The sequence below is a fragment of the Salmo salar genome, chromosome ssa22 (genome assembly GCF_905237065.1).
Source record: "Salmo salar chromosome ssa22, Ssal_v3.1, whole genome shotgun sequence".
Classification (NCBI taxonomy): Eukaryota; Metazoa; Chordata; class Actinopteri; order Salmoniformes; family Salmonidae; genus Salmo; species Salmo salar.
In genome coordinates, this window is record NC_059463.1 from 27,149,231 (window position 1) to 27,221,319 (window position 72,089).

At 42.6% G+C, this 72,089-nt stretch overlaps 3 protein-coding genes across 4 annotated transcripts; all 3 read right to left on the reverse strand.

The window, feature by feature from the left end:
* Positions 1-6,871: 6,871 nt before the first annotated feature.
* LOC106583109 (Krueppel-like factor 15) lies at positions 6,872-11,755 on the reverse strand. The gene is made up of 3 exons (XM_014166936.2): positions 11,608-11,755; positions 9,503-10,631; positions 6,872-8,280 (listed from the first exon to the last, which is right to left on the reverse strand). Exons 1-3 carry the CDS (start codon positions 11,723-11,725, stop codon positions 8,112-8,114), a joined length of 1,416 nt encoding a protein of 471 aa, XP_014022411.1. The 5' UTR covers positions 11,726-11,755; the 3' UTR covers positions 6,872-8,111.
* Positions 11,756-25,011: 13,256 nt separating this feature from the next.
* LOC106583108 (solute carrier family 45 member 3) lies at positions 25,012-32,143 on the reverse strand. 2 transcript variants are annotated; one of them, XM_014166934.2, is made up of 9 exons: positions 31,888-32,128; positions 29,954-30,085; positions 28,394-29,117; positions 28,003-28,244; positions 27,456-27,568; positions 26,797-27,266; positions 26,346-26,611; positions 25,938-26,204; positions 25,012-25,823 (listed from the first exon to the last, which is right to left on the reverse strand). In XM_014166934.2, exons 3-9 carry the CDS (start codon positions 28,533-28,535, stop codon positions 25,632-25,634), a joined length of 1,692 nt encoding a protein of 563 aa, XP_014022409.1. In that variant the 5' UTR covers positions 28,536-29,117; positions 29,954-30,085; positions 31,888-32,128; the 3' UTR covers positions 25,012-25,631. The 2 variants fall into 2 exon arrangements, with proteins under 2 accessions (XP_014022409.1, XP_014022410.1); XM_014166935.2 differs by lacking the exon at positions 29,954-30,085 and having other exon boundaries at positions 31,888-32,143.
* A 5,716-nt stretch (positions 32,144-37,859) lies between these two features.
* nucks1 (nuclear casein kinase and cyclin dependent kinase substrate 1) lies at positions 37,860-50,354 on the reverse strand. Its single transcript, NM_001140155.1, is given in 8 exon segments — positions 37,860-39,862; positions 40,021-40,179; positions 40,481-40,627; positions 40,711-40,860; positions 42,470-42,516; positions 42,722-42,818; positions 42,919-42,968; positions 50,105-50,354. Coding segments are annotated over 8 exon segments (954 nt in total). The 5' UTR covers positions 50,122-50,354; the 3' UTR covers positions 37,860-39,575.
* Positions 50,355-72,089: the final 21,735 nt, after the last annotated feature.

Consider the following 72,089-nt stretch of genomic DNA (forward strand, 5'->3'; position numbering starts at 1 on the left):
GACTAGTCTCCTAGTACCTGCAGCTGAAAAACATCTCCACAGCATGATGTTGCCACCACCATGCTTCACCGTAGGGATGATGGCAGGTTTCCTCCAGACGTGTCGCTTGGCATTCAGGCCAAATCTTGTTTTCATCAGACCAGAGAATCTTGTTTCTCATGGTCTGAGAGTCTTTAGGTGCTTTTTGGCAAACTCCAAATAGGCTGTCATGTGCCTTTTACTGAGCAGTAGCTTCTGTCTGGCCACTCTACCATAAAGACCTGATTGGTGGAGTGCTGCAGAGATGGTTGTCCTTCTGGAAGGTTCTTCCATCTCCACAGAGGAACTCCAGAGCTCTGTCAGACTGACCATTGGGTTCTTGGTCACCTCCCTGACCGAGGCCCTTCTCCCCCGATTGCTCAGATTTAGCCAGCTCTAGGAAGAGACTTGGTGGTTCCAAACTTCTTCCATTTAAGAATGATGGAGGCACTGTGCTCTTGGGGACCTTCAATGCTGCAGACATTTTTTGGTACCCTTCCCCAGACCTGTGCCTCGACACAATCCTGTCTCGGAGCTCCACGGACAATTCTTTCGACCTCATGGCTTGGTTTTTGCTCTGACATACACTGTCAACTGTGGGACCTTATATAGACAGGTGTGTGCCTTTCCAAATCATGTCCAATCGATTGAATTTCCACAGGTGGACTCCAACAAAGTTGTAGAAGCATCTCAAGGATGAGCAATGGAAACAGGATGCACCTGAGCTAAATTTCGAGTCTCATAGCAAAGGATCTGCATACTTACACTACAGTTCAAAAGTTTGGGGTCACTTAGAAATGTCCGTGTTGTTGAAAGAAAAGCACTTTCCTTGTCCATTAAAATGACATCAAATTGATCAGAAATACAGTGTAGACATTGTTAATGTTGTAAATTACTATTGTAGCTGGAAATGGCAGATTTTTGATGGAATATCTACATAGGCGTACAGAGGCCCATTATCAGCAACCATCACTTCTGTGTTCCAATGGCATGTTGTGCTAGCTAATCCAAGTTTATAATTTTAAAAGGCTAACTGATCAACAGTGAATAGGCGACTCCAGGATGCTGGCCTTCTAGGCAGAGTTCCTCTTTTGCCCGTCTTAATCTTTTATTTTTATTGTGCCAGTCTGAGATGTGGCTTTTTCTTTGCAATTCTGCCTAGAAGACCAGCATCCCGGAGTCGCCTCTTCACTGTTGATCAATTAGCCTTTTAAAATTATAAACTTGGATTAGCTTAGTTGATTAGTTGAGACTGGTGTTTTGCGGGTACAATTTAACGAAGCTGACAGTTGAGGACTTGTGAGGGGTCTGTTTCTCAAACTAGACACTCTAATGTACTTGTCCTCTTGCTCATTTGTGCACCGGGGCATCCCACTCCTCTTTCTATACAGTTTGCGCTGTTCTGTGAAGGGAGTAGTACACAGCGTTGTACGAGATCTTCAGTTTCTTGGCCATTTCTCACATGGAATAGCCTTCATTTCTCAGAACAAGAATAGACTGACAAGTTTCAGAAGAAAGGTATTTGTTTCTGGCCTTTTTGAGCCTGTAATCGAACCCACAAATGCTGATGCTCCAGATACTCAACTAGTCTAAAGGCCAGGTTTATTGCTTCTTTTATCAGAACAACAGTTTTCAGCTGTGCTAACATAATTGCAAAAGGGTTTTCTAATGATAAATTAGCCTTTTAAAATGATAAACTTGGATTAGCTAACACAATTGCAAAAGGGTTTTCTAATGATCAATTAGCCTTTTAAAATGATAAACTTGGATTAGCTATCACAACGTGCCATTGGAACACAGTGTGATGGTATTCCTTTAAAAATCTGCCATTTCCAGCTACAACAGTAATTTACAACATTAACAATGTCTACACTGTATTTCTGATCAATTTCATGTTATTTTAATGGACAAAAAAATAGCTTTTCTTTCAAAAACAAGGACATTTCTAAGTGGCCCCAAACTTTTGAACAGTTGTGTTTGTAAATAAGGTATTGCTGTCATAAATTAGCAAAAATTTCGAACAACCTTTTTTCGCTTTGTCATTATGGGGTATTGTGTGTATATTATTGAGGATGTTTTAAAAAAAAATGATTTTAGAATAAGGCTGTAACATAACAAAATGTGGAAAAAGTAAAGTTGTCTGAATACTTTCCGAAGGCACTGTAATCATGGTAGCATCCACATTTATGTATAAGTTACAACAAAAATTACCCAAAAAGGGTCATATTAGGTTGTGTAGAAATGCAGGAAATTAGCTTTAGATGCCCAAGGAAAGTCTGAGCGAGGACACCCCAAACTCCCTGCCAGGTTATGCCCCCCCCCCCAACTTTTAAAACCAAAGTTTTGCCCCTGGCCACATGTTCTACTTATATCAGTACACTCCTAACAACCTAAGCATTACGAAACTTATATTCGAGCAAATAAGCCATTACATTTCTTGTTGACCAAATTCAACACTTATTGACCGCTATACAAAAACTCCTCGCTTGGTCAGCAAAAGAAAAGAAATGGTACCTGCTGGAAAATACAGACTTTTGGCAGAGTTGGGACTCTCGCTTCACCTCTTCCTCTCTGACCCACTTTTCAATCAACTATTGTTTTCTCGAAGTAGAAAAACATGCTAACATTTAAAAATGATATGCTACTTATCCTAATATCAAAACAAAATTGCACAATTAGCTGCATTTGTTTTGATAACCATCAATTTGGGATTCCACCCTGTAAACATCATTTGGCTAATGACATGCGGTTGGAGGAGTCTCATTTCATTCAAGCGCATTTTCACATACTTTCCCTCTCCTTGACTTTTTGACCTTTTTCCAAAAAGAGGCCAGAGAGGATGGAGAGAGGACGCATGAGTTAAGTAAAACCAATTGAGAAAAGCCCTAGGGTGAGTGATGGAGGCTTACAGCTACCCAGATATCTCAGGTTTGTAAAGGGGAATGAAAAAGGGCAGGGGATGCTATTTAAATTTAAAAAATGAAATGCAACCCAGACTTCTTCTAGACATTCCCAGAACAACTCAGCTCCACACAGAGCCAGACATTCCAGTTTTACAGGCAGGCTGGCTTCTGAAGCGCCCAGGGAGAATTCCTCTCTCTCTCTCTAGCATTGAACACATCACATTCCTTCACCCTGTAACAGCGGAATCAATGGTAGAAATATGCCATCATTCACAGTACTGGAGCCTACGGCATTCTCTTCCCAGGCAGAGTCTTGTAGGAACGGCCTACCGCTGTGGTTGCTGTGCCACCACCTACCCACTGCCACAATCCTCACCATTGTTTGGAGAAAAGAAAAATAAACACTTTTACAATCTTTGGATCTTTCCAACGAAAGCATGGATCATTTTGTGTCTTGAAATCCACAAAACATAAGCCATGATGACTCAAATAACGACGAGGATGATGCTTCAATTTTCTTATCCTTTATTATCATACATAGGAAAATAGCTTTTCTGGTATTTGAAAAAATAGAACCTGTATTTCAGCAAACATACAGTACAGTTGAGTGTGTGTATACTTTGGATGATATAGTTGTTGGGAGAGAGAAACCCATGGTTAAAGGTAAGGCAGGAAGGGGAACACACAACAGGACTGAATCAGAGGGACTAGACCAGCCATGGACACACAGTTGGGTCAGACTTCTGAGTGGGATTGTGTGGTTGTGATCTATTTGAACTAGTCATACTCAAAGAACAACAAACTGTTTAAGAGGCCATGTGATGGTGATGATTACCAGTGATGCTGTTGATGAAGGGCGGTGGTATGTCGGAGTGCTCAATTCTGAGTTGACCCATCCAAAGGCAACACAGGCAACACAACGTGCGTTTTAACCAGAAGTTCTGAACCACTGTGATGGGTGGCAAATGTGAGTACAGTTCACTCAAGGGATGTTGGCCAAGACTGCCACCCTGAAAAGTCCATAGTTCTCTATATGATTTCCTAAATGCAGTAGCCTGTTGAAAAAGCACCTTTTACAATTTTAAACTCAAACCCATAGATACAGCTTACATACCCATAACAGAGCCCTCCAGTGCTTGGCATAGCATTTCTCCACGCTAAACCCCCTCTTGCTGCACCTCCTGCTAACATACAGTAAGTGCACTTGAGAACAAAGGGCTCATCTTGATGGGATAACGCATTAATGTTAGTGGGTCTCATAATTAATTATTGTCTGGCTGACCTGATAACCCCTCAATAACATTCTACAGGTTCACCAAGATACGCTACATGAGAGAATCAAGCACAGACACCCCTGGATAGCTTAATATACTGACTGGGGGGGGGTTGTCTCAGGATAGGAGGATCCTACATGTTCTGTACATGTAAATGTGATATTTGACGGATACAGATTGGACAAAGATCAGCTGCTCTTTTCAGGTACAGTAGGCTACTATACTGTAAGTGATTAGCTTTGCTTGCTGGCCTAACATACTAACCTCTACTACTGTAAATGACTAAGCAGTTCCTTACAAAATTGGTTACTTTGCATTGTAAAGCCAATGTACAAATACAGTATACACAACTAGCTTTCGCCGAGTCACTTTTGTCATTTCAACATTGATTTTAAAGACATAGAAATAAAGTAAAATAGCTTATAGGTTATACATCATACAATGTGTGAGCAGTTAGCACAAAAAGGTGACTGAAAAGTCAAATAGGACTTATGGTTTGGCAATATATATTTTTAAACTCATTCCAGTCATTTAAGAGCATGGACCAGGAGGGCTGTGATTTCTGCTGGTTTTCACTCAGTCACTCTTACCCTTCAATCAGCATCTGATGCAAACCTGGGAAACCAGGTGGGTGCGAGTGGACTCTTAACAAACCAGTTATTACATAATGGAACAGTGAAGTACCATGGTGAAAACCAACAGACACCAGTCTGCAGCCCCGAGGTCTTTTGTGGAGTGGGAGGAGGCACGAGGTCATGGAAGCGGTGGTAAAAGTACTGTATTGGCCCTTGTAGGGTCAGGTAGGGATGTGATTGGGACAGAGGTTTAGCACCGTGGGGAGCAAGAGGGGATATGTAAGAGATTTAGACTCATCACCTGTTCTCTGAGAGAATCTCTAAACTCACATATCAACACAGTACTTTCATCTGGGCTAATAGCACAGATTACAGGCTAGAATGTGCTGGGTTATTTACGGTGCATTGTCCTCTAAAACTGTTTTGAAGAGAGAGTAACTCATGAAGCAGATTCACAGAACAATAAAATATGTAGAATAGAATGTGTGACAGAATAGGGTTTTAAACACAATTAAATTACATTTAAAACAGTGTTATACAGTTAGCAACTGCCTGTCACAAATTTGTCATCTGCTCAGGGTAACGAGGTGTGTGTATATGTATGGCGGGGGGCTGAGCAGGATGCGATTTAGCCTAAAGGCCTGAAATCCGCTTTAAAGGAGAAGTTCACTTTATTTTAACCAAATCTGTATGTACACTACCATTCAAAAGTTTGGGGTCACTTAGAAATGTCCTTGTGTTTTAAAGAAAAACAAAATTTTTGTCCATTAAAATATCAAATTGATCAGAAATACAGTGTAGACATTGTTAATGTTGTAAATGACTATTGTAGCTGGAAACGGCAGATTTTTTATGGAATATCTACATAGGCGTACATAGGCCCATTATCAGCAACCATCACTCCTGTGTTCCAATGGCACATTGTGTTAGCTTATCCAAGTTTATTATTTTAAAATGCTAATTGATCATTAGAAAACCCTTTTGCAATTATGTTAGCACAGCTGAAAACTGTTGTTACGATTAAAGAAGCAATAAAACTGGCCTTCTTTAGACTAGTTGAGTGTCTGGAGCATCAACATTTGTGGATTCGATTACAGGCTCAAAAAGGCCAGAAACAAGGCACTTTCTTCTGAAACTCGTCAGTCTATTCTTGCTCTGAGAAATGAAGGCTATTCCATGCAAGAAGTTGCCAAGAAACTAAAGATCTCGTACAACGCTGTGTACTACTCCCTTCACAGAACAGAGCAAACTGGCCCTAACCAGAATAGAAAGAGGAGTGGGAGGCCCCGGTGCACAACTGAGCAAGAGGATAAGTGCATTAGAGTGTCTAGTTTGAGAAACAGACGCCTCACAAGTCCTCAACTGGCAGCTTCATTAAATAGTACACGCAAAACACCAGTCTCAATGTCAACAGTGAAGAGGCGACTCCAGGATGCTGGCCTTCTAGGCAGAGTTCCTCTGTCCAGTGTCTGTGTTCTTTTTCCCCATCTTAATCTTTTCTTTTTATTGGCCAGTCTGAGATATGGCTTTTTCTTTGCAACTCTGCCTAGAAGACCAGCATCCCGGAGTCGCCTCTTCACGGTTGATGTTGAGACTGGTGTTTTGCGGGTACTATTTAATGATGCTGACAGTTGAGGACTCCCACTCCTCTTTCTATTCTGGTTAGAGCCAGTTTGCGCTGTTTTATGAAGGGAGTGGTACACAGCGTTGTACGAGATCTTCAGTTTCTTGGCAATTTCACACAGGGAATAGCCTTCATTTCTTAGAACAAGAATAGACTGATGAGTTTCAGAAGAAAGTGCTTTGTTTCTAGCCATTTTGAGCAAGTAACCGAACCCACAAATGCTGATGCTCCAGATACTCAACTAGTCTAAAGGCCAGGTTTATTGCTTCTTTAAATCAGAACAACAGTTTTCAGCTGTGCTAACATAATTGCAAAATGATTTTCTAATGATCAATTAGCCTTTTAAAATGATAAACTTGGATTAGCTAACACAACGTGCCATTGGAACACAGGAGTGATGGTTGTTGATAATGGGCCTCTGTACGCCTATGTAGATATTCCATAAAAAATCTGCCGTTTCCAGCTACAATAGTCGTTTACAACATTAACAATGTCTACACTGCATTTCTGATCAATTTGATGTTATTTTAAAATGGACAAAAAAATGTGCTTGTCTTTCTATAACAAGGAGATTTAAGTGACCCCAAACTTCTGAACTGTAGTGTAAACAGCATGTAATAGAAGTACCCAGACACTTTTTTACAATCAATTGTTTTTGAGAAACTTACACCACCAGCGGTATACTTCCTCATGTTCGTTCTGCAGTTGCAGGGGCGCAAATGAAACATGAACAAAGGCTCCAAAAACATCCAAATACGTCATTTTAGAAACGGCAACGCTCTCAGTATAGTGATGCCGGTCTTTAGATGTTTCAGACATGAAATTGTGTCATTGAGAACTATATCTGCACGTTGTATTCCATTTTGTGCGACTCGAGCGATAATTGTGTAGCCCATAATACTTTTCCACACGGAGAAGCAGCACATCTGCAGAGGGGAAACCGCTTCAGTCGCACAAAATTGAATATAACGTTGCGGATAAAGTTTAGAATGACACAGTATCATGTGTCTGGGCACTTTTACAACATACCATTTACCTTCAAAATACAGATTTGGTTCAAATAAAGTGAACTTCTTCTTGAAGCTGAACAATCACATCCCTGAGATGGCCGTTACCTGTTAGTTCACTGTGTAGCACCAGGACAAGCCCTCATCTGCTCCGGTAGCAGGAGGGAGGGGAGGTGGCAGAGGCCGGTTAGGGTCTGAATCAGATTCAGAGCCCTATTCCAGGGTCCTGGGGGCCCCTCTGGTTGCACATTTTAGTTATTGCCCTATTACTACACAGTTGATTAAACTAACCAACTCATCATCAAGCTTTGATTATTTTAATCACCTGTGTAGTGCTAGGGCAAAAACCAAAACGGGCACCTAGGGAAGGCCCCAGGACCAAGTTTGGGAAACCCTGCACTACGTTCTGGCCCAGGACTGCTTCTATAGCACCAGAGTCCTGATGAGGACCCAGACTCTCTGGCAAGGCCTCCCCGGGGCAGGGCTGGGTGGATGAGTCTCATGAGTCTGTCAGCCCGTGGTGGGGTTGAGATTGTACTGAGCTGGGTTGGGCTGGGCAGGCACAGCCAGGGTAAAGGTAGGGGACCAGGCTGCACTGAATTCTGGATGCAGGTTCTTATAATTCTGCCATCCTGGTCAAGTGCTGTAACAGGGTTAAGGGTGAGTGAGGGTGGGTGGGTGGCATCAGGATCCAGACTGGGCTGGCTGGGTCAGACGGTAGTTCTGATGTTTTTGCCAGGCCGGGGGCTGCGGTGCACCTTGGTGTGTTTGGAGAGGTGGTCGCTGCGGGCAAACTTCTTCTCACACAGAGAGCACTCGTAAGGCTTGACCCCGGAGTGGGAGCGCCGGTGACGAGACAGCTCATCAGAACGAGAGAACCTACAGAGACAGAGGAGCACAGGTCAACACCCAAAGCCCTGCGATAAAACAAGTTGGTGTTTTGATCATTTCTCTGAATTGGAAATGTTTGAGTTAAACATTCAGTCGTTACAGCTAAGTGTGTCAGGAATCCGGTTATTCCCACTGTTTGATAGCTACCAGACTAGTGCTCAGACTCAACTCTGAGGGAAATAGGAACACTAAATGGTGGGTCAAACAGTATTTACAATATACACTGAGTGTACAAAACATTAGGAACACCTTCCTAATATTGATTTGCACCCCTTATGTCCTGAGAACAGCCTTAGTTCATTGGGGGCATGGACTCCACAAGGTGTCGAAAGCATTCCACAGGGAGTCAACATGCTGGCCGATGTTGACTCCAATGCTTCCCACAGTTGTGTCAAGTTGGCTGGATGTACTTTGGGTGGCAGACCATTCTTGATACACACGGGAAACTGTTGAGTGTGAAAAATCCAGCAGTGTTGCAGTTCTTGACACACTCAAACTGGTGCGCCTGGCACCTACTAAAATACCATATTCAAAGGTACATAAATCTTTTGTATTGCCCATTCACCCCAAATGGCACACATACACAATCCATGTCTCAAGGCTTGAAAATCCTTCTTTAACCCGTCTCCTCCCCTTCATCTACACTGATTGAAGTGGATTTAACAATTGACATAAATAAGGGATCATAGCTTTCATCTAGATTAACCTGGTCAGTCTACGTCATGGTAAGACCAGGTGTTTCTAATGTTTTGTACACTCAGTGTAAAAACAACATTATAAGCATATCCTTTCACATCCTCTAACTACCTCAATAACCCTAACCCATTCCTTAGGAAGCTCACTGCAGTTGCTAATAGGGATATTAGAAACTGTGCGTGTGTTGTAATATCTCATATTTGCAGAGCCTCTATATTGTCTTATAAAAGCTCTAATCCCTACCTCCACAGACAGATATAATTTTTCTTTATGCTAAGCTTTGCAACATAATTACAGAGGAATACTGTGTCAACATCCTAACAAGGGGTATAGAGCATTTTTTTCTACTGTCATCATTATACCCACTTCATTTTGAACCAGTCATTACAGGCTTTCTTCTCTCTGTTTTATTATCCTATCACATGTTAATAACTAGCCTATATGATAATGAACTAAACAAACCTAAGCTTCCTGTTTCCTGCATGTTGACTAGCATTGTTATGATATAACCCACCTCCAGCCACAGTCAGGCCAGCTGCAGGTGTAGGGCTTCTCTCCGGTGTGTCTGCGAAAGTGGGCCTTCAGATGGCTGCTCTTGGTGTACATCTTCTCACAGCCTGGATGAGAACACTTGTGCACCCTCAGCGTCTCTGTAGGAGGGGGTCTGTTCACCTTATGTGGGGCCACGGCTTTCACCACGGCCCCTCCACTGTGACCCCCAACCACCGTTGCCCCAGCAAGCCCCCCGGCAATCCTCAAAGTGATCGGTAGAGGGGCAATCTTCACGTACTTCTGGTCTGGAACTCCGGCGTCCATGCTGGCTACGTTGAGAAGGGTGGCTGGGGCAGAGGGCACCTGTGAGGCAAGCAAGGTAAAGTTCTGCCCTCCGTGGAGCCCCAAGACCAGGTGGGCCAATCTCAGCCCACTGGACGCCCCAGGAGGAGAGCCTGTCTGGGGGAGAGGCTGGGCCAGCGGCAGCGACTGGACCTGGAGTACCAAGGGTGCTCCCAGGAGCATTGAGGGGGTGGAGGGGGATGGGGAGGGGCACGGGGCTGCTGGGCTGTGGGTGTGAGGGATGTTGGGGGTTTGTGGGGTGAGGGGTGACAGGGCAGCGCTGGTCCCTGGGTCACTATGTCCTCCTGGGGAGGAGAGAGGTTGTTCCATGGAGCTGGAAGGGGAGGGAGCGGGCTCCTCCATGGGTTCACTAGAGAAGAGAACCCCCTCTCTCACCAGCTCCATCTTCTCCCTGAGGAACTCCTCGATGTCCTCAAGGGTGGGAGAGAAGGGCGAGGGCAGGCGGGGGCTGAAGTCAGGCAGCCTGGGGTCCTGCAGAATGCCTTCTTCTCGCTTCTCCCTATCCCGCTCTATGGGGGTAAAATCATCCTCCTCCTCTTCCTCCTCTCCAGGGCTGAAGCTGAGCCGAGCACCCATGTCCCCGGCATCTGGGCTGTAACCGGAGGCAAAGCTATCTCCCTCGCTCCTCCCCTCACTGCCCTCTCCCTCCACAAGCTCCAGGGACACCACACTAACACTGTCCCTAAAGAGGTCATTATCAGAGACCAGCGCTCTGCTGCTTAACGACACCATTGATACAGTCCAGATACACAGGAGAGATGAGCAGAGAACCACGCTTCTCACTACACCTGCACAGAAAATGTGAGGGATAGCGCAGTTAAAAATGTGAACGGTTAAATATGAATAAGAATGCAATATTTAATACTGATATGCTGTTTAGGAAAGTTGCACCTAGCTGTATTTGAAGGAACAGTGGACATGTGGAATGGTCCAATGGAAATGCGAGTGCAAGGTGAGAGGATGTGTCAGCCAAGGTGGTGTGTGAAAACAGCATAAAAGTGTATCTTTTGGATTTGAAAGATTCTTTCTAGCTTATACTAACGTTAAATTCCAAAGGTTTCCAAAACCATACTGCAAGTGAAGCGTATATGCGTTTAGACAGTTTTGGAATTGTAGTACACATGGAGCCAGCTGTGGTCCATACCATCAGCTGAGAACCCAAAAGTGGGGCCGGCTGTAAAATGTGTATACCCCCATTGGGTTCTCCAGAGCTAGGTAATAATAGGCTGAAAGCTAACAATCAACAAATGATTAGGCCAAACATCTAATCCGAATGGGATTAAGGCCTAAACACATGTGCTAAAACAGAGCAAATATATCTATCATCAAATTAAACATAATAAACCTAATGTGTCATTTGATTTCATTAATTCGACCATCATAACAATAAAGCGACACGCGGGATAATTAAATGGATACATTGTGCACAGTGACGCGTCCAGCGTAAACACTTCCCACATGACGCCCATATGTGTCTCGGGCGCTAAACAACATGGTGCAGGACTGTAATAAATGCGTAATTACACCAAAGTGAATCATGTTATACAATCGAGAAACGTTATTCGACGTCAGCAAACAGTATTATTTAAAACTTCAACTGTGTTTAAACTCAGCGCATGGGCAGGCGAGGCGCATGGCAAGCCACCTGACTGCAACAGCCAGACAGGAATTCATGAGTCTCAAGTTCGGAGGGTTCTATAAATACAAATCTAAGCATCCAGCGCAAACGAAAAGAACAACTAACATCAGTAATGGCGAACTTACCGTCTATAATCATGAAATATATTAAGAGCTTTCGAAATACACCGTCCTCGAAGTTTTTGTCCGTCGTGTTATTGTTGCAGAGAGGGATCCCGTCATTGCCAAGGCTCCATGTTGGCATTCTTTATGAGCCCATCACATGACTGCATTTCTGTACGCTCGGAGGCAAGGATCCAATTCCGGCTGTTTGGTTGGCTAAGGTTACGGAGGCTCGCCCTAAAACAAGAGATTTAATTGGTTTCCGCTTGATGGACGCTGTTTTTCCCCCAATATTTTGGAAACGTCATTGATCTAGGCCTACTGTCCCTATGCCACCGGGAAAATTAGAATTAACGCCACCACAGTTATGTATCCAGTGTTCTCAAAATGATATCGTACATACAACGTGGCTCATTCAGAAACCATGTGTCATGAACTGACAAGATGGCAGAGTTTTGAACTGCAGCAGGTGGTACGATGGACATTTTGTTAAATTATAGCCTATGAATTGCTTAATTAGGATTAAGAATTATAGCCGTTTTCATGGTTAACCAAATGTTGGCGTGTCGGTCAGCTCTGTGGAGAGCACATGTATAAACACTAGACTCAGACTGGTCTCATAGACTAGACATAACATAGTTCATGTAAATCCGGGATACTCAAATTATTATATGTCACGTTTGGTATGGTTACATAAATTAGAAGGTAAAAACGAACGGAGGGTGGTTGGTCGGGGTGGGTGGGTGTATGAAGCAAACATCTAGAAACCCTTGGGGTGGGTGGGGGCGTATAGAGCGAATGACTAGCAAGCCAAAGGTTGTCTCTTGACAACAAGGTAGACGAAATTCGAGCAAGGGTTGCCTTCCAGAGAGACATCAGAGACATCAGCATTCTGGATCATTGCTACTCTAACTTCCGCGACGCATACAAAGCCCTCTCTCGCCATCCTTTTGGCAAATCTGACCAAGACTCCATGTTGTTGCTCCCAGACTATAGACAGAAAATATAACAGGAAACCCTGTGCTCAGGTCTGTTCAACGCTGGTCCGACCAATATGATTCCACGCTTCAAGACTGCTTCGATCACGTGAACTGGGATATGTTCCGGATAGCCCCAGACAACAACATTGATGTATACGCTGATTCAGTGAGCGAGTTTATTAGCAAGTGCATCGGTGATATTGTACCCACGGTGACAATTAAAACCTTCCCCAACCAGAAACCGTGGATTGATGGCAGCATTTACGCAAAACTGAAAGCGCGAACCACTGCATTTAATCATGGCAAGGCGACTGGAAACATGACCGAATACAAACAGTGTAGCTATTCCCTCCACAAGGCAATCAAACAAGCTAAGCGTCAGTATAGAGACAAAGTAGAGTTGCAATTCAACGGCTCAGACACGAGATAGGTGGCAGGGTCTACAGTCAATCACGGATTACAAAAAGAAAACCAGCCCCATCGTGGACACCGACGTCTTGCTCCCAGACAACCTAAACAACTTCTTTGCTCGCTTTGAGGACAATACAGTGCCACTGACACGGCCCGCTACCAAAACCTGTGGGCTCTCCTTCACTGCAGCCAACGTGAATAAAACATTTAAATGTGTTAACCCTGTCAAAGCTGCCGGCCCAGACGGCATCCATAGCCGCGTCCTCAGAGCATGCGCAGACCAGCTGGCTGGTGTGTTTACGGACATATTCAATCCATCCCTATCCCAGTCTGCTGTTCCCACATGCTTCAAGAGGGCCACCATTGTTCCTGTTCCCAAGAAAGCTAAGGTAACTGAGCTAAATGACTATCGCCCCACTTTTGTCATCATGAAGTGCTTTGAGAGACTAGTCAAGTGTCATATCACCTCCACCCTACCTGACACCCTAGACCCACTCCAATTTGCTTACCACCCCAATAGGTCCACAGACGACGCAATCGCAATCACACTGTACACTGCCCTAACCCATCTGGACAAGAGGAATACCTATGTAAGAATGCTGTTCATCGATTACAGCTCAGAATTTAACACCATAGTACCCTCCAAACTCATCATTAAGCTCGAGACCCTGGGTCTGAACCCCGCCCTGTGCAACTGGGTCCTGGACTTTCTAGGACTGGGCCGCCCCCAGGTGGTGAGGGTAGATAACAACATCTCTACCCGCGAATCCTCAACACTGGGACCCCACAAGGGTGCGTTCTCAGTCCTCTCCTGTACTCCCTGTTCACCCATGACTGCGTGGCCATGCACGCCTCCAACTCAATCATCAAGTTTGCAGATGACACTACAGTGGTAGGCTTGATTACCAACAACGACGAGACGGCCTACAGGGAGGAGGTGAGGGCCCCTGGAGTGTGGTGTCAGGAAAATAACCTCATACTCAACGTCAACAAAACAAAGGAGATGATCGGGGATTTCAGGAAACAGCAGAGGGAGCACCCCTCTATCCACATCGACGGAGCAGTAGTGGAGAATGTGGAACGTTTTAAGTTCCTCAGTGTACACATCACAGACAAACTGAAATGGTCCACCCACACAGACAGCGTGGTGAAGAAGGCGCAACAGCGCCTCTTCAACCTCAGGAGGCTGAAGCAATTTGGCTTGCCACCGAAAACACTCACAAACTTTTACAGATGCACAATCGAGAGCATCCTGTCGGGCTGTATCACCGCCTGGTACGGCAGCTGCTCCGCCCACAACCGTAAGGCTCTCCAGAGGGTAGTGAGGTCTACACAACGCATCACCGGGGGCAAAATACCTGCCCTCCAGGACACCTACACCACCCGATGTCACAGGAAGGCCAAAAAGATCATCAAGGACAACAACCACCCGAGCCACTGCCTGTTCACCCCGCTATCATCCAGAAGGCGAGGTCAGTACAGGTGCTTCAAAGCTGGGACCGAGAGAGTGAAAAACAGCTTCTATCTCAATGCCATCAGACTGTTAAACAGCCATGACTAACATAGAGAGGCTGCTGCCAACATACTGACTCAAATCTCTAGCCACTTTAATGATTAAAAATGGGATGTAATAAATGTATCACTAGTCACTTTAAACAATGCCACTTTATATAATGTTTACATACCCTACGTTACTCATCACATGTATATACTGTACTCTATACCATATACTGCATCTTGCCTATGCCGCACGGCCATCGCTCATCCATATATTTATATGTACATATTCTTATTCATTCCTTTACACTTGTGTGTATAAGGTAGTTGTGAAATTGTTAGATTACTTGTTAGATATTACTGCACGGTCAGAACTCGAAGCACAAGCATTTCGCTACACTTGCATTAACATCTGCTAACCATGTATGTGACCAATACATTTGATTTGATTAGATTAGCGCTAGCTAATGTTAGCATTAGTCACCTAGCTAACGTTAGCCACAACAAATTGGAATTCATAACGTATCATAATTTTTTCCTATTCGTAACATAGTTTACTTTTTCAAATCCCTAACAAATTGTACGAATTACAATTCGAACATATACGAATTGTAATTCATAACATATCAAACGAAATGGATGATGGACATCCACAAATTAATACATACCATACCAAACATAACAGATCATAGTAAATAGATCATAGTAAATAGATCATACTAATGGCTTTACGTACAGAATAATATGAAATGACCTGAGACCACATTGCAAGACCAGAGCCTACCTCCATTATCATGTTTGGGAGTGTTTTAGCAATACAACGGGGACCTCTGCTGGAGATTCAGGATATTGGCCACAATGATCCAGTCTGCTGTGTTTTTAATCCCTTCATTGTGTTGGTGTGGATTTGGGTGGTGTAATCTGATTCCAGCCCAGTCCTTATGAATAACTTCTGTATCAAACATAATGGACAGTCAAATTCAAATAATTTAGTTTACATATGAAAAATAATGTTTGATGTTTAAAATATTTTATTCACAAGATAAAAGGAAGGAGAAAGAAGCTTGCAAATAAAAATGAAATTATGTAAGGCACTACTACGTGCTATTACCTTGTGTAACAACTTAACCTTTCCCTTGATACAATTACAAACTGTTTAAAACCATAAAAATATATAAAACAATCCAATATATTATCAAAAGTGTTTGAGCATTAGGTAAAATTCAATTTATTGGACATGATTTGGAAAGGCACACACCTGTCTATATAAGGTCCCACAGTTGACAGTTTATGTCAGAGCAAAAACCAAGCCATGAGGTCAAAGGAATTGTCCGTAGAGCACCGAGACAGGATTGTGTCGAGGCACAGATCTGGCGAAGAGTACCAAAACATTTCTGCAACATTGAACTTCCCCAAGAACACAATGGCCTCCATCATTCTTAAATGGAAGAAGTTTGGAACCACCAAGACTCTTCCTAGAGTTGGCAGCCCGGCCAAACTGAGCAATCGGGGGAGAAGGGCCTTGGTCAAGGAGGTGACCAAGAACCCGATGGTCACTCTGACAGAGCTCTAGAGTTCCTCTGGCGAGATGGGAGAACCTTCCAGAAGGACAATCATCTCTGCAGCACTCCACCAATTGGGCCTTTATGGTAGAGTGGCCAGACAGAAGCCACTCCTCAGTAAAAGGCACATGACAGCCCACTTTTCCAAAAGGCACCAAAAGACTCTCAGACCATGAGAAACAAGATTCTCTTTGGCCTGAATGCCAAGCACCATGTCTGGAGGAAACCTGGCACCATCCCTACAGTGAAGCATCATGGTAGCAGCGTCATGCTGTGGGGATGTTGGGAGCGGACCGTGTCGGTGGCACTGTGCTATCCTCAAAGCGGGCAAAGGTGTTTAGCTTGTCCGGGAGCAAGACGTCGGTGTCTGCGACTTGGCTGATTTTCCCTTGTAATCCGTGATTGTCTGTAGACCCTGCCACATACGTCTCTTGTCTGAGCCGTTGAATTGCAACTCCACTTTGTCTCTGTACTAACGTTTTGCCTGTTTGATTGCCTTACAGAGGGAAAGATTACACTGTTTGTATCTGACCATATTTCCAATCACCTTGCCGTGGTTAAATGCAGTGGTTCGCGCTTTCATTTTTGCACGAGAGCTGCCATCTATCCACTGTTTTTGGTTTGGGTAGGTTTTAATAGTCACAGTGGACACAACATCCCCTATACACTTCCTGATGAACTCAGTCACCGTGTCTGTGTATACGTCAATGTTATTCTCTGAGGCAACCCAGAACATACCCCAGTCGACGTGATTGAAACAATCTTGAAGCATGGATTCTAAATAGACCTTAGCAATGGTACTTCCTGTTTGAGTTTCTTCCTATAGGAAGGGAGGAGCAGAATGGAGTTGTGATCTGATTTGCCGAAGGGAGGGCAGTGGAGGGCCTTGTAGCTGTCCCGGAAGGGAGAGTAACGATGTTTGAGAGTTTTTGTAGTGCGAGTACTACAGGCAATGTGTTGATAGAACTTCGGTAGTGTTTTCCTCAAATTTGCTTTGTTAAAATCCCCAGCTACAATAAATGCGGCCTCAGGGTATGTGGTTTCCAGTTTCAACAAAGTCCAGTGTAGTTCCTTGAGGGCCGTCGTGGTATCGGCTTGAGGGGGAATACACACGGCTGTGACTATAACAGAAGAGAATTCTCTTGGTAGGTAATACGGTCGACATTTGATTGTGAGATATTCTAGGTTGGGTGAACAAAAGGACTTGAATTCCTGTAGATTATCACAATCACACCATAAGTAGTTGATCATGAAACATACACCACCGCCTTTCTTCTTCCCGGAGAGTTCTTTATTCCTGTCTGCGCAATGTACTGAGAACCCAGCTGGCTGTATGCATGGGGACAGTATATCCAGAGAGAGCCATGACTCTGTGAATTAAAAAATGTTCTGGGTTAAATACTTCAAAGTTGCTTAGGAGCTAGAAGCAAAGCTACCATGTCTTTTGGTGCCATCTTCAGTTTGAGTGCCCATCTTCAGTTGGAGTGCTGAATGAACACTTCAGGAGAAAGTACAGATTAATGGGACAAAGGCATTTTGGAGTCGAAACAGACTCCTGACTATCAAATTAATTGATTTTTGAAAGAAAATTTAAGTGCCAGGTTTAGAATACTGTAGCTGATGTACTTTGTGATCTTGGATGTGCTGCCATTAATTATTTCTCTCTCTTGTAAATATTACCTAAGGGACAGAGATGTGCTCGAGACCACCCGGTTTGTTTTTCATTCATCAATGCCCTCCCTTCCTTTGACCTGACTTCAACTTTATCCACTAGGCATCTCCTGCCCTGTCGGCACCATTGAGAGCATCTTGAATGGCTGCATCACCGCTTGGTATGGAAACTGCTCGCATCCGACAGCAAGGCACTACAGAGGGTAGTGCATACGGCTCAGTACATCACTGGGGCACGAGCTCCCTGTCATCCAGGACCTCTATACCAGGTGATGTCAGAGGAAGACTCCAGCCACCCAAGTTACAGTCTGTTCTCTCTGCTACTGCACGGTAAGCAATCAATCAATCAAATTGAATTATAAAGCCCTTCTTACATCAGCTGATGTCACAAAGTGCTGTACAGAAACCCAGCCTAAAACCCCAAACAGCAAGCAATGCAGGTGTAGAAGCACGGTGGCTAGGAAAAACTCCCTAGAAAGGCCAGAACTTAGGAAGAACTCTAGAGAGGAACCAGGCTATGAGGGGTGGCCAGTCCTCTTCTGGCTGTGCCAGGTGGAGATTATAACAGAACATGGCCAAGATGTTCAAATGTTCATAGATGACCAGCAGGGTCAAATAATAATAATCACAGTGGTTGTCGAGGGTGCAACAGGTCAGCACCTCAGGAGTGCATGTCAGTTGGCTTTTCATAGCCGATCATTCAGAGTATCTCTACCGCTCCTGCTGTCTCTAGAGAGTTGAAAACAGCAGGTCTGGGACAGGTAGCACGTCCGGTGAACAGATCAGAGTTCCATAGCCGCAGGCAGAACAGTTGAAACTGGAGCAGCAGCACAGACAGGTGAACTGGGGACAGCAAGGAGTCATCAGGCCAGGTAGTCCTGAGGCATGGTCCTAGGACAGGTCCTCTGAGAGAAAGAAAGAAAGAAAGAAAGAAAGAAAGAAAGAAAGAAAGAAAGAAAGAAAGAAAGAAAGAAAGAAAGAAAGAAAGAAAGAAAGAAAGAAAGAAAGAAAGAAAGAAAGAAAGAAAGAAAGAAAGAAAGAAAGAAAGAAAGAAAGAAAGAAAGAAAGAAGGTCAGGAAGATCACGTCAGTGCCTCAACCTACTCAAGTGACGCACCCCTCCTAGGGACAACATGGAAGAGCACCAGTAAGCCAGTGACTCAGCCCCTGTATTAGGGTATGCCAGGCAGAGACAGCAAGGGCGGTTCGTTGCTCCAGTGCCTTTCCGTTCACCTTCACACTCCTGGGCCAGACTACACTCAATCAGCGGTATAAGCGTTACTGGTACCAGAGTACCAAATCTGGGACCTAAGTTCTTTTGAACAGATTCTACCCCAAAGCCATAAGACTGCCAAGCAGTTAATCAAACGGCTACCCAGACTTTCTGCTTTTTACCCATACCTAGATGTCCATAGTACTTCAATCACCTAACCAAACCTACATGTACATATTACCTCAATAAATCAACCCAAGTACCTCTTCAGTACACTAACTCATTACCGGTACTCCTTGTATATAGCCTGTATATAGCCTCGTTATTGTTATTTTATTGTGGAACTATTTTACTTCATATTTATTGTTAATTTTCTTACTTTTTAACTGCATTGCTGGGAATGGGCTCATAAGTAAGCATTTTACGGTACAATCAACACACTTGTTGTATTCGACGCATGTGACAAATCCATTTGATTTGATTTGTAGTAACTTTTTAAAAGTTAAGTTGGCACTCTTCTGTAGAAAACATACATAAGGGTAGTCATAGAGACCGGATTGTAGGAACAAATTTCAGTTTTTAATTTTTTATAAATTGGCAAAAAATGTATAAAACTTGTTTTTGCTTTGTCACTATGGGGTATTGTGTGTAGATTAGTAAGGGAAAAAACTATTTAATTAATTTTAGAATAAAACTGTAACGTTACTAAATGTGGAAAAAGTCAAGGGGTCTGAATACTTTCCAAATGCACTGTATTTACATGATGGGTCATGTGACTTGGTTACCATCGTCAGGTACTAGCCAAGTAGCCTAGTCAATCAACAAATCAAATCTATCGCCATCCGTTTCAAAATACTCAAATTATAACCCAATTTATGACATAGCAAGAGGTTTATCAGACCTCAATTGTCACTCTCCATGGACATACGTTTTTTAAAATAGTTTTTATGGTCAGACCTAGCTAGCAGCCAATGCAACTGGAGAACATGCTAGCTAAGCTAGCTAACTTATGCATAAAAAAAATCTACATACATATGATGGTTAATGAGTGTTGAATTCCCCTCCCCACCAAAACATCGAATGGCTTATTTGCTACATGAAGTTTATTTGATCGAATAGAAGTTTCATAATACTTAAGCTGTTTCGAGTGTACTGATATAAGTAGGACATCCCAGCAACTTTGAGAAAAAACACTTTATATCGGAGTTGTCTCAAGATGGCTATGCATATTAATGGCATGAGGTTAGTAGTATCTCTCTCTACTGGCGTTTGACGTCAACAACCCTCATCGAATATTTAAAAAAGGATTACAATAATTAGATGCATGCACCAATCCAAAGAAAGGATAGACGGGAGCTAGACAGCCCGCCATGCCGCTTTGTGGACAATGACTCCCATTGTTAGGGTGGAGAGACATGTATCTTGTCAGTATATCCATAATCTTTGGTGACAGAGTGAGGGCATTGCATAGGCACTTTGTTGAGATTTTTGTGGGACTGGAAAAAAATGCCTGGGACTTAACAGAATATTATTAACTAGTTCCCATGCATTTAAATGAACAGTTATGTTGCGGAACATTATAGATCACTTTCGTTTTTGGTTCGGGTTCTGTTCCTCAAATAATTTTGTTCTTTCCGGTTTATTTCCATCCCTTGCTTACCATATAATTACAATCAGCAAAATGGACATACAGTTGAAGTCAGAAGTTTACATACACTTAGGTTGGAGACATTAAAACTGTTTTTTCAACCACTCCACAAATGTCTTGTTAACAAACTATAGTTTTGGCAAGTCGATTAGGACATCTACTTTGTGCATAACACAAGTAATTTTTCCAACAATTGTTTACACAGATTATTTCACTTATAATTCACTGTATCACAATTCCAGTGGGTCAGAAGTTTACATACACTAAGTTGACTGTGCCTTTAAACAGATTGGAAAATTCCAGAAAATGATGTCAAGGCTTTAGAAGTTTCTGATAGACTAATTGATATCATTTGAGTCCATTGGAGGTGTACCTGTGGATGTATTTTTAGGCCTACCTTCAAACTCAGTGCCTCTTTGCTTGACATCATGGGAAAATCAAAAGAAATCAGCCAAGACCTCAGAAAAAAATTGTAGACCTCCACAAGTCTGGTTCATCCTTGGGAGCAATTTCCAAACGCCTGAAGGTACCACGTTCATCTGTACAAACAATAGTATGCAAGTATAAACACCATGGGACCACGCAGAAGTCATACCGCTTAGGAAGATGACACGTTCTCTCTCCTAGAGATGAACGTTCTTTGGTGCGAAAAGTGCAAATCAATCCCAGAACAACAGCAAAGGATCTTGTGAAGATGCTGGAGGAAACAGGCACAAAAGTGTCTATATCCACAGTAAAACGAGTCCTAAATCGACATTACCTGAAAGGCCACTCAGCAAGGAAAAAGCCACTGCTCCAAAACCGCCATAAAAAAAGCCAGACTACGGTTTGCAACTGCACATGGGGACAAAGATTGTACTTTTTAGAGAAATGTCCTCTGGTCTGATGAAACAAAAATAGACCTGTTTGGCCATAATAACCATTGTTATGATTGGAGGAAAAAGTGGGAGGCTTGCAAGCCGAAGAACACCATCCCAACCGTTAAGCACACCATCCCAACCGTTAAGCACGGGGGTGGCAGCATCATGTTGTGGGGGTGCTTTGCTGCAGGAGGGACTGGTGCACTTCACAAAATAGATTGCATCATAAGGCAGGAAAATTATGTGGATATATTGAAGCAACATCTCAAGACATCAGTCAGGAAGAGCTTGGTCGCAAATGGGTCTTCCAAATGGACAATGACCCCAAGCATACTTCCAAAGTTGTGGCAAAATGGCTTAAGGACAACAAAGTCAAGGTATTGGAGTGGCAATCACAAAGCCCTGACCTCAATCCTATAGAACATTTGTGGGCAGAACTGAAAAAGTGTGTGTGTGCAAGGAGGCCTACAAACTTGACTCAGTTACACCAGCTCTGTCAGGAGGAATGGGCCACAATTCACCCAACTTATTGTGGGAAGCTTGTGGAAGGCTACCCGAAACGTTTGACCCAAGTTAAACAATTTAAAGTCAATGCTACCAACTACTAGTTGAGTGTATGTAAACTCCTGACCCACTGGGAATGTGATAAAAGAAATAAAAGCTGAAATAAATCATTCTCTCTATTATTTTGACATTTCACATTCTTAAAATAAAGTGGTGACAGAGACAGAGAATTTTTACTAGGATTAAATGTCAGGAATTGTGAAAAACTGAGTTTAAATGTATTTGGCTAAGGTGTATATAAACTTCCGACTTCAACTGTGCATGACAGACAAGTGAGAGTGAAGAGGAGTCTCTGTGAGTACTGTACCACAGAGGTTTTAAACCCAGAAGCGCAACATCAAGAGATGTTCCGGGAACACTTGCAAAACAGACAAAACAGACTAGGCAGGGGTTTGAAATGGTAGAGGTAATTTCTTAGTTGTTAATTTTTTGGAAATCTAAAGCCACATCATAGAGTCGAGCAAATGTCTTAAATAGTTACACATGTTATTCCTCCAACCTCGTGAAAGTGACAAACTGACACGTTTTCACCCCCCCCCCAAAAAAGGAGTGCCTTTGATTTGAAGGTCTGCTCATACGCAGTTCGGTGCGAGACAAACGTTAGACCCGATGACGTGTTTCTACGCTAGCCAAAGTCACCTACAAGTGTGATTGGAGATTTCTATTAGAGAAGCAGTTTTAGCCTATCTTCATGTTGTACTGTATTTAACTGTACTATGTTACATATGGCACTCCTTATGAGAGTGGAACCAGATAGCTTCCCTGGCAACAGAGCACAGCAGGATCGGATCAGACCAATGATGTTTTAAAACCCTGGTGCTGTATAGAAGCCACCGGGCAGCCATCATGGCACTCCTCAATTGACACATTTATCAATTGACACGTTTATTCTATTACAGACACCTGAATGCATACTTTTAAATTATATTGTGTGCGCTAAACAGTTTTTTTTTTGTACTAATATTACTGTCCCCTGTACGACAACAAAATACTTAAATGTAATGTAATTTTGTCCTTGAAACATTTAATTGAAATACTGTAGAATTCCATTCATTCCTATAGAAGACAGCTCCTACTGGGGAATGCCAATATGGCCTACCGGTGTCTTCAAAGCCTCTCAATGGCCAATACATAGCATCGTCAATCGAGGATTTATATACGTCATTGGATCAGACACACTGAGAGGAGTCCCCTGACCCCACCCCCCCAAAATCACACACAAGGAATTATCATTATCATGGAAACATGGGGGGGAAAACACACAAAAACACATCACCTCTCCTCCTTACCCCTCAACCCCAATGCAAATAGCAGAGTGGGAGTCATACCCCAACTTTCCCTCTGGCCCTTGGGCTCACATAAATACATACATCCCTACAGTGGGGAGAACAAGTATTTGATACACTGCCGATTTTGCAGGTTTTCCTACTTACAAAGCATGTAGAGGTCTGTAATTTTTATCATAGGTACATTTCAACTGTGAGAGACGGAAATCCAGAAAATCACATTGTATGATTTTTAAGTAATTAATTTGCATTTTATTGCATGACATAAGTATTTGATACATCAGAAAAGCAGAACTTAATATTTGGTACAGAAACCTTTGTTTGCAATTACAGAGATCATACGTTTCCTGTAGTTCTTGACCAGGTTTGCACACACTGCAGCAGGGATTTTGGCCCACTCCTCCATACAGACCTTCTCCAGATCCTTCAGGTTTCGGGGCTGTCGCTGGGCAATATGGACTTTCAGCTCCCTCCAAAGATTTTCTATTGGGTTCAGGTCTGGAGACTGGCTAGGCCACTCCAGGACCTTGAGATGCTTCTTACGGAGCCACTCCTTAGTTTCCCTGGCTGTGTGTTTCGGGTCGGTATCATGCTGGAAGACCCAGCAACGACCCATCTTCAATGCTCTTACTGAGGGAAGGAGGTTGTTGGCCAAGATCTCGCGATACATGGCCCCATCTATCCTCCCCTCAATACGGTGCAGTAGTCCTGTCCTCTTTGCAGAAAAGCATCCCCAAAGAATGATGTTTCCACCTCCATGCTTCACGGTTGGGATGGTATTCTTGGGGTTGTACTCATCCTTCTTCTTCCTCCAAACACAGCGAGTGGAGTTTAGACCAAAAAGCTCTATTTTTGTCTCATCAGACCACATGACCTTCTCCCATTCCTCCTCTGGATCATCCAGATGGTCATTGGCAAACTTCAGACGGGCCTGGACATGCGCTGGCTTGAGCAGGGGGACCTTGCGTGCACTGCAGTATTTTAATCCATGACGGCGTAGTGTGTTACTAATGGTTTTCTTTGAGACTGTGGTCCCAGCTCTCTTCAGGTCATTGACCAGGTCCTGCCGTGTAGTTCTGGGCTGATCCCTCACCTTCCTCATGATCATTGATGCCCCACGAGGTGAGATCTTGCATGGAGCCCCAGACCGAGGGTGATTGACCGTCATCTTGAACTTCTTCCATTTTCTAATAATTGCGCCAACAGTTGTTGCCTTCTCACCAAGCTGCTTACCTATTGTCCTGTAGCCCTTCCCAGCCTTGTGCAGGTCTACAATTTTATCCCTGATGTCCTTACACAGCTCTCTGGTCTTGGCCATTGTGGAGAGGTTGGAGTCTGTTTGATTGAGTGTGTGAACAGGTAACTTTTATACAGGTAACACGTTGAAACAGGTGCAGTTAATACAGGTAATGAGTGGAGAACAGGAGGGCTTCTTAAAGAAAAACTAACAGGTCTGTGAGAGCCGGAATTCTTACTGGTTGGTAGGTGATCAAATACTTATGTCATGCAATAAAATGCAAATTAATTACTTAAAAATCATACAATGTGATTTTCTGGATTTTTGTTTTAGATTCCGTCTCTCACAGTTGAAGTGTACCTATGATAAAAATTACAGACCTCTACATGCTTTGTAAGTAGGAAAACCTGCAAAATCGGCAGTGTATCAAATACTTGTTCTCCCCACTGTATATACATCTAGTAAACTTACTGTACACAAAGGCACAACAGACTTCAGAATACTCTCATGGCCTCAGATAGCAATCATGCTACATTTTAGTTATAACAGTAAACAAAGTGTACTTTGAAACATGTTCGATTGCAGTAACCAATAGCAAACATAATACATGTCAGACATAGCAATAAGCAGTATCACTTTATCCCCCTTTATCGTGTCAGAGGAACAGTGGCCTGTCTCAGTATTCCCCCTGATATGTTGAAGCATCTGTGACCAGCATATATGGTGACCAATTTAGGAAGGAAAACTATTTTACTGTCCATTACAGTGTTTCCCAGGATTGACCTCCTCTCTTGGTTGTGCCAGCACACTAAACAAGAAGTACCTGTCCTTTCAGTCAGTCAGTCTGTCAGTCTGTCAGTCTGTCAGTCAGTCTCAGAGGTGCTGATGTCAGGACTGCAACCATCAACCCTTGGTTCTTTAACCCCTGATGCATTTGAGGAGTCAGATGGCATATTTTGCAATCTATAGGATTCCATACCGGATTCTACAGGATTCCATACCGGATTCCACAGGATTCCATACCGGATTCTACAGGATTCCGGATTCCATTCGATGATAATGGACAGACAAACTCCAATAGAAATCTGCAATTCCACAACACAGATACATCCACAATGGGTTAACTCTTTAGCCCCGTCAGTGTTGGAGCGCTGTCCTTTGACCCTGTGAGCTTGTGGAGGTCACTGCGTGTGAAGATGACACCGGTGGAGCAGAGCATGGCCATGATGCTGAGGGAGCAGGCTGAGGCCATATAGGCACTGACACTGTGAGACTGCTGCACTATGGAGCCCAGACACAGAGCAGGCAGCACCTGGCCAGAGAAGAGAACACAATAGAATAACCATTATTGTTGAGGCAAATAACACACACTAGTCTGTTCACTGGTCAACTGGTCTAACCTTTAGAGCCTAGCTTTAGTGTTTACCTGTGAAAGCAGGTAGGCACTGTCTAGGATAGCCATGTCTAGACACATCCCTCTCTGAGGCAGGGGTATGGGCTCTCCTTCTCTCTCCAGGGGAAGGGACACGTGGGGGGAGGTGGAGGAGGAAAGAATTGGGGCCCCGGGGAGATTGACCCCCTCTGGATACCTATTGCCATGGACGGAGTCAGGGGGAAGGAGGGGCTTGGAGTGGATGTGGTCATCACTATCTCCTGGGTGAGAAGGTCTGGATTTGGAACTGGAGAAGAAGACCTGAGAGAGAGAGGGAGAGAGGGGGATGGGAGTAAAGACAGAGAGATGGAGAAGAGAGAGCGATAGAGAGAATAGGGTGGGATTGGGTTTATCTACTGGGATCACTTCCCTGTCAGAACATGTAGTGGTAATCTGTCTCACCTGTCTGTCAGAGTGGTACAGACACAGCAGGGTGTAGGGCAGGACCTGCAGCACACAGAAGGTATATCCAGTAGCTGCGGCCATGACAGTGACCATCACTACACTCGTTGAGAAACTCATCACAGCTGTAGCTAACGCTAGCAGGACCACACTGCTAACATACACAGCCCGGGTGCCTAGCAACACTATCCAGCGCTCCATCAGGATGGAGCAGACCACTGAGGTCAGGCACTGCAGGAATAGACCCACACTCGCCATGCGCACACCTGGGGAGATACGGGGGAAAGTAGGTGTATGAGTGTATTGAAATGGATGTATTGACAATCTAATATGAAAATGTTACAAGGGTTTAAGATAAGGAGTGGAAAGGAAAAAAGGAGAAGACAAATTTGCTGCGAAACGTTGCGGTAAATGAAAAGATAAGAATCAAGTTAAAGTCTGTCCATCCTACCTTCATCGTATCGTAGTCTCTCCTGTGTTCCAGGTGTAGCGTTGGGTACTCCCCGGTACAGCCCCACTCCCATAAAATCTGTGTAGAACAGCATGAAGCTCATCAGAGCCATCCAGCTGAACAGTTCGGCTACAAACAGCCTGCGTATGACTGCTGGCACGTGCATACACACACTGTACATGCGTGGCAGCGCCGACACACACAGCGACACACTCCGCCCCACCGCCAGCCGCACACAGTGAGGCTGCGGCAGCAAGGAGTGTGCACAGTATCGGCTCAGGGTGGAGCTAACACTAACATCCTTCCTGGTTGTCTCTCCCCCTCTGGTGTATCTTTCCTCTGAGATGAAGACTGTGCTGAGGAGGCAGGTGAGGAAGATGAGGGTGAGCAGGGCATAGATGAAGGCCTCCTGACCGCCCAGGTAGGCTGCTGTCGGGGCATGGCTCCAGTCCAGGGCTGGCAGCAGGTACCTAGGATGAGACAGAGAGGGATACCACAGGAGGACTCTGGTCTCTTTTATGATATGATCTCTGTCCAATTCACTATCTCAGAGAGATGGAGAGAGTTACCCTGCCCCAGGCAGCACCTAAGGCTGATCTTTAGGGAATTGACAGAGAGAGAGAGTGAGAGAGATAGATAGAGACAGAGAGGTCCCTTACCCCAGGCATCCTCCTAGGCTGATCATCAGTGAGTAGACAGAGAAGGCCCTTCTGCTCTCCTCCTCTCCTGGGAACTGGTCTGAGATCAGAGCTTCCAGCGGCGTGAAACAGGCCTGTGGATCACAACAGTCATTTAGCTGCTATAAACACCACACACGCACGCACGCAGGCACACCGCAGGCACACCACACCACACCACACACACCCACACACACACACACACACACACACACACACACACACACACACACACACACACACACACACACACACACAAACACAGAGTAAGTAGCAGTTTGAATTCAAATAAAGAATTCAAATATAGTCAGAAACATCTACATCACAATGTTATCTATGTTATCTGTAAACTACAGCAATTACAAGCCTATGAACTACTTCACTTCAACTCAATCAGATTTATTTTTTTATTTAACCTTTATTTAACTAGGAAAGTCAGTTAAGAACACATTTGTATTTACAATGATGGCCTACCCCAGATACAGCACTAGTGTATTTATACTATTTAACAATATCTTTTCTGCTCTACCTGCCCAGAGAACTCCAGCAGACAGGCTGACCCTGCCAGCAGGACCCTCTCCAGCCAGCGGGGGTGCTGCGGGTAGAGCAAGGCAGCTAGGTGAGAGGCCTGGGGCATCACCTGCAGGCCCAGCAGAATCCCCACACAAAGGAGCCAGATGAATGGCCGCCGCCGACCAAAACGTCCACGCCACGAGTCACTATACAAACCGATCATGGGCACGAAGATCAAACCCAGAACTGGCCCCACTCCTGAGAGAGCGAGAGAGAGAGAACGGGAAGGGAGAGAAGGAGATCTACTTCAGAGCTGGAGAACAAATCATTTATTCAAACCATGGTCATACAGTGTTCACACTACAGTCATTCAAGAATGACAATATGGTCATAGAGTGTTGACTCACCCAGCACCATGGTCATGTAGCGTTCCTCCATGCCGGCCTGCAGCAGTAGAGGGGGGATGTAGAAGGTCCCTGCAGCCATACACACCTCCAGACCACAGGTCAAAGCATTCACCAGCAACAGCTGACACACACGGCCCTGCATGACTCAAAGATGCTTCCTCTGTCTATACCTCTATATCTATCTATCTCGCTCTCTGGTCTATCCCCTACTTTCTGTCTCTCTCCCACACAGTTTCTGAGACAACACAGTTTCTGAGACAACTGTGATACAGGAGTTTATAGTAACTGTGTGGACAGGACAGAATGCTCTTCTCTATCCATGTGATCTAAGGGTCTAGGCTTACAGGGGGTAGTCCTTGAGTGACCTGCGTATGTAAATGAGTATGAGGGGCAGGGTGAAAGGAGGCTGGTGTTTGTGTCCCATGCTGCTGCCCGGAGGTCCCAATGTCTCTTTACTCAAGATAGTGGATAACAGACAAGATAGCTGACTGGACGGCTTCCCCATGTATAGTGTTGTCTGTACTCACATTGCACTTCTGGCAGACAGAGATAGTGGGAGAGTTGTATGTCTAGCTCCGTCTATTTCTCTCTGTCCTATGGAGGTAGTAGAGAAGGGTCAGTGAAGATAAAGGGTTCCAGTCTTGTGGTCATGCCTGGTGAGTGTAGGTGTAGTTAACTCAACTCTGCCCATCGACAGAGAAATCCACACACGGAAACATGGGCCCTGAGAGAAGTAAGGGAGAACAGGCTAACATGAATAGTCACAACATGATAAAGGATAAAATATCATAAGTCATACTGGACGCAACAAGCTTCCAAATTATTTCTACAGTCATTTCTACATGTGTTTCCCTACTGGTGGGCCTGGACTCGGGACTCATTGGTGGGCTTTAGATGGGTCACAATGCTGAAACTTTAGTAACCACTGGAATAAACTGGTTCTAAACAGGTGTGGAGTTAAGCTACAGCTTAACACTTATGACAGAGAAGAGGGGGGAGAGCAGGGTTCCATGTATCTATCTGCCTCATCCTGTAACTCGCAGGAAAAACAGGATGGAAAACAGTTGATTAAGATTCCAAGATGTGATATATTCAAATAAGACACTTCAGGTGAGCTGGAAAATACTGTACCTTCCCAAGAAGGAATCAAATAAATCACTGTGTACATACACCCTGCCAGCTTTATGTACCTTCAGTCACCTGACATTTAACTTACAACACATTGTCCAGATAGAAATGTCTGCTTTAAAGAACTGAGGGACAGGATTTACAGTTGATCCAATGTGGGAGCGTCACATGTGTGTGTGTGTGTGTGTGTGTGTGTGTGTGTGTGTGTGATACTTCTGTGGATCAGCTCAGTCATTTCCTAAGTAGATGAAATTTCACTTCCTTATGTTATAAAATACATTTTACCAAGACAAATAGGATTCTTCATGTTCTGAATCATTCAGTGTGGCCTTTCTCTAACATATCATTAACATTATATGCCAAAAGTCAGATTTAGACTTTTTCAATAATAAGCACTGAGCTCGAACCAGGGACTGCAGTGACGCCTCTTACACTGAGATGTAGTTCCTTAGACCGCTGCGCCACTCGGGAGCCCTCGGGAGCCCTGTTGACAGTGCGGTACTGCTTTTTCGAAGTAACATTTGAGGGTTTTACATGTTCTGGTGGTCATCTGCAAAGTTGTTTCTGAGGGTCGCAAAAAGCTAAATCAGCATGACACAAGCAGACTTAAATATAAAAGGCTTTGAAAAGAAAAAGCTTGCGGTATGCTCAATGCTCCATTGACATTTCACAGAGATAAGATTGTTTGTGTGAGATATCCTACAGTGTGCACACTGAGGTGTGTCCTCCTCTTTCAGCCTGGCTGCCAGCTCACCTCACACACAACGCAATCAAACCCTGACACAATACTTGGTGTCTGACTTATATCAGGAACAAGAAACTGACTTATAAAGACTTGGCATCACAATTGAGACAACTTGACAAATTAAATGAGGAATATACATAGTCCTGTCATGTCAAACTATGATTTTTTTCTGTATGTTTTTGTTTGTGACATTGAGGAAGTCAGGAACATTTTAGCAGATCTCAGAAAGCAGCTCTCTGCTTGAAATTAAGATTTCATATACACCACCATTCAAAAGTTTGGGGTCACTTAGAAATGTCCTTGTTTTTGAAAGAAAAGCACATTTTCTGTCCATTAAAATAACATCAAATTGATCAAAAATACATTGTTAATGTTTTAAATGACTATTTTAGCTAGAATTGGCAGATTTTTTATGGAATATCTACATAGGTGTACAGAGGCCCATTATCGGCAACCATCACTCCTGTGTTCCAATGGCACGTTGTGTTAGCTAATCCAAGTTTTTCATTTTAAAAGGCTAATTGATCATTAGAAAACCGTTTTGCACTTATGTTAGCACAGCTGAAAACTGTTGTTCTGATTAAAGAAGCAATAAAACCCTAACCCTTCTTAGACTAGTTGAGTATCTGGAGCATAGAAGGCCAGCATCCCGGAGTCGACTCTTCACTGTTGACATTGAGACTGGTGTTTTGCGGGTACTATTTAATGAAGCTGCCAGTTGAGGACTTCTGAGGCATCTGTTTCTCAAACTAGACACTCTACTGTACTTGTCCTCTTGCTCAGTTGTGCACCGGAGCCTCCCACTCCTCTTCCCATTTAAGTCAGAGCCAGTTTGCACTGTTCTGTGAAGGGAGTAATACACAGCGTTGTACGAGATCTTCAGTTTCTTGACAATTTCTCGCATGGAGTAGCCTTCATTTCTCAGAGCAAGAATAGACTGACAAGTTTCAGAAGAAAGTCCTTTGTTTCTGGCCATTTTGAGACTGTAATCGAACCCACAAATGCTGATGCTCCAAATACTCAACCACTCTAAAGAAGGACAGCTTTATTGCTTCTTTAATCAGAACAACAGTTTTCAGCTGTGCTAACATAATTGTAAAAGGATTTTCTAATGATCAATTAGCTAATCCAGGTTTATCATTTAAAAGGCTAACACAACGTGCCATTGGAACACAGGAGTGATGGTTGCTGATAATGGGCCTCTGTACGCCTATGTACATATTGCATTAAAAATCTGCCGTTTTCAGCTACAATAGTAATTTACAACATTAACAATGTCTACACTATATTTCGGATCAATTTGATGCTATTTTAATGGACAAAATGTTTTGCTTTTCTCTCAAAAACATTTTCTACGTTTTCTAAGTGACGCCAAACTTTTGAATGGTAGTGTATATATAATAAGATTTCACAGTAAGCTCTCTGTGTCTATCATTTCATTATTATATACAGGTAAATCAATTATTTATTAAAAACATCTTGACATTTCTAATTCCCACACTTAAATGATTAAATGAATAAAGACATTTTATAGTTTACACTTCTTCAATTCTGTTAAGTTTGGCCTGATCCATCACTTAGAATATTTACACTGTAATGTCAATACAAATACAAAACTCACAGTCTTACGTTCCTCTGGGTCACTCGTAGAGCTGTTTCTGTCCACTCCTCATGTGCCTATGTCTGTCAACTCTCAGAAGGAAGTAAGTCCTGTGTGTGTGTGTGTGTGTGTGTGTCATTTCCGATAAGCCACGCAATGCTAGGCGTAATCAGAAATTGACCTAGGTAACACACCTGTTGTGATGTGTGTCGCACCTGTGGTGAGGTAACACACCTGTCTTCAGCTGACGTGGGAGCTGTCAGGAGTGCCAGGCTCAGGCTCAGGTTGGAAACTGGAATATCAGCATTCCCATTACATGTCCTGGAGAATTGACTTGTAGGGGCGGGGCTAACCACCACAAGACAGTGTCAGCCAAAAGCAGAACAGCGGCTGTCACTAATAGTGGAAAACACACTTCTCAGGACACATACTCCTAGGAACACATCGCTTAGGACAATGGTTTCTAACCCTAGTCCTGGAGAGCTTTAGGGTGTGCAGACTTCTGTTCCAGCCCAACACAACTTCTGTTCCAGCCCAACACAACTTCTGTTCCAGCCCAACACAACTTCTGTTCCAGCCCAACACAACTTCTGTTCCAGCCCAACACAACTTCTGTTCCAGCCCAACACAATTTCTGTTCCAGCCCAACACAACTTCTGTTCCAGCCCAACACAATTTCTGTTCCAGCCCAACACAATTGACTCAAAGAATCAAGGTCATAATGATTGTTTGACTAGTGCTAGGCTGTAACAAAGGCCTACACACCCTGTAGCTCTCCAGGACCAGGTTTGGTGACCACTGCTGTAAAGGCAGACAGACTCTATGTATCTGACTCTCAGTTTAAAGACCTGATTATATCCCAGCAGAGAGGTAAAGCAGTTGTCAGTCAGTCACTACACAGCATGCCCGGAGTGGCTGTTTACTGAGGCCGCTATAAAGCTGAGAATCACATCCCGGTCCCACACCTGCCAGCGAAGCGTATCAGTGACAACAACAGGTAAGTAACCTAAACCACCAGGACAGTCAGTCGGAGGTCACTGCTTCAATAAATCCAAAATGAGAGGGATTTAATAGTTATTATGTTACAAAAGAAACAGCTCTGAGCCGTATCTACCTTTGACTGGCACAGAAATACCAGATGGACATGAATAATGTTCAAGTCAGGATAATCAAGAAATGTCTAACATGAGCAGAGAAATGAGTCATGTAGTAGGGCAAATCATGACAGTGCTCAAGCTGAAACAAGCACTTTGAAGGAGAAAAACACATCAAAGTGTTCATGCGCCAGCAATTAAAAGTGCTGAATTAGGCATTTCCAGTGTTAAAGAGGAGAAGGGGAAACAGCACATGAGGTCAGTCACACACACAAACAAACAAAGTCAGTTAAATGGAACCATGGGTGTAGCAACGCAGGCTTCTCCATGTCTGCGTGTGTGTGTGTTTACCCCCTCCACACAAAAAGGAGAGGGATAACTTGCTCACAGCACCCTGAGGTTTCATCAGTGTGAACGTAGGCCAGTATATCAGCCCCCAATGTGCAGTGAAGTGTTTAGATACACCACTGTAGTCCAAAGTGCATCTTCTGAGTTGTGACATTCTGGCTATGTGAGAAAGGACAGAGGTCTGGCACTCTAGCTACAAATGCCATTAAATCAAGACAGACTGAAAATGCAGAGAGAGTTCGGTAAAGCAGAGATGATGGATGGCCGAGCCACTGTCTGAGCAAAACATTTCACTCATCTCAGTATATTTGCCAACATTCATATGGAAGAATTGTACAGCCTATAATAGTCCACATGACTGTAGTTATAGCCTACTTTCTCTAGCCTCTATGTGAAATGAGCACAACTCACATTCATTGTGAATACTAACCCACCTTGTCTGCTCACAAAGTTGTTATAAAACACCTGTTTTTAGTTCCTCATTCACACAGACAAGAGCTTATTCTGGAAATCGTGATGTCAAGAGTAATCCTTCTAACCCCCCCCCTTAAAAGATTTAGATGCACTATTGTAAAGTGGTTGTTCCACTGGATATCATATGGTGAATGCACCAATTTGTAAGTCGCTCTGGATAAGAGCGTCTGCTAAATGACTTAAATGTAAATGTAAATGTAAGACATTATACACTGAGTGTACTGCTCTTCGCATGACAGACTGACCAGGTGAATCCAGGTGAAAGCTATGATCCCTTATTGATGTCATTTCTTAAATCCACTTCAATCAGTGTAGATGAAGGGGAGGGCAACTTTGATGGGGGTGGGGGCAACAAAAAAACAACTCATCCTGAGGGGCCACAGTGGCTCATGGGTCTGCGTACCCACATCCAGTAAAAAAAATGTTACCAATCTAAAAACGTTTTGCTGACATGGACTAATTGAGTGACTGCTGATGCACAACCACATTTTTGAAATTGCACCTTGTGAATTCTACTATTCTAACTCTCAACAGTAAGTTGAGAACACAACTGAGTCCCCTCCCCTAAAAAAATAAGGTCCACAGGCCTACAAAAGTGGGATGTTCTTAATGTTTTCTACAGTGTATAGGCTAAAGCATTATAAAAACGTGCCTAATAAACCAAGATCACAAACAGTACATCAAAACTAATGAAGAACAAAATCGCTGCCAGTAAAATGATAATAGACTGTTTGAGCTCTAGGTTAACTGACTGACTGAAGTGCAGTATATCCACACCGCATCAAACTCTACAACATTAGAGATGCGTTTAAAGTTACTGTACCTTTTAAACCCCAGTGGTTGAACCTGCAGCTTCATTCTGCAGAGGTCGTGGAGACAGTGCGCGTACTTGGAGATGCTTCCAAGTTTTGTAGAGTAACAGTCTGCCTGACTGTCTACTGCAATTGCATTGGGGGGAAAAGGTAAGTTAGATAACAAAATACTTTCCATATCAATATGCACAAAACATTTGATATTGATAGGCCATGATAACAGAATGATTGACATACCGGTACATTGTCTGCAAAAGCAGAGCTTCTGTATAGTGGAATGCCCTCTTTATGTCCAGTCCTATTGATGTGAAATGTCCACCAATGTATTTGCAGCTGCCAATCAGATGTTTCTGTTTCATGGTTGTTCAATCAAGTTTAATGATTCAGATTGGCAGGGCATAGAGGATTCTAGTCTATTGATAGGGTGCATCTCAATAGCCTACTCAACAGTGGTTTGCTCTTCTTGTCTCCTCTCCTTCCCTTCATCTGTACTGATGACTAGACAGGTGATATTTCCAGTGGGAATCTACCATATTGTTTTCACCTATTCTGTGACTACAAATTAGTGTTAAAGAAGGGGATGAGGCCATTAGACTAGATTACTGTGATGCACCCGTAGACTGCATGGAAACAGTGCCACTTTGTGGCTAACAGTGTGTAGTGCCGAGGTTGGGCCCTTGGAGAAAAGGTCCCCTGGAATAGAGCCCCGCAGTGAGCTCTATTCTAAGTTCATAATATCCATAAAACCTAGCTGTCAAACAGGGAAATGGTTCCAATCGTTATTCCACCATTCATTTATCCTATAGGGAATTGAGAAAACATTTAAATAAGGGCAGTGTTTCCTGTAGGCTTACCCTGGCGTGATGTTTTGATAACCGTGTAAATCTCTCTCGGACAAGGTGACTTTTATCAAAATATTCGGCACTATTTACTCTCAGATTCGAACATTCTAATTAGCATAAAAGTAGGCATGCAAGACTACAAATCCCTGCAAGCTCCTGCACATCATCTCTATCTGACACCTTTGCTAAGAGGTATTGTTTCAATTTAAAACTTGCATAAGGCATTTCCCGGAATTGTCCATTTAAAGAAATGTAGCAAAATGTATTCATTACTAAATTTAGCTAAAATAAAATTGTTAATCCAGAGAATCTTACCTTTGGCTCGATTTGGAAGTCTCATCATGACATTTGTAGTTCTTTATGACAGCCACATTAGCATTTAATTTTTGTCGGGTAAATACAGGCAAATATATTAATAAAAGTCACCTTGTCCGTGAGACATTTACATGGTTATCAAAATGTCACACCAGGGTAAGCCTACACAAAACACAGGCCTTATTTTAATTGTTTCTAAAATCCCCTATGGGAAAAATGAATGGTGGAAAAATGATTGGAACCATTTCCTTGTTTGACCGCTAGGTTTTGTGGGTATTATGACTCTATGAGCCCCACATCACTCACACATAAAACACAGAGGTCGACATCAGAAAACAACTAGTTAAATCCATATAAAAAGTAGGTTGCCTTTATTAGAAGCCGGGAAACCAAAATGTCTTCAACATCATTGTTGTCAATATTTTGTAAGACCACAATATTGTTTTCTTCATCATCATCACTGCTTACTTTTCCACAACATGCAAAAGATTCAACAGTTCAACGTTCCCTTTCCACACCACTGACAAAGCTTCTCAGCGCCATCACCTGTAAGAATCACAATTTTGCTTAAATTGTACTAGCAATGTAAATGTAAGCTACATAGAAAATACTAATGAAAAGCAATATAAATGCAGGGATACTGAAGAAAGCATGGGAAAGAGCAAATCCATGATTTATCATGGTTATGTCTTCATGTTAAACAGGGGGATTCAAATCTGGCCCCAGCACTGCTTGTTTTCATCCTTCCCCTCTAATAAGGGCCTAATTCAGACCTGGGACACCAGTGACAATCATTCGGTTATGGAGCATAAAAAAAGCCCAGTAGTATGGATCTCATACTCCTGTGTGGGAGCCCCTGCTGCCTGAACACAGAAACCCCATACAGTACAAGCATTCAGTGACATTCAGGAATATGATAGAAGCCCTATACTAAGATGACCAATCTAAATGAACTCCTAACCCCAAGGCCTTTGTGTAGAAAAGGATTGAATTAGGTATAATCAATATGGTCAAAGGGCTAGGGGTCGGTTTGAAATTAGGCAAATAAACTTATCCACTGCAGTCAGGAGGGTAACAGTGAAAGTGCACCAAAACCAAGGTTCAGTTTGGGTCTGCTCAAACAGCTTCTAGGGCATGTGTTTATAGTCTTGGGGTCTTGCGTGATTTGGTATTGGTCAGAACACATCATTGGGCATGAAGGATAGGCCAACAAAATATATACAGTCCTCCCCTGGTATAATGACAGCTTCGATCTTGGTCAGCTAGGTCTTTTATTTGATTACATGTCAGACACCCCCTCCTCATCCTCTTGTTCTATGTCAGATCTATGGCTTCAGTTGGTCATCAGAGGCAGATCAGTCATTTGCTGAAGTCCAAAGCGACCCCTAATGCCCTAGGCAGTACTGTAGACTGGGTGAAATCATTTCAGATCTACAGGATTGTCTGAGGATTAGGGGGCTAGGGATTGGTTTAGTATTCACCCTAAACACAATAACATCCCCTCCAATCCACATGTATCACACCATACACAGTGCCTCCTCCAGTTCAGCAGGACCAAGGGAAAATAAGGCAATAAGAAACAGATTCAATCTTTAAGCATCCAAACTCATTTTAATAACTGGTAGAGTTAATTCTCAGCTAAAACAATAATGAATCCATATAGACCAAGAACACTTTTTGATACCATAGGTTTGGCTCAAAAGTTTTTCAACCCAGGGAGGAGTTGAAAAACAGCACTCATTTCATGCCGTCTCTCACCTCTGCACTATTTGCAGATCAGAAACAACCAGGAAGGCAGAAGCAGTGGTTTGACCTATATTCCTTCATATTGCTGTCACCTATCCAGTCATATCAGATCTCTGCAGGGCAGAGTAGGGGAAATACAGCTAGTGTTTCTTGGGTGTGGAGGAGAGCAGAGGTGTGGAGCAAAACATTAGCTGGCATCAAGCTTCTGTGAGAGGGAGTGAGTATGAACTGAATGAAGGAGCAGGAGATGAGAGAGTAATAAAATGAGAGAAAGGAAGTGAGTGGAACAGAAAGGAGGGATTGCTGGGTCTGCTCTCCCAGACAGTTATAACACAGCAGAAAAACAGATGGATAGGGTCAACTTTTCTTTAAAATCAAGATAAATTTTATTTCTTTTCTTAAAAAACAAACATTACAAAAAAATCTGAATAGAGAAGTAAAGCAAACCAACAAAAAAACATTCCATTTGGGGACTAAAAAAACAAAAACACTCTCGATTCAATTTAAAAAAGCTTGGGGATGCCTGGCACAAAGGGTTGAACAAGAGAGGATGCTCTGTGTGTATGCGTCATGCCCAGCACAGAGGCATCCAAAGCTTCTAACATCTCTGAACCACAAACCAAAGGTAGAGGGCATAGGGTGAGGAAACACCAAATCCCTTGAGCGTGTGCGCCATCACACCCTCGCACTGTAGTAATACTAGCACACAGTAAAGACACATAAAGAAGAGGTTCTCGGAGGGCTGATCTAGGACCTGCTTCCATGACCCCCTCAATCACCACATCATTAACTGTTTACAGCTCATAGCAGAAGCTCAGAGCACTCACTCTGTCTAAAGCACAATAACACACTGCTACGCCAAAGCAGTGATCTTCAACTCTGTTCCTTCTAGCACATTACTGAACCGTTACATATTCAATAACAAAACAAGCTTTGTGTAGGTGTTAAACTGAAGGTCCTTGACACAGGGCCAGGGCATAACCTCAGAGTAGGGGGAAATATAACAGAGCATTAATTCAACTAAGTTAACATTAAAATAACAACCATAAAACCTTCCTGTTAAAACATGTGTTTGAGAGAGTTTCAAAAGCACAGTGTCTGTCTGCACAGTGCTATGGGGTTAGTTGGCCTAGGACCTCAGTGAGGGCAATCTAGATAAAGGGAAATAAACAGACAGGAAACACAGACATCATATCCTCCCTCAAGAGTCTCCAGTGTGGCCCTCGCTGATTTGTCAGCGGTGGGTTCCGACTGAACCAATGGGTAGTGTTGCACAGTGAATAAAGTGCTTTGATTGAACACCAGCAGTCCACTGACAAACCAGGATGGAGAGGGAGACCCTAACCCAGACTGGCTGAACAAACCCAGGGATCAGTTAGTAATCCCTGATCTAACACTACTGGATAGGCAAAAGCAAGAGCTACACTACATTGCTTTCACCTATCCAGTCATGTCAGACCAGAGATTACTTGAGGGGGAGAGGGGAGACGGAGAACAGGAGTAGAAAGAAAATGGCTGTAGAAAGTGTATTTTTTATAGAAGGCTCACTTGCACACACACACACCTGCAGAATTAAAACGAACGACTCTACACACCAAGCGACTGTTGAGGACGGATCCCTACTAGCACTGAGCTCTCAGAAAGGCAAACTAACAAAGCCGAAATAAACTGTTTTCTGATATTCACACAGACTTGTGTAGGAAAGACTAATGCAGTCACTGCAGAGAAGGAGATGAGAAATGAGAGGAAAAGTGAGCCAGTGGAGGTGTAGCTGAACAGAGCGGACAGTGATGGGGGGATGGGACAGAGAGTCAAATCTCACGTTCTTTCCTTCCATCCCTCACAGCCATATGGTGGTATACATGTTCTCATGCACAGACACTGTCCTCAGTCAGTCAGTCATTCATTAGGGGAAGATAAAAACTAACACTAAACAACAAAACCACGAGGTTCAAACCATTGAGCCAGGCCACCACGGAAACCGAAATAAAACCCTCTAAACCAAGAGAAACAAAACAAAAAACGTAAGGTTAAGAGAGAAAGATGTGGAAGGGGAGAGAGGTGGAACTTCTGTGGGGCTAGTCTTCCCCAGAGGGCGCGTCCTCTTCCGAACCGTCCTCCTCTTCCTCCTCCTCCTCCTCGGCGTCTTCCTTTTCCTTCTTCTCCTTCCCAGGTGTCTCCTTTGTTTTCTTGGGAGCGGGGGAGGAGTCTTTCTTCACCACCTCCTCCTCCTCCTCTTCTTCTTCCTCCTCCAGAGGGCTCTCTGGCTCCTCCTCTTCCTCCTCCTCTTTGGGCGAGCTCTTCTCTGGGGCCTTGGCGGCGCTTGGGCGACCTTTACCCTTTCCTTTCATTGGGCTGGGGGTCACTGGGAGAGGAGGCAAACACAGTTAGGGATACACATTCATTCAATTATGTTTTGAGGCTAGGAGGATACAAAAACGTCATCGAAAACCAGCCTGTACAACAACCTATGCCTTTAGTTCCGAAGGATATGGGTGATTGATTCATAGTGAGCAGTCCTACCGGTGGCCTTTAGTCTTGGTTTGGGGGATTTCTTCTCCTTCCTCTCCGGCCTGCTCCGTCTGATCACCTTCTTGCTGCTCCTCTTGCTCTTGGAGCGGCCGTAGTCACTATCATCATCATCCTCAACCATGAAGTCTTCATCACTGCCCGACTCATCAGCTAGAGAGGAGGACGAGCTAGTGATTGTCATTTCACCTGACAAATGTCACTTTCCATATTGGTTTAATTTACGCTCCATGAAAGCCATTCATGTGGTTTATTTATAGTTTATAAAGCACTGTGGTTGATATACGCTCAATGTAATACTGAGTGGTTGACTTATGATCCATGTAGGCCTGCTCAGTGCTGTGTAGATAACTTAAAGTTTCAGTTTTTCATTTTTGTGGTTGTGTCAGTAGGACTATAGTGTAGAGTGGTTGACTTATGGTCCAGGTAGGTCCGTTTTGAGTGGTTGACTTACGGTCTGGGAAGGCCTCCTCTTGGTCTTCGCGTTCCTCGTCCTCGCTGCCTCCGTCTCCCAGCAGGATCTCTCTCTGTTTGGACACGGCCTTGGTGGCAGCCTGGCGCACCGTACGCACCTTACGACTCACCTCCTCATCACTGTCATCTACACACAGAAAGATGTAGTCAGGTTATAACACAGTCGTTATAACCGACACACACACACACACCTCAGTGTATGAGTCTTACCAGCAGGTCGTTTTCTCTTGGGTGTCCTCTTAGTGGGCTTTGCCACCTTGGCCGTTTTTCCCTTTTTCCCTCGTTTAGCTTCAAAGTCACTCCCTCCATCCTCGTCATCCTCCTCTCCAAAGTCGTTGCCTTCATCACTACCAAAGTCATCTGCACCCAAACAGAAATATTCACCACTAGCACGGTCCCAAAACATCTATCCCTAATCCCCTTTCAATAGCCCATACACCTAGTTAGACCCAAACCCCTATAACCTTAGCATCATCGATTTATCAGAAATGAAGATTTAACAAACATAATATTGTTAACCTGTTGGGGCTAGGGGGCAGTATTTTCACGGCTGGATAAAAAAACGTACCCGATTTAATCTGGTTACTAATCCTACCCAGTAACTAGAATATGCATATACTTATTATATATGGATAGAAAACACCCTAAAATTTCTAAAACTGTTTGAATGGTGTCTGTGAGTATAACAGAACTCATTTGGCAGGCAAAACCCTGAGACATTTTCTGACAGGAAGTGGATACCTGATGTGTTGAATTAGCTTTAAGCCTATGCCATTGAAACACACAGGGGTTGATTAATGTTTTGGCACTTCCTATTGCTTCCACTAGATGTCACCAGCCTTTACAAAGTGTTTTGAGTCTTTTACTGTGAGATCTGACCGAACAAGAGCCATGGAACGGTGATGGCCGATTAGACTCTGGCGCGAGTTCATGTTGGGTACCCTCGTTCCAATACGTTATAAAAGAGAATGCATTCGTCCACCTTGAATATTATTCATGTTCTGGTTAAAAAGGCCCTAATGATTTATGCTATACAACGTTTGACATGTTTGAACGAACGTAAATATATTTTTTCCCCTCGTTCATGACGAGAAGTCCGGCTGGCTTAGATCATGTGCTAACAACACGGAGCTTTTTGGATATAAATGATGAGCTTTTTTGAACAAAACTACATTCGTTATGGACCTGGGATTCCTGGAAGTGACATCTGATGAAGAGAATCAAAGGTAATGGATTATTTACATAGTATTTTCGATTTTAGATCTCTCCAACATGGCCGTTTGTCTGTATAGCAAAGCATATTTTTCTGGGCGCAGTGCTCAGATTATTGCAAAGTGTGATTTCCCAGTAAGGTTATTTTTAAATCTGGCAAGTTGATTGCGTTCAAGAGATGTAAATCTATAATTCTTTAAATGACAATATAATATTTTACCAATGTTTTCTAATTTTAATTATTTAATTTGTGGTGCTGACTTGACTGCCGGTTATTGGAGGGAAACGATTTCCTCAACATCAATGCCATAGTAAAACGCTGTTTTTGGATATAAATATGAACTTGATAGAACTAAAAATGCATGCATTGTCTAACATAATGTCCTAGGAGTGTCATCTGATGGAGATTGTAAAAGGTTAGTGCATCATTTTAGCTGGTTTTATGGTTTTGGTGACCCTGTCTTTGAAATGACAAAACATTACACCCAGCTATTGTCAATGTACTCTCCTAACATAATCTAACTTTATGCTTTCGCCGTAAAACCTTTTTGAAATCGGACAACGTGGTTAGATTAAGGAGATGTTTATCTTTCAAAGGGTGTAAGATAGTTGTATGTTTGAAAAATTTGAATTTTGACATTTATTTGGTTTCAAATTTGCCGCTCTTGAAATGCACCTGCTGTTGATAGGGTGCACCACGGGTGGCACGCTAGCGTCCCACATAGCCCCAAGAAGTTAATCAACCAGAATGGCTTACCTGCTGAATCATTTTTGGATTTTGAGAGCTTTTCATCAGAATCCTCACTGAAACCAAAAACAACAACTGAGCAACAAGCACAAAAGGAGGCAGATACAGTTCCTCTACACATCAAGGCCGGATATTATAGAACCGCTTAATCTTGAGTTGAGCCCTCAACTCGTATTTCTAAATAATACTTGATGACAACGTGAGATGTTCACTGAAGTGCGAGTTAGGATTCAGCCTTGTGCTGCTGTTCTCTGGGCTCACCTGTCCTCCTGAGAGTTCTTTGAACGCTTGCGCTTCACCTCACGAGGAGCCGCACGAGGCTTCTTAGGCTTGTCTGAGTTCCTCCCATATTCCTCATCTACAAGGGAAGGAAAAAGGGGTTACACACTCACAGTTTAGCTACAGGGAAGAGGGTTGCAGTTGTACACACACATACACACACTCTCTTGTCCTCTCACCTGCATCATCAGACTCTTGGAATTGTGAGTAATTCACCACCTTCTTGTTCCTGTGAAGTAAACAAACAGCCAATCAGAAATTCCCTTTCCTGTTTCTAGTCAGTTAGGAGGACTGTTGTTGTAGGACAAAACATGCAGATATAATAATCGTCACAGCCATTCACTACCGTACGGGTTACATGTTGTCAGGGGAACGCAGTCATCTTACTCAGCCCTCTCCTCACAGAGGATACAATAAGGCTAAAGGGTACAAATTAATCGTCTAATGTGGTTATTCATCTGCACCAATCTCAACACACAGGGTTGATTAAAGATAAATGGAGGATCATGTCTTTTGAATGTCCAATGCTTTATGTGAGTGCAGATGGGCTCAATTATATAATGTTAGCTATGTAGGCCTACCTAGTTCACAAATACACTTTTCACAAAATCATGCTGCTCTGAACAATACCGTGCTGGCTGGAATATTGGCCTGATAATATCTTGTGGTGGTGACTCAAGACCATGCTAGCCCACTGATTTTATGATCGGCATTGGCCCTAGGAACTAAGAGAAGTCTTCAGATTAGACAAACATAACACTATGAACCACATCTGGATCATATAAAATGCCCAACTCTATATGGTTCTTATCTCTAGTAAGAGGATAATGTGCGTGAAAATGCAGCCAAAGATTTCAGACGCAACAGGGTTATCAAATCTCAGCTCCCTCTATTCTACCACACTCAGCGGTATGTGTTGCAGCATGTGTTGCATGCGTTTTAATAATCAAGCTCCCTCACACAGACAGGGAGTTTTAGTAAACTGGTGTCCCACTTCTCCAGTTTCAAGGGCTCATTTGGGAATGTGGATGAGTGGAATGGTTGAACGCACACACACACACCCCACATTCTGAATTAAATGTTTGCACCCCCAGTTCTATCATTGCACTGTGATACAAAAAGTGGCATCTGTGCCTTAAGAGTGGTAGGATAGGCTGTTTGGCAGTATGAGCTGCCTGGATTTAAGATGGACACCCCAGAATGTGCGAATGGCAGCTGTTGTCTGTGTGTGTTGTGCTTTTTCTCTGACGTGTAAAAGCAAGCATAACAAAAACTGGCTACTTTTATTTGACTGATGTAGCTGGCAAGGTAACTGCTGTTTGACATAACAGAAGAAGAAATAAATATTTCCAGTGCTGAGTTAGTAGTGTAACTGACATGTAACATTAGCTAATGCGTTACATGTTTTACACCCTCTCGACTGAAGTTCTGTCTGAAGTGAATTAACTAGTTTGCTAGCTAGTAGCTACCACAGCCAGTTCAGCTCTAGCCTCTAGCTATCTGTCAGGTAGTAGTATCTAACAGCTGTTGTGTGCATGGAAATGTTTTGTAGCCTTCGTTTTGTCCTGTTTCAACAGAAGTAACTAGCCAAGTTAATTTTTCACCAGCTGATGTACCATTAGAGCTAGCCAAAAGTTGTCTAATGTTAGCTAGCTAGCTCACTAACTTTAGCTATTATTTTAGCCTCAATCACACTAGACCTGAATCAAACTATGAAACCTGCAGCCAAATGATTGAAGACCGATATTCTGACATTTGACAGAGCAGTGTGAGTTTTTATTAGAAACAGCAGGGTCAGGCAACCACGGAAGACCAGTCTGACTGCGCTGAGGCAAACTTTTGCAGGTTACATTTCTATTTAACTAGGCAAGTCAGTTAAGAACTAATTCTTAATTACAATGACGGCCTACCCCGGCTAAACCCAGACCACGCTGGGCAAATTGTGCGCCACCCTATGGGACTCCCAATCATGGCCGGTTGTGATACAGCCTGGATTCGAGCCAGGGTGTCTGTAGTGACGTTTCTAGCACTGAGATGCAGTGCCTTAGACCGCTGCGCCACTCTCTTTGCATCTAACACTGGACAAGCCAAAATATTTAAAGATTGAAACTATTTTAAGGCAGTCTGACAAAAGTTGATTTCCAAACTGTATCAAGGGTTGATAAGCTTTTTCCAATGACACAAAACAAAAATCTGAGGAAGACACTATTAATGATAATGAATGGATACAGATATGTTGGAATGCCCAGTCATGTCCATATAATCTCAGACATAAATGACTGCAGTTTAAGACCATCCATTACCTCGACTAACCGCTACCCCCTGTATATAGCCTGGGCATTGTTATTTTACTGCTGCTCTTTAATCATTTTGTACTTTTATTTTTTTTTCTTGTTTGTATTTTTCTTAAAACTGCATTGTTGGTTAAGGGCTTGTAAGTAAACATTTCACTGTAAGGTCTACACCTGTTGTAGTCGGGCGCATGTGACAAATAAAAATTGACTTGATTCATATATGCCAATGAAAATGAATATCATGGACTCAAATGTAATTCCTCTGCTGGAGGTGTAAAACACAAAAAGGGACATATCTGCATATGTTATGCTCTTGTGAAGGCTGGCTGAATTCTGGTAAAGGGTATGTTCTTTTATCGAAGCATGTTTACAGATTCTCCCTCCCCCCCATTTTTGTTTGCTTGGAAATGTTGATACTGGAGATATCAGAAGTGTAATCTAGGATTTATAGTGGCTAAGAAATGCATTACCATTAAATTGGAAGGTTGGTTATCCTCCCACAATGGATGGCAGAAATGTAATGCATCACTAGATTTGATTCATTACAACATTAAAGGTATACTGTGCAACTTTCATAAGGTCTGGATTCCTTATATGGAATACTGTACAACAAAAGGAGTCCGTTTTGAAAACATGCCCACTTAACCTGTTGGGGCTAGGGGGCAGTATTTTCACGGCTGGATAAAAAAACGTACCCGATTTAATCTGGTTACTAATCCTACCCAGTAACTAGAATATGCATATACTTATTATATATGGATAGAAAACACCCTAAAGTTTCTAAAACTGTTTGAATGGTGTCTGTGAGTATAACAGAACTCATTTGGCAGGCAAAACCCTGAGACATTTTCTGACAGGAAGTGGATACCTGATGTGTTGAATTACCTTTAAGCCTATGCCATTGAAACACACAGGGGCTGATTAATGTTTTGGCACTTCCTATTGCTTCCACTAGATGTCACCAGCCTTTACAAAGTGTTTTGAGTCTTCTACTATGAGATCTGACCGAACAAGAGCCTTGGAACGGTGATGGCCGATTAGACTCTGGCGCGCGAGGTCATGTTGGGTACTCTCGTTCCAATACCTTTTAAAAGAGAATGCATTTGTCCACCTTGAATATTATTCATGTTCTGGTTAAAAAAGGCACTAATGATTTATGCTATACAACGTTTGACATGTTTGAACGAACGTAAATATATTTTACCCCCTCGTTCATGAAGTGAAGTCCGGCGGGCTTAGATCATGTGCTAACAACACGGAGCTTTTTGGATATAAATGATGAGCTTTTTTGAACAAAACTACATTCGTTATGGACCTGGGATTCCTGGAAGTGACATCTGATGAAGAGAATCAAAGGTAATGGATTATTTACATAGTATTTTCGATCTCTCCAACATGGCCATTTGTCTGTATCGCAAAGCGTATTTTTCTGGGCGCAGTGCTCAGATTATTGCAAAGTGTGATTTCCCAGTAAGGTTATTTTTAAATCTGGCAAGTCGATTGCGTTCAAGAGATGTAAATCTATAATTCTTTAAATGACAATATTTTACCAATGTTTTCTAATTTTAATTATTTAATTTGTGGTGCTAACAATAACTGCCGGTTATTGAAGGGAAACGATTTCCTGAACATCAACGCCATAGTAAAACGCTGTTTTTGGATATAAATATGAACTTGATAGAACTAAAAATGCATGCATTGTCTAACATAATGTCCTAGGAGTGTCATCTGATGGAGATTGTCAAAGGTTAGTGCATCATTTTAGCTGGTTTTATGGTTTTGGTGACCCCGTCTTTGAATTGACAAAACATTACACACAGCTATTGTCAATGTACTCTCCTAACATAATCTAACTTTATGCTTTCGCCGTAAAACCTTTTTGAAATCGGACAACGTGGTTAGATTAAGGAGATGTTTATCTTTCAAAGGGTGTAAGATAGTTGTATGTTTGAAAAATTTGAATTTTGACATTTATTTGGTTTCAAATTTGCCGCTCTTGAAATGCACCTGCTGTTGATAGGGTGCACCACGGGTGGCACGCTAGAGTCCCACATAGCCCCAAGTTAAGGGGAGATACCTATTCAGGCAATCCCTAACTGCTGGGCTGCCCAGTCATGGCCCTGGGGGTTTGCCGTACTGTTAGTTAATGAATGTTTCACTAAGACCGTAAAGCTGAGTTGGGGCGCTGCAGGGTGGTGGATCCCTAGGGGCAGGACAGGGCAATCCAGCTATATAGTGTTCACAAGTAAAAACAGCTCTACAGTACTATTAGGCCTATATGAATTACAGTACCCTCCATAATTATTGGGACAGCTAATCATTTTTTCTTCTTTTGGCTCTATGCTCCAAGTTTGGATTTGAAATCAAACAATGACGTTTAAGTGCAGACTGTCAGCTCTAATTTGAGGGGGTATTTCCATCTGTATTGGGTGAACCATTTAGAAATTAGAGCACTTGTTGTACATAGTCCCTCCCCATTTTAGGGATCAAAAGTATTGGGCCAAATTCACTTGTATGTATATTAAAAGTAGTAAAAAGTATTTGGTCCCACATTCATAGCACACAATGACTACATCAAGCTTGTGACTCCACACATTTGTTGGATGCATTTGCTGTTTGTTTTTGGTTGTTTCAGATCATTTTGTGCCCAGAAGAAATGAATGGTAAATAATGTATTGTCATTTTGGAGTCATGTTTATTGTAAATAAGAATAGAATGTTCCTAAACACTTCTACATTAATGTGGATGCTACCATGATTACCGATAATCCTGAATGAATCGTGAATGATGATTACAGTAGTGAGAAAGTTAGATGCACAAATATCATACCCCTTCAAATGCTAACCTCACCTGTTGTTGTAAAGGTGAGGAAAAACAGCTCTACAGGGGGTATAAAAAAAAAAAACATAACCTTTATTTAACTAAGCAAGTCAGTTAAGAACAAATTCTTATTTACAATGACGGCCTACCCCGGCCAAACCCAGACAACGCTGGGCCAATTGTGCGCCACCCTATGGGAATCCCAATCATGGCCAGATGTGACAGCCTGGATTTGAACCAGGGACTGTAGTGACACCTCTTGCACTGAGATGCAGTGCCTTAGACGGCTGCACCACTCAGGAGCCCGCATCTATACTTTCTCACTCATCATTCAAGATTATCCATAATCATGGTAGAATCCACATTCATGTTGAAGTGTTTAGAAACATATTATGCGCTTAATTACAATTAAAGTGTCCGCAAACTGGTCATATTAGACTGTGTAGAAATGCTAAATTATCTTTAGATGCCCAAGAAAATTCTGAGGGAGGACCCCTGTCAGGTTATGCCCCCCACTTCTAAAACCAAAGTGTTGCCTCTGCACACACACTACAGGTGACAGACACACTGCTGACCACAGGCCATGCTCAATGTAATACACACCTTCAGAGCTGTGCTGTAATATACACACAGGCATACAGAACCTACATACAGTTGTCTTGCTCTGGTAAACGTACACACATGGATCAGAACCATAAACCTTGGATTTTGTATTATATTTTGCCGCCACCCTGACCTCCCAACACACAATAGTGACTGGAAGCACCCTTATTGTAATAGTATCGGCTAACAGTACCATACATGGTTAAATTAGCTAACGGGAGCGAGGAAGAGTCGTCAGGGCAATAAGTAATTTTACAAGCGGTTAGATTGCAAGGGCAGGGCCTGTCGCCACCTACCACAGACAGACAGGCCGAAAGCTGACCACCACTAGAACAGTGACCGTAATGAGCCAACATATCGAGGGACTGGGACCCGCGAATTACCTGGAAGGAATAGAGCCTGGGTTACCTGCGACACCACATCGCCACTTTTTTTTTTGCATATCAGTGGGCGCAATATCGGTTTCATTGTTTGTGGAAGCCAACTAAACTCCACGATTTACGACGGAATTGAGCGGCGACTAGTGTGGGCAGACTGGACCGATGTCACAAATGTACAAACACGACTGATTTCAGCACCCAAAAATAGCCCGCAGTTACACACGACATTGTTCAGTGTAATTGGGGCCTGAAATCTGTGTTATATATATCAAAATGTAATTTTATGCGCCCTCTGCCGTCCACACTAGTCGCCGCTCTAATCATCAAACCGTGGAGTTGAGTTTAATCGGCTCTTTGCGGTTACAGTGTTGCAACATTCCGCTAGCGCGTGCTTCGCTTCCGATAGCATGCTACATTGTATCAACAAGTATCGTCCATTTGTTAGTGGTTATCATGAGATACAAAGACGATTTTATTATTCGTTCAAACGCGACCCTTTCGGTCTTTTCAGGCAGTGAAGAGCTAGGCATGGGGGGGTGTGGTGACTTCTAAAGCCACTCCGCCCCCTCTGACACACTTCCAGTGTTCATTTACTGCCATCAGTGAAAATGTAGTTCCTCCGCTCTCCCCTTCTCCTACCGCGTTTTCACTGAAAACCAACAAGGCTGCCTTCGGCCTTTTAAAAAAAATGTAATTGTTCCCTAGTAATAACACCATTAAAATAAGACAATTGCATTTTAAATGCAGATATTTGGAGTTAGTGTAGACGTCGCAAGGCTGCGCGCTAACAATAGCACATCCCATGAGCCGATGTCTACCTCCAGCCCTGGTTTTTATTAGCTTTTCAGAGTCTCCCGTCGATGAATGGGTAGCCATATTCCCCAGTCTGTCTCCTTCCCCTTTCACGCAAAATACCAGGCCATGCCACAGTCCAGGGACATATAAAACAATGGTAAATCTGACAAACATAAGGTTAGTGCACCAAATGATGCTCGCGTTGGATCGTTTTTTAGGCATGATTTGCACCAGATGCACGCACACTCGCAATACAGACATTTCAACCCAACCATGGCAAACAGTCCACATAGTAAGGAATCATGCTATCAAGTGCGTGCACGACAAGAAAAAAAAAACATTTACATAAATGTTTAATCAAATAAACGCAACGGTGACCAAAATGCACAACATGGTAGCGACGTGCGTGTTGCCTGCGAAAGGCAACGTGCACACCGTGCAGCCTCAGCGGAGGACATATTAGAAAAACCTACCTCACTGGTCTTGACATTTTGCAGAAATACTGTAGAGGTTAAGAATGTAAGAAAGGGGAAAGGAAATCCAGAAAAATAAAAACAAAATCGTCCCGCTCTGCAACTCCAAAGGGCGCAACGAGACCTTGCAACTCCGACGCCCCGGCTACTGCGTAAAACTAAATCTACGGCAACGATTTGTCTTCCAAACGCGATTTTAGTTTAAATTTTTACCTTCAGCTACTCAAAATGGTGAATAAAACAAACTGAAACTGCAGCCTATGCGCAACCTAACAGGTGGCCCTTGGCATAAAGGACCGCCCATCGTCGCCGCTGAGAGGAGAGCATCAAGACTCCAAAGCTTCCATTGGGCAGTTTGAATGATAATTTACTTTTTGGTTGGATGTTTTAGTTGCTCATCAAACCCAGTGGTTCAACCCATTTACCCTCCCCCCTTTCAATGATAGGTTGAGAAGGCACTGCTAAGAAAACAAAAAGAGGCCCTCTGTGTGGATGTAAGTTGCCCGAATTTGTGTTCGAAATGACCACAATGTAACTTTCTACTGGGAAATATGCCTGCCAGCGTGTAGTTACATGAGTGTCTATAGAAGGCTATGCATTTGCAATGGTTTTATTTTCCACTGAGGAGGGCTTGGGGTATGGACACTGTATCCCCAGGCACTAAATTGTAAGCTTAATTGCACAGAAGACAGACAGGTAAAAATGTGGTTCTACTGTTTGAAAAATAGTGCAGAGTAATAGCCACCTCGCCAGTATCAGAATGTCCAAACAACTATCTGATGTTAAATGCAAAGAATTTGAAACAGAAAAATATACATCAGGTTTTAGGCTACATCTACAGTATAGCTTTTCCCTGTCAATATTTGAAGGTGAGGGACATGGGCTGTGCCTACAATAAATCCCTTAATTTTATACTGATGACACAATACAGCTTGAAGGGGGGTATTCTGATACTGTCTTTAGTCATAGTTTTTCTTTGTTGACAAATATCCTTGACATTTGAAGAGATTGTCTCGTGATGAATGAGAGGATTGTGCTGAGACTGTTTGATTGTTAGAATATGTGTAGTATCTATTTCACGTGTGTTTTTCTCCGTCCATAGCAAAGTGAGGAGCTGGAATTATTGTGGATCTCCAAGGACATGAATCCATTAATTGCTTGAAGGCCTCCATTACCTGCATTTAGCCTCCACTACACAGCCACAGAGCACTAGTAATGATAATGTAATTCATTTCAATAGAGAACATTTAGAATTAGAATAAAGAGAACTCCACGGAGGATGCACAAGTAGGATGGACTGAGAGTTGTTTTCTGGGAAAAGGGGATTTTAAATAACCGATGTCCATCACTAACAACCCAATGGGCACACCACGTAATTTCAATGTAGAGAATTGGGTAATATTTGGTAGATAGGTTGATCAATGAGATTCAAACCTATTTTTACCCACTCAAAAAAACTGCCTAAAGTTTGTTGAATTCCCAATGTGTTATCGCTATGCTTTCAACCATCTAACAGCGCAACCAAATTGGAATGGAAAATCTATGTCGGATTTCTGGTTTAGTTGTCACCAAAATGTGTTACCACAGTGCTTTCAACCATTTAAAAGCACACCAAAGTTCAAATGGGAGTACAATGTCAAATATTTTGTAAATTTATACAACAACTTAATGTGTTATCACTGTGCTTCAAATTATAACACAACCAAATGGCCTGGATTGCAATTGAGATTATTAAAGTACATGGTGCAAGTTCTCAAAGCCATTTGAGATTCTGTGCAGATTATTATAGCAATTGTGAAGATTTCCACACCCCTGCGACCCTGAACATGCACACTTTCTATGATTACATAAGAAGACATTTATTTTTCCAGTAACCTCAAAATGTGGCCAATGATGTGCTACTCATTTTAAGGTTAAATAAATACTGTTACATTAGTTTATAAGACAGCCTTAAAGGGATACTTCAGGATTTTGGCAATGAGGCCCTTTATCTACTTCCCCAGAGTCAGATGAACTATGAGATACAGTCTTTATGTCTCTGCGTGCAGTTTGAAGGAAGTTGCTAACTAGCGCTAGTGCAATTGCTAAATTGTAGACTAGCAGTCATTGCGCTAATGCTAGTTAGCATTGGACACAGTGACATAAAAATGGTATCTACAAGTTCATCTGACTCTGGGAAAGTAGATAAAGGGCCTCATTGCCAAAATACTGAAGTATCCCTATAAGATTAGGCTATTTACTGTCTTACAAAAGTAAAATTGAATTTTGTTTGGTTGACAATGCAACTAACTAACAACATTTAAAGGAGATGTATCTACTGCTTGAATAGTTACATCTGAGCCACTGGCTTAATCCTATTTTCTTACTTTTACTTTTGGTTGAGATGGAGACGTGAAACCATCATATAATTTGTTAACTTGTTGACACGTTAATAGGCTGTTTACCATATTGCAAAAGTGACATTGAATCGTGTTTGTTGTCAACGCAACAAAATATATATACACTTTTGAAAGAGATGTATTTTCTGCTTGGATAGCTCCATATGTGCCACTTAGTGTGGTTTTATTTCCAGTTTGTTTACAAATTAATAATTGATATGTTGGATTCAAGTCTCCATTTCAACCAAAAACTAAGTTAAAGAATAGGATTAAATCAAATCAAACTTTAAATGCACTTATATAGTTTGATTTGATTCAAAACTATTCTTTAACTTGTATTTTTGGTTAAGATGGAGATGTAAATCCAACATATGTATTATTAACTTGTAGATTCCATTTGAAATCAACCAAACCTTGAAACCCTAGGCCTATATGTATTGTTTATTTTTAGTTGAATCCTGGCCTGAATTTAAACAATAGTTGTTGATGACTTCCCAAATGCTGTATAGGCTTAAATAGCATCATTCACGATATAGGATTGATAAAGTTTGGTTACATTTCATTTGCTCTGTTGAACCTACTGTTTAGAATGACTTCGATAGCAACAGTTAATCTATTAAGTGTAGATTGCTCAACAATCATTCTCATAATAGCACATTGGTAATAGTCAGTGACAAATATCAAAGCTAAGCAGGAATGGGAGAGTGATGGGGTAGCTGTAGATTTATCAACTCTCTAGTTGGAGGTGCTGCCCAGCCAATTTTTTATTTTTATAGTGGGTATTACGTTGAAGATCTGACGTTGTTTCAAAGGTACAAATTCAGCATATTTTATACAAGCTTTGTCTATGCTGAAAATTGGTTACCATGATGATGTAATCCTATGGTTGAAATTTTACCCTCAAAACAACACTTGAGGACTTTTTTCAAATCCAATGTATTTTCCATATAGATTCCACATCACAATACGTTGACATTTACCAATTGCGTAGAAACAACGTTGATTAAATCATTTTGTGCCCAGTGGGAATGTCCCAAAGGGCTATGTAGTAGAGGTTTCAATAACTCAGGGTCAAGGGCCTGTTCAGGGGGATGTAATGTTGCACAATGTCATTCAGATGTAGAACAAATATGGGTATTTTTCATAGAATAGGGAATCATGTCAGCTCCATTCATTCTATTTCTATCTGCATCTTTTACGTTCCACATCACTAAACACAGACCTAGTTGTTCTATTTGATTTGTCCCATGCCAGATTTGGTTGGATTTTGCTTGTGTGTAAAATTAATAAGCTCAATTGTTGAGCACAAACGTTCCCAATAACAGCCCCAGGAATCAGTGGAAGAATAGAGGGCCAGCCATTTTACTTTACCGTTAGGAGCTAGTAACACAAGCATTTTGCAGCACCCACTACAACATCTGCTAAACTTTATACTTGACCAATACACTTTGATTTGATTTGTTGTAAAGTCATACCATTATAAGGGCAAATGGACCTCTGCTCTCTCTCTCACCTTTCATTTCTCTAACCTCTGGTGTCAATCATTGTTGTGCACCAGTCATGGATGAATCTGAGATATGCTATGAATTATGTCAAATACCGATTAATTACCCACAGCTAGATGTAACATAGGACCTGGAAAAATAATATGAATAAAGTACATTGCCAAAAAGGGAAGTGAATCCTTCCAAGCTGGTCCCAAGGGTCAAACATCTTTATTTGAGCTTTTGATACAACTACTATAATTCACCAAATAAGAAACTGTACATAGATCTTGTGTGGTTCCAACAGCACATTCCCTCTGTGTGATGACATTTTGAAGCTGGTCTAATTTAAGTGTAGTACACGTGTAGTAATGAAGAGTAGGGGCTTTGCTCAAATTGTAGACTATGTGTTGGTTTGGAAAGGGAAGTGTTGTCTGTGTGTCTGTGTGTGTGTGAAATGTTTTCAGTAAGAGTTTGAAGTTGTGTAGAGCTGAGAACTGGGTGACACTGGTGCAGGGGTGTCACGTCCTGACCAGCAGATGGAGCTGGTGTAGTAGTTTGGGGGTCAGGACGTGGCAGTCTTGTGTGTGTCTTGTGACTCCTGATCAGGAACAGCTGGGAATCGTTGTTCCTGATTGGGAGTCATATATGTAGGAGTTGTTTGTCACTGGGGGTTGTGTGGAATTGTTTGTGTGCACTGCGTTGGTTTGAGCCTGCCGCACTGTTACCAGTGTAAGTACTGTTTATTGTTTTTTGGTGGATACTTTGCCTGTTTTTTTTGTAAATTAAAGAAACATGAGTGTCCACACTTCCGCTGCGCCTTGGTTGTCCTTTCATATCCACGATGGAAGCCGTGACAAGGGGTGACCGATATTATTATAACTATTGTATGTAGTGCACTGAGTAACAGCGAAGAATAGATCCATGACCAAGATACAGTTGTAGAAAATAATGTTGTGACACAGGGAATTAAACCATAGTATTGAATAAACAATTAATTTACTTATACATGACAATCATTGAGGGGTGTTTCAGCGTAGTCAGAAGCATTGTGTGGTGTGTATGGAAGGTGTGTGCATGATACCTGTGGGTTGTAAATGTATCAGGTGAAGCAGCTTTAAAAATGCATGCTGTCTGTCTTCTCTGTGAGATCAGACGGACCTCTGTCTCTCTGGGCTTAGGGATGATACTGGAATAAGGAGAAGACACGTTTCCATGGTAACCAGGTGAGAGAGTTTCTCCCCTCGACATCATCCCTTATGCTTTTTGTCCATTCCGCAATGCTCCAGCATCTGAGATTAAGCTTACCTAAAATGGAAGGAATTAGATGCCAAATCTTTCTAAAGGTCTTCAGATTTCTCAGGGAAAAAAATAAACATTGATTTTGCGGTGTAAGGTTGCTAAAGGTTGTATCCAAGGTTGCTAAAAAATAAACAGTTTGTCACTTACCCAACATGCCAAAGCAGAGATATTTCATTGTTTCAGCTTTCTGTAAACCTCAGGTACATAGAAAATGAAATTGATCCTCTCTGCCACCATGCCTTGCATCCAGAGCCATTTCATACTTCAGCCTCTATGGATTCTTGAACTACAGGGAACAGCTACTCCATTTCACGATGCACTAATACCCTCACAATCCTTCTGCCTCAAATCAGCTACAAATTCAGGCCAGGGAACTGTGGCAATTTGTGACATTAATGGATGAAAGCCAGTTCCCAACGGCAGGAATTTCCTACCCCTGGACTAAGAGCTATGTAAAGTGGCTAGAGACAGGAATAGAACCAGGCCAGCCACAGTAGAGTTCAGGATCAGTAATACATCTGCCGGTGTTGTACTGCTATCTACTGGTTAGAGAATGATATTACAAACCATCCACAGAAACTGTCCGATCTTGTACGTGAATGCTCTTTTTTCAAGTTGAACGCACATAACAATGAAATCACACGGGGGCAGTGCCAGAAAGCCATTGGCAATGTGCATAATCAAGTTTCTTCCTACATCCCATAGCCTACTGTGAAGCCTGACTCACATGATAGCTGACCTGAGAAGATTCTGGGTTATCTGTACCCATTAGTGTTTGCAACATGTTTTGTGCTGCTACCATGTTGCGCTGCTGCTATGTTGTAATGCTACCATGTTGTTGTCATGTGTTGCTATCATGCTGTGTTTTCATGTGTTGCTGCCATGTTGTCGTCCTAGGTCTCTCTTTATGTAGTGTTATGGTGTCTCTCTTGTCGTGATGTGTCTTTTGTCTTATATTTTATTTATTTTTTATTTTTAATCCCAGCCCCGTCCCAGCAGGAGGCCTTTTGCTTTCTGGTAGGCCGTCATTGTTAATAAGAATTTGTTCTTAACTGACTTGCCTATTTAAATAAGTAAAATCAGGGTTATCTGTTGATAAGCTTCAACTTGTCTTTCAACACCTTATGTCTGTGTCCTCCTGGTGGAGAGAGTGAGAGAGAGAGAATGAAAGAAAGAAAATGCTCAGGGCTAAATTAATTTCCATGAATGAATTTCCTATTTAAAGACTTACAGTTGAAGTTGGAAGTTTACATACACTTAGGTTGGAGTCATTAAAATTTGTTTTTCAACCACTCCACAAATTTCTTGTTAACAAACTATAGTTTTGGCAAGTAGGTAAGAACATATACTTTGTGCATGACGCTATTAATTTTTCGAACAGTTGTTTACAGACAGATTATTTCACTGTATCACAAAACCAGTGGGTCAGAAGTTTACATACACTAAATTGACTGTTCCTTTAAACTGCTTGGAAAATTCCAGAAAAAGATGTCATGGCTTTAGAAGCTTCTGATAGGCTAATTGACCTCATTTGAGTCAATTGGAGGTGTACCTGTGGATGTATTTCAAAGCCTACCTTCAATCTCAGTGCCTCTTTGCTTGACATCATGGGAAAATCAAAAGAAATCAGCCAAAAAATTATAGACCTCCACAAGTCTGGTTCATCCTTGGGAGCAATTTCCAAACGCCTGAAGGTACCACGTTCATTTATACAAACAAAAGTACGCAGGTATAAACACCATGGGACCACTCAGCCATCATACCGCTCAGGAAGGAGACGCGTTCTGTCTCCTAGAGATGAACGTACTTTGGTGTGAAAAGTGCAAATCAATCCCAGAACCACAGCAAAGAACCTTGTGAAGATGCTGGAGGAAACAGGTACAAAAGTATCTATATCCACTGTAAAACGAGTCCTATATCGACATAACCTGAAAGGCCGCTCAGCAAGGAAGAAGCCACTGCTCCAAAACCGCCATTAAAAAAGCCAGACTACGGTTTGCAACTGCACATGGGGACAAAGATCGTACTTTTTGGAGAAATGTCCTCTGGTCTGATGAAACAAAAGTGGAACTGTTTGGCCATAACGGCCATCATTATGTTTGGAAGGAAAAGGGGGAGGCCTGCAAGCCGAAGAATACCATCCCAACCGTGAAGCACGGGGGTGGCAGCATCATGTTGTGGGGGTGCTTTGCTGCAGGAGGGACTGGTGCACTTCACAAAATAGATGGCATCATGAGGCAGTAAAATTATGTGGATATATTGAAGCAACATCTCAAGACCTCAGTTAGGAAGTTAAAGCTTGGTTGCAAATGGGTCTTCCAAATGGACAATGACCCCAAGCATACTTCCAAAGTTGTGGCAAAATGGCTTAAGGACAACAAAGTCAAGGTATTGGAGTGGCCATCACAAAGCCCTGACCTCAATCCTATAGAAAATGTGTGTGCAGAACTGAAAAAGTGTTTGCGAGCAAGGAGGCCTACAACCTGACTCAGTTACACCAGCTCTGTCAGGAGGAATGGGCCAAAATTTACCCAACTTATTGTGGGAAGCTTGTGGAACACTACCTGAAACGTTTGACCCAAGTTAAACAATTTAAAGGCAATGCTACCAAATACTAATTGAGTGCATGTAAACTTCTGACCCACTGGGAATGTGATGAAATAAATAAAATCTGAACTAATTCTCTCTACTATTTTTCTGACATTTCACATTCTTAAAATAAAGTGGTGATCCTAACTGACTTAAGAGAGGGAATTTGTACTAGGATAAAATGTCAGAAATTGTGAAAAACTGAGTTTAAATGTATTTGGTTAAGGTGTATGTAAACTTCCTACTTAAACTGTATGTAATTTCTTCTGGCAGAGAAGTTGTTTTTTTATCCCTTGCTTTTTCTGTTCCATCCCTTACTTTCTCAGTTCTTCCTCTAAATGAGTTGCTCTGGGGGGGTTATTGGACTAGTGGACCCTACTTCAGAAGATAGAGTGGGGGAGCGAGGGACATGAAGAGAGTGAGACAGAGACAGAGACAGAGTTCTGTGTGTTTGTTTCTGTCACAAGGAGAACTCTGCAGTTTTATGAATTCAGCTAACCAGTGTTATGACAGGGATTGCATCCCCTGCCGAGAATTGCTATTCTCATCATGTCACCAGCTCTCCATTTAACCCTTCCATTCTTATTCTAGTACCAATAATAAATATACTGGACAAAAATATAAACACAAAATGTAAAGTGTTGGTCCCATGTTTCATGAGCTGAAATTAAAGATCACAGAAATGTTCCATATGCACAAAAAGCTTATTTCTCTACAACTTTGTGCACAAATTTGTTTATATCCCTGTTAGTGAGCATTTCTCCTCTGCCAAGATAATCTATCCACCTGACAAGTGGGGTATATCAAGAAGCTGATTAAACAGCATGATCATTACACAGGTGCACCTTTTGCTGGGGACAATAAAAGGCCACTCTAAAATGTGCAGTTTTGTCACACAATGCCACAGATGTCTCAAGTTTTGAGGGAGTGTGCAATTGGCATGCTGACTCCAGGAATGTCCACCAGAGCTGTTGCCAGAGAATGTAATGTTAATTTCTCTACCATAAGCCGCATCCAATGTTGTTTTAGAGAATTTGTCAGTATGTCCAACCAGCTTCACAACCGCAGACCATGTGTACTGAAGTCCAGCGTCGTAACTGACTTCAGTGGGGTTATGCTCACCTTCGATGGCCACAAGCAAGCTGGAGAAGTGTGCCCTTCACGGATGAATCCTGGTTTCAACTGTACCGGGCAGATGGCAGACAGCATGTATGGCGTTGGGTGGGTGAGCGGTTTGCTGATGTCAATGTTGTGAACAGAGTGTCCCATGGTGGTGGTGGGGTTATGGTATGGGCAGGCATAAGCTACAGACAATGAACACAATTGCATTTTATCGATGGCAATTTGAATTTACAGATATACCGTGACGAGATGAGGCCCATTGTCGTGCCATTCATCCGCCGCCATGACCTCATGCTTCAACATGATAATGCACGGCCCCATGTCACAAGGATCTTGGAAGCTGAAAATGTCCCTGTTCTTCCATGGCCTGCATACTCACCAAACATGTCACCCATGGAGCATGTTTGGGATGCTCTGGATCGATGTGTACGACAGTGTGTTCCTGTTCCCGCCAATATCCAGCAACTTCGCACAGCCATTGAAGAGTAGTGGGACAACATTCCACAGGCCACAATCAACAGCCTGATAAACTTTATGCGAAAGAGATGCATCAGGCAAATGGTGGTCACACCAGATACTGACTGGTTTTCTGATCCACACCCCTACCTTTTTTTAAGGTATCTGTGACCAACAGATGCATATCTGTATTCTCAGTCATGTGAAATCCATTGATTTGGGCGAAATTGATTTATTTAAATTAACTGATTTACTTATAGGAACTGTAACTCAGTAAAATCTTTGAAATTGATGCATGTTGCATTTATATTTTTGTTCAGTATGGCATGTGATGTCCTTTGTTAAACTTTCAAATAACTTCTGTTCTAATGAATCACTGTGTGAGTTTGACTCCAGTATGAGGATGAGGCCCATTCACTTTCTGTAGAGAAGGGATGTGTATACTCCTTTCAGTATTTATTTGGAGTGAAGACACTTTTTTAAATTTGGCTCTATAGTCCAGCATTTTATATTTGATATAAAATGTTTCATATGATGCAACAGTACAAAAGGTCAGTTGAGGGTATTTTCATACATATATCATGACACAAAGCGAGACCCAAATGCAAACATAGGAGGCAGATGGTTGGAGTCTTACAATATTTATTAATCCAGTTGGGGAAGGCAAGAGAATGGTCATGGACAGGCAAAAGGGTCAAAACCAGTTCAGAGTCCAAAAGGTACCGAAGAGCAGGCAGAATCAAGGTCAGGGCAGGCAGGATGATCAGGCAGGTGGGAAAGTAATCCAGAGTCAGGCAGGGGTCAGAACCGGGAGGACTATCAAAAAGAGAATAGGAAAGGGAGTATGGGAAAAGCACATTGGTTGACTTGACTAAACATACAAGATGAACTGGCACAGAGAGACAGGAAACACAGGGAAAAATACACTGGGGAAAATAATCAACACCTGGAAGGGGTGGAGACAATCACAGGAACAGGTGAAACAGATCAGGGCGTGACACATATCTGTCTTGCCGTTTAGAAACGAAAGCACTTTATATATATAGTCCCCCCATTTGACAAAATATTTGGATAAATTCACTTATAGTGTATTAAAGTAGGCAAATGTTTAGTATTTGATCCCATGTTACTAGCACGCAATGACTACATCAAGCTTGTGACTCTACAAACTTGATGGATGCATTTGCAGTTTGTTTTGGTGTGTTTCAGATTATGTTTTGCTTGATAGGAAGTGGTGAATAATGTATTGCGTCATTTTGTAATCACTTTTATTGTAAATAAGAATAGAAGATCAACTAGCCTGTACCCCTACACACTGACTCTGTACCGGTGCCCCCTGTATATAGCCTCGTTATTGTTATTGTGTTACTTTTTATTATAACTTGTTATTTTAGTCTACTTGGTAAATATTTTCTTCTTCTTGAACTGCACTGTTGGTTAAGGGCGTGTAAGTAAGCATTTCAAGGTAAAGTCTACACTTGTTGTATTCGGCGCATGTGGCAAATAAAGTTTGATTTGATTTGAAGATGTTTCTGAACACTTCTACATTAATGTCGATGCTACCATGATTATGGATAATCATGAATGAATCGTGAATAATGATGTGTGAGAAAGTTAAAGAGTAACAAAGATCATACCCCTCCAAAAACGCTAACCTCCCATGTTATTGGTAATGATGAGAGGTTAGCATTTTTTGGAGGATATGATCTTTGTTCCTCTGAGTCAAAAGCTTGATGTAGTCATTGTGTGCTATGAATATGGTACCAAATGCTAAACTTTGACTACTTTAATACACTAAAAGTATGAGTCAAAAACGTATGAATTTTGTTTTACTTCAAATGGGGGGACTAGATAGATAAAGTGCTTTCATTTCTAAACGGTAAAACAAGTACGTATGTAAATACTCTCAAATAAAACGTGACATTCTGTACAGTCGCCTCATATGAAACATTTGATCTCAATTCCAAAATGTTGGAGTATAGAGCCAAATTTAAAAACATTTGCTTCACTGTCCAGATAAATACGGAGGGGAGTGTATGAATGGTTGTCAGGTTTTCTCAACTAAAGATAAGGGTGTATTCAGAGATTCATCCTCATCATCATCTTATCAACAACATGATAATATATACAGTCGTGGCCAAAAGTTTTGAGAATGACACAAAAATACATTTTCACAAAGTTTGCTGCTTCAGTGTCTTTAGATATTTTTGTCAGATGTTGCTATGGAATACTGAAATATAATTACAAGCATTTCATAAGTGTCAAAGGCTTTTATTGACAATTACATGAAGTTGATGCAAGAGTCAATATTTGCAGTGTTGACCCTTCTTTTTCAAGACCTCTTCAATCCACCCTGGCATGCTGTCAATTAACTTCTGGGCCACATCCTGACTGATGGCAGCCCATTCTTGCATAATCAATGCTTGGAGTTTGTCAGAATTTGTGGGTTTTTGTTTGTCCACCCGCCTCTTGAGGATTGACCACAAGTTCTCAATGGGATTAAGGTCTGGGGAGTTTCCTGGCCATGGACCCAAAATATCAATGTTTTGTTCCCCGAGCCACTTAGTTATCACTTTTGCCTTATGACAAGGTGCTCCATCATGCTGGAAAAGGCATTGTTCGTCACTTAACAGTTCCTGGATGGTTGGGACAAGTTGCTCTCGGAGGATGTGTTGGTACCATTCTTTGTTCATGGCTGTGTTCTTAGGCAAAATTGTGAGTGAGCCCACTGCCTTGGCTGAGAGCAACCCCACACATGAATGGTCTCAGGATGCTTTACTGTTGTCATGACACAGGACTGATGGTAGCACTCACCTTGTCTTCTCCGGACAAGCTTTTTTCCGGATACCCCAAACAATCGGAACGGGGATTCATCAGAGAAAATGACTTTACCCCAGTCCTCAGCAGTCCAATCGCTGTACCTTTTGCAGAATATCAGTCTGTCCCTGATGTTTTTCCTGGAGAGAAGTGGCTTCTTTGCTGCCCTTCTTGACACCAGGCCATCCTCTAAAAGTCTTTGCCTCACTGTGCGTGCAGATGCACACACACCTGCCTGCTGCCATTCCGGAGCAAGCTCTGTACTGGTGGTGTCCCGATCCCGCAGCTGAATCAACTTTAGGAGACGTCCTGGCGCTTTCTAGACTTTCTTGGGCGCCCTGAAGCCTTCTTCACAACAATTGAACCACTCTCCTTGAAGTTCTTGATGATCAGCTAAATTTAGGTGCAATCCTACTGGCAGCAATATCCTTTTTGTGCAAAGCAATGATGAGGGCACGTGTTTCCTTGCAGGTAACCATGGTTGACCGAGGAACAACAATGATTCCAAGCACCACCCTCCTTTTGAAGCTTCCAGTCTGTTATTCGAACTCAATCAGCATGACAGAGCGATCTCCAGCCTTGTCCTCGTCAACACTCACACCTGTGTTAACGAGAGAATCACTGACATGATGTCAGCTGGTCCTTTTGTGGCAGGGCTGAAATGCAGTGGAAATATTTTTGGAGGATTCAGTTCATTTGCATGGCAAAGAGGGACTTTGCAATTAATTGCAATTCATCTGATCACTCTTCATAACATTCTGGAGTATATGCAAATTGCCATCATACAAACTGAGGCAGCAGACTGTTAAATTAATATTTGTGTTATTCTCAAAACTTTTGGCCACGACTGTACAGTATATTTCAAATGTTTAACTTTGGTGGTTTAGATACTCCCCACTGGGCAAAACTGGTTGAATCAACGTTGATCGATGTTGTTGCCATGTAATTTCAACCAAAACATTATATATGAGGACGTTGAATTAACGTGGAAAACTGATTGGATTTGCAAAAAGTAATCAACATAAGGGAATTTTAAAAAATGTTTTACCCAACTTTTAACCTAAATCCAATGACATGGTGCATTGTTTTGTACATTTTTCATTGAATTCACATTTATTTGACAACTCAACCAAATGTAAGTCAAAACTATACATTGCACTGACGTCTGTGCCCAGTGGGTCAGTTGTTGTGTGCAGCTTTGATCAACTACTGACCTTATGGTGTAAATCCCTGTTTAACTGCAGTAGTTTGATCTCTATTTGATCTTCATTAATGCTTGATACATGAGTTACTGCCGTTCCTGCAATACTAAAAGGAATTTAACTTACAGATTTTTTTTATCGCTTTGGTGCATTTTCACAAGTATGTGGTACATTTTCTCAACTCTTAGTACAAAACTAAAAACAGATCATCAAAAAGACAGATGTAACAAAACTGTAAGCACATTTTCAATTGACTACGCGCAACACACAAAATCATAAGGTCCTTTTCACCAAACGTGATCAGTGTTTCGTCTAGAAATACATATTTCACATAGCAAGACATGTTAATATAAATGAATTGCCTTGCTCACATTACTTTTGATATGAAAGGGAAAAGGGAAAAGGGGATACCTAGTCAACTGAATGCATTCAACTGAAATGTTTCTTCCAGATTTAACCCAATCAGAGAGGTGCGGGGGTCTGCCTTAATCGACATCCACGTCATCGGCGACCGGCGAACAGTGGGTTAACTGTCTTGCTCAGGGGCAAGATTCTCTTCTCTTTTGCTAAAATACATTTTCCTATCACTTAATCTGACTTCTCTCAATTGATGATCACTTAAACGTTTGGTAAACCCAAGGGCGCAACTTTGGTTTTAGAAGTGGGGGGGCATCATTATTTTAGAATTTGTATTTTTATCCAATTGGCTAAACACTCCAAACAGCCTACCCGACCGCTCGAAGGAGTCCGCATGGTCCTAAAGCATACCGTTGTATCGTTTTGTATCACATTCCAATGATAAACCTGGGGGGACAAAAATGCATGTTAACTGGTAGAAAAATAAAAACATATGATATACACTACTGGTCAAAAGTTTTAGAACACCTACTCATTCAAGGGTTTTTCTTTATTTTTACTCTTTTCTACATTGTAAAATAATAGTGAAGAAATCAAAACTATGAAATAACCCATATGGAATCATGTAGTAACCAAAAAAGTTTAAAATCAAAATATATTTTATATTTGAGTTTCTTCAAATAGCCACCCTTTGCCTTGATGACAGCTTTGCACACTCTTGGTATTCTCTCAACCAGCTTCACCTGGAATGCTTTTCCAACAATCTTGAAGGAGTTCCCTCATTTCCTTCACTCTGCGGTCCGACTCATCCCAAACCATCTTACTTTGGTTGAGGTTGGGGATTGTGGAGGCAAGGTCATCTGATGCAGCACTCCATCACTCTCCTTCTTGGTAAAATAGCCCTTACACAGCCTGGAGGTGTGTTGGGTCATTGTCCTGTTGAAAACCACTGAGCACAAGCCAGATGGGATGGCGTATCGCTGCATAATGCTGTGGTAGCCATGCTGGTTGAGTGTGCCTTGAATTCTAAGTAAATCACAGGCAGTGTCACTAGCAAAGCACCCCCACACCATAACACCTCCTCCTCCATGCTTTAAGGTGGAAAATACACATGCGGAGATCATCCTTTCACCCACACCGCATCTCACAAAGACACGGCGGTTGGAACCAAAAATCTCCAATTTGGACACCAGACCAAAGGACAAATTTCCACCAGTCTAATGTCCATAGTCTGTTTTTTTTCCCCCAAGTAAGCCTCTTTTTCTTATTGATGTCCTTTAGTAGTGGTATCTTTGCAGCAATTCAACCATGAAGGCCTGATTCACACCGTCTCATCTGAACAGTTGATGTTGAGATGTGTCTGTTACTTGAACTCTGTGAAGCATAATATGGACTTGGTATTTTACCAAATAGGGCTATCTTCTGTATACAACCCCTACCTTATCACAACAAAACTGATTGGCTCAAACGCATTAATAAGGAAATAAATTCCACAAATTAACTTTGAGCAAGGCATACCTGTTAATTGAAATGCATTCCAGGTGACTACCTCATGAAGCTGGTTGAGAGAATGCCAAGAGTGTGCAAAGCTATCATCAAGGCAAAGGGTGGCTATTTGAAGAATCTCAAATATAAAATATATTTTGATTTGTTTAACACTTTTTTAGTTACTACATGATTCCATATGTGTTATTTTGTAGTTTTGACGTCTTCACTATTATTCTACAATGTAGAAAATAGTACAAATATAAAAATATCCCTTGAATGAGTAGGTCTTCTAAAGCTTTTGACCGGTAATGTAAAACTCAAATGTACTACTATGATGATGACTATTATGATTTTACTTTACAGTAAGTTAAAAAATACATCTGATATTGACAAGATCATAGATGTACTGTATGTAATAAAATCAAATGTCACTGCTTTACAAAAATTGCCTTGGCTAATACCTTAATATATGCCATTTATGTAGCAGACACTTTTTAAAGTGACAACAGTCCACACATTTTGGTATGTGACCCCAGTGGGAATCAAACCCACAACTCTGGTGTTGCTAATGCCATTCTCTTATGAACTGAGCCACTTACAGGACCACTGCAATACATAAGTATAATATAATACTGTAAAATACAATACACGATTACAATACAGCTGGAATATGTTTGATTGCCACCTCCATGAGTGTACCATCCTCTATCAGGCCATGGATGAGACATGCAATGATTTCAATCCAAACCTACACTACTGTCAAAAGTTTGGGGGTCACTTAGAAATGTCCTTGTTTTTGAAAGAAAAACACATTTTTGTCCATTAAAATAACATCAAATTGATCAGAAATACAGTGTGGACATTGTTAATGTTGTAAATGACTATTGTAGCTGGAAACGGCTTATTTTTGATGGAATATCTACATAGGCGTACAGAGGCTCATTATCAGCAACCATCACTCCTGTGTTCCAATGGCACGTTGTGTTAGCTAATCCAAGTTTATCATTTTAAAAGGCTAATTGATCATTAGAAACCCCTTTTGCAATTATGTTAGCACAGCTTCTTTAGACTAGTTTAGTATCTGAAGCGTCAGCATTTGTGGGTTCGATTTCAGGCTCAAAATGGCCAGAAACAAAGTACTTTCTTCTGAAACTCGTCAGTCTATTCTTGTTCTGAGAAATCAAATCAAATCAAATTGTATTGGTCACATACACATGGTTAGCAGATGTTAATGCGAGTGTAGCGAAATGCTTGTGCTTCTAGTTCCGAACGTGCAGTAATATCTAACAAGTAATCTAACAATTTCACAACAACTACCTTATACACACAAGTGTAAAGGAATGATTAAGAATATGTACATATAAATATATGGATGAGCGATGGCCGAACGGCATAGGCAAGATGAAGTAGATGGTATAGAGTACAGTATATACATGTGAGATGAGTAATGTAGGGTATGTAAACATTATATCAAGTGGCATTGTTTAAGTCACTAGTGATACATTTATTACATCCAATTATTAATTATTAAAGTGGCTAGAGATTGAGTCTGTATGTTGGCAGAAGCCACTCAATGTTAGTGATGGCTGTTTAACAGTCTAATGGCCTTGAAATAGAACCTGTTTTTCAGTCTCTCGGTCCCAGCTTTGATGAGACTGAAAAACAGCTTCTATCTCAAGGCCATCAGATCAAATAAAGGCTTTTCCATGCGAGAAATTGCCAAGAAACTGAAGATCTCATACAACTTTGTGTACTACTCCCTTCATAGAACAGCGCAAACTGACTCTAACTTGATTAGAAAGAGGAGTGGGAGGCCCCGGTGCACAACTGAGCAAGAGGAAAAGTACAGTAGAGTGTCGACTTTGAGAAACAGACGCCCCAGAAGTCCTCAACTGGCAGCTTCATTAAATAGTACCCGCAAAACACCAGTCTCAACATCAACAGTGAAGAGGTGACTCCGGGATGCTGGCCTTCTAGGCAGAGTTACAAAGAAAAGGCCATATCACAGACTGGCCAATAAAAATAAAAGATTAAGATGGGCAAAAGAACACAGACACTGGACAGAGGAACTCTGCCTAGAAGGCCAGCATCCCGGAGTCGCCCCTTCACTGTTGACGTTGAGACTGGTGTTTTGCTGGTACGATTCAGAGACTTGTCCTGAAGCCACCCCTGCATTGTCTTGGCTGATTGCTTAGGGTCGTTGTCCTGTTGGAAGGTGAACCTTCACCCCAGTCTGAGGTCCTGAGCACTCTGGAGCAGGTTTTCATCAAGGATCTCTCTGTACTTTGCTCTGTTCATCTTTACCTCAATCCTGACTAGTCTCCCAGTCCCTGCTGCTGAAAACAACTGACCCACTGGGCACAGACGTCTTCCGGCACTCTGGTCTTCCGGTGGACGTCGTTTCCGATCGTGGCCCCCAGTTCAAATCGCGGGTATGGAAAGCCTTCATGGAGAAGCTGGGGGCCATAGCCAGCCTCACATCCGGGTACTGGCCACAGTCCAACGGACAAGTGGAGAGAAACAACCAGGAGCTGAGGAGGTTCCTTTGGAGTCACTCCTAGGACCAGCAGGAGGAGTGTGCCCGGTTCCTTTCATGGGAGGAACGCCTTGAACTCACTTTGTCACTCCTCCACTGGGCCTCCCTTCCAGTGTGTCCTGGGGTATCAGCCGGCCGTGGCCCTGTGGACCTAGAGCCAGACCAAAGCCCCTGCGGTGGACGAGTAGTTCCGGAGCACAGATGAGGTTTGGAGCACTGCCCACGTGAGGCTGCAGCATGCCGTCCGCCGCCAGAAGGAGCAGGCGGATCGCCACCGCAGTGAGGCTCCTGTGTTACATCCCGGTGTTTGCATCTCACTCTCCACCAGGAACCTCAAGCTCCACCTGCCCTTCCAGAAGCTGAGCCCCTAGTTTGTGGGGCCCTTTAAAGTCCTCCAGTGGATCAATGAGGTAACTTATCGCTTTCAACTCCCCACCAACTACCGGACCTCACCCTCTTTTCATGTTTCTCTCCTCAGGCCAGTGGTTCCTGGTCTTCTGGCTGGTGCCAGGGGACCAGGAACACCCCACCATCTCCCCTGGACATTGATGGGACCCCCCACACCAATGCTGTCAGGTCCCTCCTGGACTCCTGATGTCATGGGGGTCGGATCCAGTACCTGGTGGACTGGGAGGGGTACGGCCCAGGGGAGCTCTGTTGGGTCTCGGCGACCGACATCCTGGACACCAATATCATCCTGGATTTCCATCAACACCATCCGGACCGGCCCGCTCCTCGCCCTCGGGCCGTCCTCCTGGCCGGCGTTGTACTTTGGCTGGGGGGGTTTACTGTCACGCCTACTCCCCCTTCGGTGCTCGATGTCACCAGTCTACTAACCAGCCATCACCTTGATTACTTTCCCTTTATGTTTGTTCACATTCAGTATGCTTCCACTATTTTGTTTAACAGCCTTTTCTTATCATTAAATATTCACCTTCTGCACTTGCTTCCTGTCTCCCAGCGTCTTCGTTGCTCACTCCTCTCAGACTGGCTTCCAGATGCAAATCAAATCAAATCAAAGCTCAGTTCAAGAAATAGAGTTAAGAAAATATTTACTAAATAAACTAAAGCAAAAAAATATATATTTTTTTAAATAACAATAACGAGGCTATATACTGTCAATATCCGGGGGTACAGGTTAGTCGAGGTAATTTGTAAAGTGAATATGCATAGATAATTAGCAGCGAGTAGCAGCAGTGTAAAAACAAAGGGGGAGTGGTCAATGTACCTAGTCCAGGTGGCCATTTGATTAATTGTTCAGCAGTCTTATGGCTTGGGGTAGAAGCTGTTAAGCCGTGCGGTAGCAGAGAGAACATTCTATGACTTGGGTGACTGGAGTCTTTGACCATTTTTTGGGCCTTCCTCAAACACAGCCTAGTATATACAGTAGGTACTGGATGTCAGGAAGCTTGGCCCCAGTGATGTACCGGGCCGTACACACTACCCTCTGTAGCGGCTTACGGTCAGAGGGTGAGCAGTTGCCATATCAGGCGGTGATGCAACCGGTCAGGATGCTCTCGATGGTGCAGCTGTAGAACCTTTTGAGGATCTGGGGACCCATGCCAAACCTTTTCAGTCTCCTCAGGTGGAGAAGGTGTTGTCATGTCCTCTTCACAACTGTCTTGGTGTGTTTGGAGTTCTAGTTTTTTGGTGATGTGGGCAATAAGGAACTTGAAACTCTCGACCCGCTCCACTTCAGCCCTGTCTATGTAAATTGGGCCTGTTCGGCCCTCCTTTTCCTATAGTCCACGATCAGCTCCTTTGTCTTGCTCACATTGAGGGAGAGGTTGTTGACCTGGCACCACACTGCCAGGCAACTGCCCTCCTCCCTATAGGCTGTCTTATTGTTATCGGGGATCAGGCCTACCACTGTTGTGTCATTAACAAACTTAATGATGGTGTTGGAGTCGTGCTTATCCACACAGTCGTGAGTGAACAGGGAGTAAAGTAGGGGACTAAGCACGCACCCCTGAGGGGCCCCAGGGTTGAGGACCAGCGTGGCAGATGTGTTGTTGCCTACCCTTACCATCTGGGGGCGGCCCATCAGGAAGTCCAGTATCCAGTTGCAGAGGGAGGTGTTTAGTCCCAGGGTCCTTAGCTTAGTGATGAGCTTTGTTGGTACTATGGTGTTGAATGCTAAGCTGTAGTCCATGAATTGCGTTCTCACATAGGTGTTCCTTTTGTCCAGGTGGGAAAGGGCAGTGAGGAGTGCAATTGAGATTGTGTCATCTGTGGATCTGTTGGGGTGGTATGCAAACTGGAGTGGGTCTAGGGTTTCCGGTATGATGGTGTTGACGTGAGCAATGATCAGCCTTTCAAAATACTTCATGGCTACCGACACGAGTGCTATTGGGTGGTAATCATTTAGGCAGGTTACCTGTCAGTGAAGACACTTGCCAGTTGGTCCATGCATGCTTTGAGTACATGTCCTGGTAATCCGTCTGGCTCTGTGGCTTTGTGAATGTTGACCTGTTTAAAGGTCTTGCTCACATCGGCTATGGAGAGCGTGATCACACAGTCATCTGGAACAGCTGGTGCACTCATGCATGCTTCAGTGTTGCTTGCCTCAAAGCGAGCATAAAAGGCATTTAGCTCGTCTGGTAGGCTCACGTCACTGAACAGCTCGCGGCTGGTTTCCCTTATTAGTCCATAATGGTTTTCAAGCCCTGCCACAATCGTCTAGCATCAAAGCCGGTGTAGTAGGATTCAATCTCAGTCCTGTATTGACACTTTGCCTGTTTGATGGTTCATCTGAGGGCATAGAGGGATTTCTTATAAGCGTACGGATTAGTGTCCCGCATCCTTAAAAGCAGCAGCTCTAGCCTTTAGCTTGGTGCGGATGTTGCCTGTAATCCATGGCTTCTGGTGGCATATGTACGTATGGTCACTGTGGAGATGACGTCGTTGATACACTTATTGATAAAGCCGGTGACTGAGGTGAGGTACTCCTCAATGCCCTTGGATGAATCCCGGAACTTATTCCAGTCTGTGCTAGCAAAACAGTCCAGTAGCATAGCATCCACGTGATCTGACCACTTCCGTATCGTCACTGGTACTTCCTGCTTTAGTTTTTGCTTGTAAGTAGGAATCAGGAGGATAGAATTATGTTCAGATTTGCCAAATGGAGGGTGAGGGAGAGCTTTGTATGTGTCTGTGTGTGGAGTAATGGTGGTCTAGAGTTTTATTTCCTCTGGTTGCACATGTGACATGCTGGTAGAAATTAGGTAAAATGGACTTAAGTTTGCTTACATTAAAGTCCCCGGCCACTAGGAGCGCCACTTTTGGATGAGCATTTTCTTGTTTGCTGATGGCCTTATACAGCTCGTTGAGTATGGTCTTAGTGCCAGCATCGGTTTGTGGTGGTAAATAGATGGCTACGAATAATATAGATGAGAACTCTCTTGGTAGACAGTGTGGTCTACAGCTTATCATGAGGTATCCTACCTCAGGCAAGCAATACCTCGAGACTTCTTGAATATTAGACATCACGCACCAACAGTTATTGAGAAATAGACACACATACCAGCCCCTCTTCTTACCAGACATACTGTAGCTGCTCCCTCTTGCCAATGCATGGAGGAGCCAGCCAGCTCTATATTATCCGTGTTGTCGTTTATCTACGTTTCGGTGAAACATAAGATATTACAGTTTTTAATGACCCGTTGGTAGGATATTCTTATTAATCATAGATCATCCAGTTTGTTTACCAATGATTACATGTTGGCCAATTGTACGTTTGCCCACTGACAAAGAAATTATTAGTCTATAATTTTAATGGTAGATTATTTGAACAGTGAGAGACAGAATAACAACAAAAACATCCAGAAAAACGCATGTCAAAAATGTTATAAATTGATTCGCATTTTAATGAGGGAAATAAGTATTTGACTCCCTCTCAATCAGAAAGATTTCTGGCTCCCAGGTGTCTTTTATACAGGTAACGAGCTGAGATTAGGAGCACACTCTTAAAGTGAGTGCTCCTAACCACAGCTTGTTACCTGTATAAAATACACCTGTCCACAGAAGCAATCAATCAATCAGATTCCAAACTCTCCACCATGGTCAAGACCAAAGAGCTCTCCAAGGATGTCAGGGACAAGATTGTAGACCTACACAAGGCTGGAATGGGCTACAAGACCATCGCCAAGCAGCTTGGTGAGCAGGTGACAACATTTGGTGCGATTATTGGCAAATGGAAGAAACACAAAAGAACTGTCAATCTCCCTCGGCCTGGGACTCCATGCAAGATCTCAC

Excerpts from the sequence above, each read along its gene's own strand:
- LOC106583109 (XM_014166936.2), bottom strand. The coding sequence starts at position 11,725 with ATGCCAACATGGAGCCTTGGCAATGACGGGATCCCTCTCTGCAACAAT. Across the intron at positions 10,632-11,607 it reads ATATTTCATGATTATAGACG|GTGTAGTGAGAAGCGTGGTT; the intron begins GTAAGTTCGCCA and ends TTTTCTGTGCAG. Across the intron at positions 8,281-9,502 it reads TGGCCTGACTGTGGCTGGAG|GTTCTCTCGTTCTGATGAGC; the intron begins GTGGGTTATATC and ends CTGTCTCTGTAG.
- LOC106583108 (XM_014166935.2), bottom strand. The coding sequence starts at position 28,535 with ATGCAGGGCCGTGTGTGTCAGCTGTTGCTGGTGAATGCTTTGACCTGT. Across the intron at positions 28,245-28,393 it reads CTACATGACCATGGTGCTGG|GAGTGGGGCCAGTTCTGGGT; the intron begins GTGAGTCAACAC and ends TCGCTCTCTCAG. Across the intron at positions 26,612-26,796 it reads GAGACTACGATACGATGAAG|GTGTGCGCATGGCGAGTGTG; the intron begins GTAGGATGGACA and ends GTATCTCCCCAG.